The 72,089-nt window shown below is 41.5% G+C and overlaps 1 protein-coding gene and 1 long non-coding RNA gene across 4 annotated transcripts in view; both read left to right on the top strand.

Annotated features, from left to right (window-relative positions):
• Window positions 1–11,444, top strand: part of CDO1 (cysteine dioxygenase type 1) — a 14,031-nt gene extending 2,587 nt beyond the window's left edge. For all 3 annotated transcript variants that reach the window (XM_047850674.1, XM_047850744.1, XM_047850808.1), the window contains exons 2-5: window positions 1,765–1,842; window positions 3,779–3,933; window positions 9,125–9,294; window positions 10,692–11,444. In XM_047850674.1, coding sequence (XP_047706630.1) covers window positions 1,765–1,842; window positions 3,779–3,933; window positions 9,125–9,294; window positions 10,692–10,721 — 433 coding nt within the window. In that variant the 3' untranslated portion in view covers window positions 10,722–11,444. The remainder of the gene's footprint in view (window positions 1–1,764; window positions 1,843–3,778; window positions 3,934–9,124; window positions 9,295–10,691) is intronic.
• Window positions 11,445–30,602: 19,158 nt separating this feature from the next.
• On the top strand, window positions 30,603–56,796 carry LOC125170520 (uncharacterized). The gene is made up of 4 exons (XR_007154066.1): window positions 30,603–30,742; window positions 32,099–32,148; window positions 39,893–40,093; window positions 56,099–56,796. It is a non-coding gene; the product is annotated as an uncharacterized LOC125170520 (long non-coding RNA).
• Window positions 56,797–72,089: the final 15,293 nt, after the last annotated feature.

Raw genomic sequence — 72,089 nt, 5'->3', positions numbered from 1 at the left:
TCACGTCAAGCTCTGTGCTGACAGCTCAGAGCCTGGAGCCTGCTTCAGTTTCTGTGTCTCCCTCTCTGTCTGCCCCTCCCCCTGCTGGCGCTCTGTCTCTCTCTCTCTCTCAAAAATAAACACTACAAAAAAAAAAAAATTAAGAATATATTCTAGTGTGAGCCAGACGGTAATTTCTCTGGGAACAGTCCCAGAGAAGCAAGAGGGGGTCCCCTAAGACTGGTAGAGGGAGAAAGAGTCTGTGTGTGTGTGTGTGTGTGTGTGTGTGTGTGTGTGTGTAACAAAATGTAGTTTATTGTGAATTAAAGGCTGTGTGCACAGCCTCTTGGTAGGTCCTCAAGGGCTACAAATTTAGGATGACTGACATCTGAATAGCACTTACTAATCCACTCTCTCCCTCTGCCAGCACCTGGCTTCCTGCCTTGCTGGAAGAAAGGGGAGAAAGGAGCATTAGGGACATAAGTGAACAGGGGACTCTGTGATCAAACAGTACCCCAAATAAGGGGTAAAGATTCCTTCTCTTAAAAAATAAATCTAGGGGCGCCTGGGTGGCGCAGTCGGTTAAGCGTCCGACTTCAGCTCAGGTCACGATCTCGCGGTCCGTGAGTTCGAGCCCCGCGTCGGGCTCTGGGCTGATGGCTCAGAGCCTGGAGCCTGTTTCCGATTCTGTGTCTCCCTCTCTCTCTGCCCCTGCCCCGTTCATGCTCTGTCTCTCTCTGTCTCAAAAATAAATAAACGTTAAAAAAAAAAAAATAAATAAATAAATCTAAATGAAAAATAAATAAATAAATCTAAATGAATGTCATAATGATCAAACTTTACTAATTAGATGGTATGGGTGATACCCCCCCTTTTTTTTTAAATGTTTATTTACTTTTGAGAAACTGAGACAGCTGAGCAGGGGAGGGGCAGAGAGAGAGAGAGGGAGACAGAATCGGAAGCAAGCTCCAGGCTCTGAGCTGTCAGCCCAGAGTCCCGCCTGGGGCTTGAGCTCCTGGAGGGCAAGATCATGACCTAAGTGGAAGTCTGTGGCTTAACTGACTGACCCACCCACGCACCCCTGGATGGTACCCCTTTGATCAATGGAAACTTGAAAGTGGGTTGTTGTGGTTTTTTGGGTTTTTTTCCCTGATGATGGGCTTGTGGTGGTTTTGATTTGGGATTTTTTTGAGGGGGCCAGTTGCTGGTTTCTCCTGGAAAAGTTTTAGAGTGTTACTTACTATGCTCATGTAAATTTCCTTTGTTGTATACTTAAATCAATCCCCACCCTATTTGTGGAGGACTTTAAATCATGAGTGCTTTTGAATGTGGTTTGTGTCTGGGCTATAGCAAAAATTATGGAGAATTCTAAAAACAGCTGTGTAATGAAACCTTGTTTCTTTCTTATGGTTTAGCTTACAAGAGAAAAAAGAAAGCAATAGCAACTTTTTTGCATATACAGCAGCAATGCACTCTGCAAATACCTCTGTGAGAAACTGACTCTTTATCAGCTCGAGGCTGTCATGTGGAGAATCAAAGAATTTCCTTTTTTTCCCGTTATCTTTTTTGTGCCATTAATTAAAACGGAACATCTATAAACATGGTGGTTCAAAATACAAAAAATGTCCAAAATGTTGAACTGTGAAAAATTATTTGTTTTCATTTTAAGTTGTTTGGAGGAGGAAATGTTAGCATTTGTCAACCAGCCATACTTTGTGACACACTTCTTTTTCCCAGTGCATATTTCATCAACCAGATTCAAACTTCTGAATACCTTCCTTTTAGGTATACCCGAAATCTTGTGGATGAAGGAAATGGAAAATTTAATCTAATGATTCTCTGTTGGGGTGAAGGACATGGCAGGTAATACAATTATTCATTTGCAGATACTTATTAATTCTCTGTTCCAGCGTAAGGAAAGTACAGTGCCAGAATGGTCACAGGTCTTGGGAGCACTAACACATCTCATGTTACAATTATTTTGTTTACAACGTCCCAATAAAAATTTTTACGGGAATTAGGGTCAGGGAGTTAGGCATACACCCTGAGTGTCAAAACCAGCCCCCCAAAATAAGTCGTAAATCAAAAGATGTATGTAACCAGTTTAACTTCATCTCTGTCTTCTGTGGAGTTAAGTATATATGGAATTTTGCTAAAACTTGACCTTTGTGGTGCTTTGAGATATGCAATGAATTGCAGGACCAAAGACCAAAGTGTCCACATCTGGACCTAGAAAAGCAGTTCACCAGTTCAGAAAATTTCTTTCTGCATCAAGTTAATTGTTGACTGTTAATTTTTTCGTTTTCTTTGTTAATTTTTTATGTAGAGGGTAAGGCAGCTTAAACTAATTCCAATTCTTTGAAACTTGGTTCCTTCATTTGTCTTTAGTTGATACATTTGTGAGTTGCTATCTCTGTAAACAGATCCTTCTCAGGCTTTTGAGAATGGTACAAACAAAAATTGCAGACCCATTTTTGATGGGAGAAAGAAAACCTGAATTTATGAGATTTGGGGGCGGGTCAGGTCTATCTCGAGGACATTTATTTACTCATATGGAATGGAGTTGGTTGCATCCATTCTTTCAATATATTTTGGAAGTAGATTATATGTCGAAAGTGGGACTAGGCTCTGTGGGTTTAGGAAATGAGTTCTTACAGTTTTATGAATTCTTACAGTTTAATGGATTCAACATAGGCATTAAATGCTAATGACATATATGGCTTCCTATCTTTTAATCAACCCTACGGCTAATGCTACTTATTAAACTGAAATACCGTTTACGATTACATGAATAAATATTTCCTGCAAATCCAATGTCCTTTCTTTCTCCCTCCGTTATTGAGAGTTAATCACAGGTGGAATACTTTAAACCTACAAAATGTTAACATTATTACAGTATAACTTCTGGGTGTTAACATCCATATACATATCTTTTGTCCCTCGAAGGAAAAGAGAGAAAAGGCCTGGGGTGAGAAAAAACACTATATGCTACATGATCTTACAAGTGAGACACAGTTATTGTAGATAATTATCTTTATTCTTTCCAGATTTTCCCTAATGTAATTGTATAATCAAGTTGTAGCCCAGCTTAACCAAGTTATTAAAAGCTATGTCTTGGAGAAGATAAAAGAAGATAAAAATGCCATATGTACATTGATACGAAAGCCATAGTACAGTAAAACCTTGGTTTGTGAATATAATTCATTTTGGAAACATGCGTATAATCCAAAGCACTTGTATATCACAGCCAATTTCAAGAGCCATTGGCTCAGTTGTGATCATGTGAAATGTATTGCAAGACATTTCTTGTTTATCAAGTTAAAATTTATTAGAAATGTTCACTCGTTGGGTCGCCTGGGTGGCTCAGTCGGTTAAGCTTCCGACTTCAGCTTACGTCATGATCTCACGGTTCACGAGTTCGAGCACTGCGTCAGGCTCTGTGCTGACAGCTCAGAACCTGGAGCCTGCTTCAGATTCTGTGTCTCCTTCTCTCTCTGCCCCTTCCCCACTCACACTGTGTCTCTCTCTGGCTCTCAAAAATAAACATTAAAAAAGAAAAATGTTCGCTCATCTTGCATAGCACTCCTAGAACAAGTTCCTCGCAATCCAAGGTTTTACTGTATCTTATATGTCGCCCTGAACAATGTTAATTGTAAATTGATGACCTTTACAAATACAGCTGAAGTGGTTTGTGACCTGTCCTCATGATAGGATGTGGCGGGAAGCTCTGGGCAGACTTACTGCACGCGTGGGGCCTGGACCATTTACTGAGCTCAGTTGTCTCTTTGTGTATATATAGCAGCATCCATGATCACACTGACTCCCACTGCTTTCTGAAGATGCTTCAGGGAAATCTAAAGGAGACATTATTTGCCTGGCCTGACAAAAAGTCCAACGAGATGATCAAGAAGTCTGAAAGAATCTTGAGAGAAAACCAGTGTGCCTACATCAACGGTAACATCCAACACCTTTCTTTCTTGAAGGGCGAGCGGGAAAAGCCTTGAACCCCCATCTGCAATATTGCTTACTTGCACATGTACAGCCGAATTTGGATCATGGAGTCGTGACTTCAGATACTTGGAAAATGGCCTAAAAAGCAGTTGGTTTTGTTTTTAAAGTTTTGCGTCTGAATTGGAATCACTTATTCAAAATATATGCACGTAGATTAGCGTCCACTGAAAAGGCATTTCCTGCCAAGTCTTAGGACAGTTAGAATCGAATATGAATTTACAAAAGTAGATTGTTTTAATAAGGGAGTGAGGCTATGTGGAAAATATTAGTCTTTGTGTTAGAAACGTTCTGGAAACAATTAGAAATGTGAGTCCTTGTTGTTTATAAAATGTATACAGCATACTTAAGAGTATTCTCAAGGGAGCTTTTACAAAGCACGTTATTTAGCAGTGATTTCTAGCTCTCTAACCAAGAATTCATTCTTTTTCCTAAAGGTGATTTGGCAGAGCCAAATGCTTTTCAAGAACAGTCTGTGATTAACATCTGTATTTTTTTTTAATGTTGTTTATTTATTTATTTTGAGAGAGAGAGAAAGAGAGAGACAGTGTGAGCAGAGGGTGGGGGTGTGGACAGAGAGAGAAGGAGACACAGAATCCGAAGCAGGCTCCAGGCACTGAGCTGTCAGCACAGAGCCTGACGCGGGGTGGACCTCACAAACCACGAGATCACGACCTGAGCCGAGTTCAGACATTTAACTGACTGAGCCACCCAGGTGCCCCTAACATCATATTTCTAAAGAGGATAGTAACTTTCCAAATAGCCTGTTAATGATTATAGGAGATCATTTTTAATTCCCATTTATAGATGAGATTGCCAACACATAGAAAGAATAAGTAATGCAGCCAAGGTCCCTCAGCTCTTAGTGCAAGTCAGGATTTGAACTCAAGCCATTCGATTCCAAAGACCATACTCTTAATTGGGATACTATCCCAATGATGTAAAATATGACAGAGATTTTCTGGTCATGTAGGTGCTTCTTGTATCTTTTTTTTTTTTAAGTGTATTTATTTATTTTGAGAGAAGGAGAGAGAGAATCCCAAGCACTGTCAGCGCAGAACCTGTTGTGGGGCTCGAACTCACGAACCGTGAAACTGTGACCTGAGCCAAAACCAAGAGTCTGTGGCTTAACCAACTGAGCCACCCAGGCGCCTCCTTTCTTCTTATATCTTAAAGTCCCATTTTGGCTTTAATACTTGGCCAGAATTTGTTCATTAGTTTAAGAATGCAAGCCAGTTACAAAGGTCAGATTGTATGGGAACTTTTCTCTCGCATTCACAAAACACAGAGATGTTCGTTTCTTAGGTGACCGGAAGCTTTTATTTGAGGCTTGCTGTATGTATAAGGCACACCAGATTTCCCAGAGCGATTTTGTTGCCTCTATCACTCACAATAAAGCCCAGAGCCTTTCAGAATAAATACTTTCAGCTGGAGTCACAGAGTCTACAAAACTAGATTAGATCTTAAAGAATAAGCAAGCTTTTTTCAAGGGTCTTTGATGCAGAACCTACCAGAGCCAAGCAGTGAGTGGATGCAGGGCAGGAATAAGGCTGGGGTACTGGTGTGTGCAAGCCACACTGTCCAAGGGGCAGTGGCCGCCGTCCGTTTCCAGCCCTTTGTTCTGATTTCTTTTTCCACCAAAGTGGGAAATTCCCCTTTTTATGGGAAATGTTGCCAATTGGTAAAATATTGGGTGGGATAAGCTGAATGGGTCTGTGGATGAATTTCCCGTAAGAGCAAAGGCCTCAAAAATTCAACCTTTGATTTTTACAGACGCAGGAGAAGGGGTGCAGGTGAATAGTGGTCAGCGGGAAGGATGTTTCCTGCACAGGGAACAGTGTGAGGGCAGGGGAGGCACAATGATTGCAAAGAATGAAAACTGTTCAGGAATGGTCTTGCCAGAGGGAAGAAGGGACAGTGGGCTTGGACAGGAGTAGTAGGAGAGTAAAGTGAGATCAGGGCCTGGGCCTCCCACGACCTGCTGATGTAAGAGCCCGCTTTGGTCAGTAGAATTCTGTCAGGAGTGTCTTGATGGATTCCGTAGCAGTATGCAACACAGGGTGGAGGAAAGAGAAAACTGGGACAAGGAGACCAAATTACTTATCGTAAAGGCACATGGTAGACATGTCTGGCGTCCATAACTACCACCGGGAAGGATTCAAGGTTATTGTGAAAGATGGTACCCCATGGGCATAAAGGAAAGGAGGCAGAGGCAGATGGATGGACGGACGGATGGATGGATGGATGGATGCTGGGATTGTTAACAATAGGTATTAGACAGGAGTTTCCAGGGTTTCTCTAAAGGATGGTGGCTAGGATTTGTGGGGTCTGTGCTTGCAGGGTTGTACAGCTTGCATTGGGTAGCATACGCATGTGCACCTGTAGAAACAAATAATAATTTGCATAAGGGACAGTCATTCCTTAAGAAGGTGGAACTTGTGTTCAAGATTGTTCTTAAGCCAGCGTCTTATGAGCAGTAAGCTATAGAACCAAAGAGGTTGCACCTGTGAGAATTATGTCCCATTTTTGGAAGTGAGGAAAGCTGCTGAAGATCCCAGAAGTTGTGAGCTGGGGGAAGGCGGTCTTGGCTATTATCTGGCCAGGAGGAGAACTTCAGTCTTCTGCTTAAAGGCTTTTCTGTTCTCTCTCGCAAGCTCGTGGAGCCAGATCATGAATCACAAATCATAAAATAGGCACCAAATTGGATGCCTACATTAATGACACAAATTACCCTGAATTCCTTCCTTGATTATTCTTTAAACTCTATCCTAACTATAAATTTCTTCTCAACATATTTTTAAATTGTTTTTGTCTTCTCTTTCTCCTTCCTTCCTTTTCTCCTTCCTTCCTTCCTTCCTTTCTTCCTTCCTTCCATCCTTCCTCTCTACCTTCCTTCCTCTCCCCCAGGGCCCCTAGACTTGCTTCAGGTTGAATTGGTTTGTTTCCGAGCCAGGGCTCAGCTGTCATCCTGGAGTACCTTCACATCATTCAGTCTTTCCCTCTGTTTCCTCCTTTTGCTGATACCCTTATTTCCTAATATGCTGTCTGCTTCCTTCTTGGTTCATGCCCTTATTTTGGTGGAACATCTCCTCAATCTCATCTCCCTTGGTGAGAAAGGGTTCGTGGAAAGTAAATTTCTGAGACCTCATTCACCTGAAAGTCTCTATAGTCCATCGTTACAACATGATTGATATGGAATTAGGGCCTAGAATCTTCTCCCAGAACTATGAAAGGTAATCCCTTGACTTTTAGTTTCCAGTCGTCTTTGTGAAAGCCTGCTGCCACTCTGATTCTTAAATCATTCCATGAAACTATTTTTTTCTTTCTAGAAACTTTGGAATCTTCTCTTTTGGTATCTTTTCCTGTCCCAAGCATTACAGTCATGTCCCTTGTTTCACGACTCCCAGTCATTGTGTTGGGTACTCCGTGGGTTCTTTCATTCTGGAAACCTCTGTCCTTCTAATCCAGGAAATATTTTCAGGTTATTTCTTTGGGGTTTGGTTTCGTTCTATTTCTGAAACTCCTGTTGCTCAGTTAGGAAACCTCCTGAACTGGTTGTCTGATTTTTTTAAAGTCTTCTCCTGAGTAGTGTTTGTTCAGGTTGTTTTTTGGGAGGTTTGCTCTGGCCCTTTTTAATACTAGAGATCTTTTTTTTTTTTTTTTTTTTGAACATTTTAAATTAATTTCTGAGAGACAGAGAGCAAGCGGGGGAGGGGCAGAGGGAGAGGAGGACAGAGAATCTGAAGCACCTTCAGGCTCTGAGCTGTTTTTAGCATAGAGCCCTACGATGCAGAGCTCAGACTCATGAACTCTGAGATCATGACCTGAGTGGAAGTTGGATGCTTAACCCACTAAGCCACCCACGTGCTCCAATACTAGAGATCTTGCTCAAATATCTAGGGGCCTTGGCTGTGGGCTAATATTTGAAAACCAGGGACAAAAAAAAAAAAGTTAACTGATAGCTCTGAACACAAGAATGGTGTCTGTCAACTGGCCTTCACTCTAGAATAATCTGGCAGAGCTTTTTCCTTGACGAACAGCCAATGGCAGTGTCTTTAAGAGCTTTATTCTGGAGCCAATCAGATTCTCTGAGAAGCTGCTTCAAATTTCCACCCTCCACTGGCTGAGAAAACAATCCTGTCTGGCAGCATTCCTGCAGCTAGGTGGTGAAGAAAGCAGGGATCTCACCATTCAGTATGTTAAGTCACTTGTTTTTCACCAGTCCTGAGTTCATGTATTCTACTCCTTCTAGACTAGAGATCTCAGACTTCTACTCTGGGGAATGGGGGAAAAGTGGTAAAAGAGATCTGAGCCTCTACTTAAATAGGCTTTTCAACCAGGTCTTGAATTTTTAGCCATGCCTTCATCCTCATTTCCAGAAGTGTCTGTGCTGCCAGTCCCTAAGCTTTTGAGCCAGATACAGATTTAGATACAGATTATATATTTATGTATACATATTTATGATATCAAGATATAAGTGAGGTTATGGGGCGCCTGGGTGGCTCAGTCGATTAAGCGTCCAACTTCAGGTCATGATCTCGCAGTCCATGAGTTCAAGCCCCTCGTCAGACTCTGTGCTGACAGCTCAGCACCTGGAGCCTGCTTCGGATTCTGTGTCTCCCTCTCTGTCCCCTTCCCCACTCATTCTCTGTCTCTCTAAAAAATGAAAAAAACTCTTTTTAAAGATAACAGTGAGGTTCATTTACATATATATATTGTGTGTATATAGATATGTAGATATGTAGATATAGATATGATATCAGGATAGATGTCAGGTTAATTTTTGGCTCTCCCCATGGGTAGCTAAGGCTTTCTCTTTCTGTCCTTGGTAAAGCTATTCATCTTCTTTCAAGCTCTCAAACTTTTATTGATGCTTTATCTTGTCCCTTTTTTTTTTTTTTTTTTTGTCTTTGTGGATTGATGCCTTTTTAAAATTCTTCAGGTGTAATTGTAGAGGGATTTCAGGAAAGTAGAGTACATGTCACTTATTATCTTAAACTGGAAAGTCCCTAGTGAGTAATTTCTGTTAATTCCAGCCTTATCAAATTGATTTACGGTCTTAGGAGGATGACAGATTTTCACCTGCACTTGTCATTTAAGCTCCTTCATCTGCTTTTCCTTTTTGGGTATTGTATAGATTCCATTGGTTTACATCGAGTAGAGAATATCAGCCATACAGAGCCTGCCGTCAGCCTTCACTTGTACAGCCCGCCTTTTGATACATGCCACGCCTTTGATCAAAGAACAGGACATAAAAACAAAGTCACCATGACATTCCACAGCAAATTTGGAATCAGGATTCCATTTGTAAGTATAATTTCTCTCTTCTTGGCTTAAGTGCTTTGTCTGTTGGCAACATTACACACTGTACGTGTTGCTTGTTCTAGATATTGTTTCTATGTCTTGCTGTAAGTAAGTTTTCTCAAAGTGAAGAATGAGATGAACCTTAACTTGGTGCAAAGGCCCCTGACATCCTAATTCTTTTCTTCTTTGGAGACAATATGACAATGTTTTTAGTTTATTTAAAATAACATAGATTTGGGGCACCTGGGTGGCTCAGCCAGTTAAGCATCCCACTTGGCTCAGGTCGTGATCTCACAGTTCCTGAGTTCGAGCCCCACATTGGGCTCTGTGCTGACAGCTTGGAGCCTGGAGCCTGCCTCGGATTCTGTGTCTCCCTGTCTGCCCCTCCCTTGCTCCCACGCTCTCTCTCAAAAATAAATAAATAGAAAAAAATTTTTAATAAATTAATTAAATAAAATAATGTAAATTAGATGCAAAGAATTGTTTATGACAAATTTAAAAATGTAAGCTCACTACTAAAGAAAATGGTTTTTCAGAGTGCCTGGGTGGCTCAGTCGGTGAAACATCTGACTCTTGATTTTGGCTCAGGTCATGATCTCACGGTCTTGAGATCAAACCCTGCATCGAGCTCCACACTGAGCGGGGAACCTGCTTGGGGTTCTCTCTCCCTCTCCCTGTGCCCCTCCCCTGCTCACGCATGCAGGTGCGCTCTCAAAAAAAAAGAAAAGAAAAGAAAATGTTTCTTCATTTATTAGAGAAATAAGAATAAAAACTATATTATTTGATCTAACTGTTATTGCCGGGACTTCATGTTCATAGACCTGATTGACTACGACAACACAAGTCATTAGCATAGTTAACCTTCACAAAGTCAGGGCCCTGTTCCGGTGCTATAAATACACTGGCCTGTTTTGATTGCAAAAGAGTAGTGATACTATTTAGACCACAAATAAAATGAGAGTAGGCTCTAATGACATGTTTCCTCTCAAGGACTAAGTGTTTTTCCTCCTGAATATAATAAGGCAGCCACCAGTGACACCTTATGGCAGTGTTCTACCTGTGGTGAAATAAATTGGCCATTTAGGGGGGAATGATGTTGAATTAATAACAGGAATGTCCAGAAATAGACAGTGCGTGAAAATCCAATACTGGAAGCCATCCTTACAAATCTTAAAGCACAGCCTTGGAGGGAAACAAGGGCAGAAATTTCTCAGGTGATTGGCCCGCTTGGTTTTCTGCATTCTGATCCCCTGTGATAGTCTTATCACAGGAATGAAACTCCAGGGCTCCACTGCCAAAGCCAAGTTTACGTACGCTGCTAAAAAAGCAGGACTCCTTAGGAACAAGCCGAAAAGGTCTTGTGTAAAAGATTCTTACACAACTTTCTTTCTTTCTTACAGACAGTTTCAGGATCCCTGGAGAACAACTAAGAAGCACCAAATCCTCTAAGGTTTTACTCTAAGGTCTGCTAAAAGTTTTGCCTTGGACAGGGAGGCCTCCCCACCATCTGCTGTCCAACAACACACGTTTTACAAAGCCAATACCCAGATCTACTACAAAGCAGACACTAATTGTAAGGCATTGAGCAAGCAAATAGTGCCCTGAGCTACTGCAGAAGAAAAATCCCACTAAAGGGAAAATAAGCATCGTAATTGTAAGGGCCAAATCAAGTACTCTCTTGGTTTTATCCTCTAAATTCAGGGGAACCACAGTGGGAATGTCAATGAAGGATGCTTTTGGAAACGCTTTGGTCCCTGAACTGTAATTAGCAATAAATAAAAACAAGAAACCACAGACGTCAAATGCTCGCCTTGCTACTTGGAGGACTAAATGTAGATGCCTTTAGTATCCTTTGTATGTTCTTAATATTTGCAGAGAAATTTTTGGATCTATGGATTTTATTTTTTCAGTCTTACTTTACAAATTCCTGTCCTATACGTAGTAAGGTATTGTAGACAGAGAAAAACGTAAGGAACTTTGTCATTTGGTAACGAAAGGAAGGACAGAAGGTTTAGAAAAGTACACATACCCAAACACAAACCAGACCAAAACACATTAAACTCCTGTCTTAACGTGTGCAGTGGTCATAGTCAAAGACTTTGTACTGCTCCTGAAATCGCCAAATAATTTTAATAAAACTGGATTTGAATACAGTTCAGTGTTGTCTTTCTGTTTAACTTGATAAGAATTTCCTACAATTCATACTTTCTTAGATTTACATGAAGTACCAAAAGCACGACAAAAGATACTTTGATGGGGGTGCCTGGGTGGCCCAGTCAGTTAAGGGTCCGACTCTTGATTTCAGCTCAGGTCATGATCTCATGGTTCATGAGTTCGAGTCCCATCTCAGGCTCTGCACTGACAGTGTGGAACCTGCTTGAGATTCATTCTCTCTCTCCCTCTCTCTGTCTCTCCCCTTCTGCCCAGGTCGTGTATTCTCTCGCTCAAAAATAAAAACTAAATTTTTAATTTTTTTTAATGTTTATTTATTTATTTGTAATGTTGATTTATTTTTGAGAGAGAGACAGAATGTGAGTGGGTTAGGGGCAGAGAGAGAGGGAGACAGAAGCAGAAGCAGGCTCCAGGCTCTGAGCTGTCAGCATAGAGCCCGACGCGGGGCTCAAACTCATGAGCTGTGAGATCATGACCTGAGCTGAACTCGATTGCTCAACTGACTGAGCCACCCAGGCGCCCCTGTGTTTATTTTTTTTTGAGAGAGAGGAGGAGACAAAGAATTTGAAGCAGGTTCCAGGCTCTGAGCTGTCAGCACAGAGCCTGATGCGGGGCTCAAATTCACGAACTGAGAGATCATGACCTGAGCCAAAGTCGGATGCTTAACCGACTGAGCCACCCAGGTGCCCCTTAAATTTTTAAAAAAGATACTTTTATGGTCTAACCCTTACGGTTGTGAGAGTGCCAAAAAATGAGTTCAAAAGAGCTCACCTTTTTGTGTTTTACAATTGTTCATGAATTGCCCAGAAGTCCCAACCCCAGAGGCCCTTGGCTCTCTTGGGATTCACTGACATAAACAGTTTTGCCTGAGAATTGTGGGTGGGTCTGTGGGTGTTCTGTAGGTGTTCAAGTGCGAATTGGTTTCCAGCATTTAAAAACGAGATTCCCTAGAAGAAGGTGTAGATTTCTAGCTTCTTGAACATTTCTAGTTCCTTCTCGGCATTTTCACGGATGTCCGTTAGCTGGGCTCAGCTCTGCCTCCTGGATGGGACCACCTCTCCAGTCCGTGTCCGGCTTACCTGTCTCTCTGTTGATGTTACTTGCAGAGACCACATATGCGTTTCGGCTTTCTGCCCCTGCTTCAGGCAGTCATTTTAGGAATATCTGTCATAATCTTGGAATTCATTATCTCCAGCAGCTTAATTAGAAAGTAAAGTCCTTTGGGTTGCCTGGGTGGCTCAGTCGTTTGAGTGTCCGACTCTGGATTTTGGCTCAGGTCATGATCCCAGGATGGTGAGATCAAGACCCATGTTGGGCTCCACACCGAGCCTGGAGCCTGCTTAAGATTCTATCTCCCTCTCTCTCCCTCTCTTCCACTCACTCATGTGTGCATGCACACTCATTCTCTCTCTCTTAAAAAAAGTCCTTTGAAGATGGTTCTATATTGGTCACTGTGTTGTTTACACCACATCACCGTCTATAGAATTATTTACATCTTGCTTCCTCTCATTTAGTGAGTGCTTACTACGTAGTAGGCATTGTTAACCAGTTGTCCAGACATACAACAAACTCCTGGAATGTTTCTTCATGAATTAGGTCCTATATTGGCTTTCTACTGCTGCTTGAATGTATTTCACTACAGACTTAGTGGCTTAAAGCAACACCAGTTTATTATCCTACAGCTCCATGGGTCGGAAGTCTGACTTTCACGGCCTTAAAATCCATAATAACGGCAGGCTTGCATTTCCTTTGTGTGAGTTTTGTGTGGGGTCTGTTTTATTGAGTGTTTTCTCCCAGCTTCTAGAGACTAGCCGGAATGCCCAGCTCAGGATCCCCTTGTCCATCTTTAAGCCAGCAATGGCGGACTGAGTCCTGTATCTAGGCACTCTGACCCATTCTTTGCTACTCTTTCCTCACTCAAACAACCAGAAAGTATCTGTATCTCTAGATTGTATCCTTCCATCTGTAAAGTCTCTTGGCATGTGAGATAATGTATTTATAGGTGCTGGGGGTTAGGATGTGGATGTTTGGGGGTCACCCTACCACAGTCTACCCCATCTTCCCAGACAGCTATGTCCATCCCACATGCAAACTAGATTCACCCCTTCCCAGGGTCCCCATCACAGTGTCAACTGAAAGTCCAAAATTTTGACCAAATCTCATCATTTAAATCAGGAATGGGTAAGGCTCTATCATAATCCCTGGGACTCCGTTCCCCACATTTTGAATTGTTCAGCACAGTTTAGACATGTGCCGAATTCATCCAGCCAAGATGTTACAGAGCTAGGATTTGACCCCAAGCCACTTCCTTTAAAACTCCTTAGGGCCTCTGGATGGCTCAGTTGGTTAAGCCACCGACTCTTGATTTCAGCCCAGGTCATGGTCTCTTCTTGATCGTGAAATTGAGCTCCCCATCAGGCTCTGCGCTGAAAGTGCGCAGCTTGCCTGGGATTCTCTCTCTGCCCCTCCACTACTTGTGCATTTGCTCGTACTTCTCTCTCTTTCTCTCAAAATAAATGAACTTTAAAAGAAAAAAGCAAAACCCAGCCACTCTCCATATGATTTCACTGAACCACTTAGGATTATCTGAAAAGTGTTCTTCCTTTTTTTACTCCCTACCAATAAGATGGAAGCCCCAATGGGTGGATTTCATTTACTGCTTTATCAGACCTTAGGTCAGACCTGACACAGAGCAGGTACTCAATAAATACGTATGAAGTGAATGAAAAAAGGCTTGGGGTGACTGGGTTAAGCATCTGGCTTGGCTCAGGTCTTGATCTCATGGCTTGTGAGTTCGAGCCCTGCATCGGTGCAGATCCTGCCTGGGATGCTCTCTTCCTTCCTCTCCGCCCCCTTTCCCACTCTCTCTCTCAAAATAAACAGACTTAATTAAAAAACTCTCAATCTCCTCATATAACAATTTTGCATTAATGTACCCCAATGCTGCGGTCGTTTCCTTGTGTTACCAAAACACATGTGTTATATTATTTTCTGTGAAGTATGCAAATTCTGAGAATCATATTTTGAAGCCAGAGACTTCTTTCATTAGGCCCATGTCAGTGGCTTATCTTTTGGTGTGAGTTGACTATGTACTTAGACAAACCAGTTGATGAAGAAAAGGCTTTTAGGCACATTTCATGGGTGGGGACAGCATTAATTATCCCACTTAGCAATGGTGCCCAGCCTTTATTTATTTATTTATTTATTTATTTTTTACTGATTCACAGACCACTTTGAAAACCTGAATGATACCTGAATGATAAAGTTCTCTCCAGAAAGCCCAGCACACCATAAATTTGCATACAATTTCAGAAAAGATTCCTGGACCCTCCTAGGGTCTAGATTCCTAGGTCCCTGGATCCCCATTAAAGAAGCTTGTCTTTTTTTTTTTTTTAAGATTATTTTATTTATTTTGAGAGCGAGAGAGCACATGAGCCAGGGAGGGGCAGAGAGAGAGAGAGAGAGAGAGAATCTTAAGCAGGCTCTACACTCTGCTCTGAGCCTGATGTGGGATTTGATCTCAGAATCGTGAGATCATGACCTGAACCTAAATCAAGAGTCAGACGCTTAATTGAGCCACGCAGGCGCCCCAGGAACCCTGTCTTACTGAGCCAAAGCTTGTGAGAAGTGATGGCTATTTGAGTTCATTTTCTGAGATAGGAGGGCATTGGCAAGCTAGGCTACTAGTTAACATTTTAAAAGTTACAAGGTTGGGGAGGGGGGGGGGGGGGGTTCCAGGAAACACCAGAAACTGGTGCTACTTTGTCCCAGGCAGGTCCACATATTTCACAAGTTCTGTTCTCTTTGTTTCTAAAAACATGAAGGATGTTTTAGACTTTCACAACTTTGTGTATCCAGTTGGTAGATGTTTTCTTTAAAAAGTATATGTGGAAAAAAAAAAGAAGCAAAGAAAAAGTGTATAAAATAGTGAAATAAGCCAGACACAGAAAAAAACAAATATTGTATGATTCCATTCTTAGATAAGGACTTAGCCAATCCATAGAGACAAAAAATAGACTGGAGGTTCCTGGAGGGAAGGGGCTGGGGGGAGAGGGAGTTAGTGTTTCATGGGTACAGAGTTGAGAGTCATGAAAGTGATGTGCTTGGGGCCACCTTAGTAGCCCAGTCAGTTGAGGGACCAACTCTTGATTTTGGCTCAGGTCATGATCCCAGGGTCGTGGGATGGAGCTTCGTGTCAGAGTCTGTGCTAAATGTGGAGCCTGCTTAAGATTCTCTCTCTTTCTCCCTCTCTCTGTCTCTCCCTCTGCCCCTCTACTGTTTGTGCTCTTTCTCTCTCTCTAAAGTAATATACGTATATATATTTAAGTATTTGTATAAAATATATATTTGGGTGCCTGGGTGGCTCCATCGGTTAAGCAGCTGACTTCAGCTCAGGCCATGATCTTGTGGTCCGTGAGTTCAAACCCCACATCAGGCTCTGTGTTGACAGCTCAGAGCCTGGAGCCTGCTTCACATTCTGTGTCTCCTTCTCTCTTTGCCCCTGTCTGCTCATGCTCTCTCTCTCTCTCTCTCAAAAATAAATAAACATTAAAAAAATAATAAAATAAAATATTTATATTAATAGATATTGATTTATATTACATAAATATTCATATAACATTCATATATTCTAATATAATGTAATTATAATATAATTAAACATTAATATATTCATTTATATTATATAAATATGTATTTATATTAAAATAAAATTATATATTTAGAAAATGATTTGCTTGTAGATACTGGTGATAGGTACACACCATTGTGAATATATCTGATGCCACTAAATTGTACCTTTGTGGCTGGTTAATATAATAAATATTATGTATATTTTTCCATAATTATGAATATTTTTACTGGTGAAACTTACAAAATTCCCCATCATGGAATAGGTTAAGGGGATTAAGCGTACACTCATTGTGGCACACAGTGGGGAGGTTGCTGCTGAGGAGAGGACAATGAAGGAATGAGTTTTAAAAAAAGGTACATTTATTGTGATGGGCACTGAGTAATGTATAGAATTGTTGAATCATTGTATTATACACCTGAAACTAATATAACACTGTATGTTAATTATACTTGAATTTTTTTTTTTAAGCTTTTACTTTTAAGGAATCTCTAGACACAATGTGGGGCTCAAACTCACACTGAGACCAAGAGTCACATGATCTACCAACTGAGTATAAGGTGCCCTTATACTTGAATTTTTAAAAACATCACTTCAAAGGCAGAGGAGTTGACAGATAGACTCATGGGTATTCCCCAAAGAAAGCTCTAATATCTTTCTTTCTTTCTTTCTTTTTTTTTTCCAGAAAGCTCTAATGTCTTTTTAAAAAAAGAGCAAATGTGAGGAAAAAATGCATACAGATACGTGTGTATGTTGAAATAGGTGAGACATACTGTCATGGAAAACATAAAGACATGAAAAGAATATGGTGTGGGCACCTGGGTGGCTCAGTTGGTTAAGCATCCAACTCTTGATTTCCACTCAGGTTATGATCTCCTGGTTCATGGGTTCAAGCCCTATGTCGGGCTCTGTGCTGACAGTGTGGGACCTGCTTGGGATTCTCTCTCTCTCTGTCTCTCTTGGCTCCTCTCCCACTTGCACATCTGCACATGCGCTCTTTCTCTCTCTCAAAAAGAAATAAACTTAAAAAAATATATATGGAGTTTCCCTCTTTAGAGGTAACCTATATTACCACTTTCTGTGTTTGCTTATTTGTTTATTTTTTATCATTTATACGTAGGGTGACATTCTGAAGTCCACGCTGTGCACTTACAAGAAGAGCTTTCCACACTGGAATACAAACATGTCCTTCGTTCTTTTGTAGCCACAGGTCATGGTATTTCCATCACACAAACGTACCCTGGTTTAGTTCACCAATCCCCTTTTACTGGACTTTGACATGATTTCCAGCCTTCTACAATTACAAACTGCTCCACAATGACAACCGTGTGCATAATGTCATTTCACAAGTATCAGTTGACACACTCCTTTATTACAAAGCAAACGAGATAACTCGGCCCCAGGAAATGAGGTGACAGCACAAGGTTGTGGCAAATTGCCCTCTCTGAAGAGTACCCCCACCATGCAGGAGCTGTCCCCCAATGTCACTGCTTTCCATTTTAGGGCTTCCACCCTGTGAAGTGGTCACATGCATTCATGTGAAGCCTCCAATGCTCTCGGAAGCTTGAGACGCACAGAGATTACTTACCACAGGCAAGAAAGTCCACGTGTTCGTGAGAAAATTAGTGATCCAGGCATGGTCAGTTTAGAATTCCTCGTGCGCTCAACGGGGGAGTCAATGCTTTCCTGATGTGGTCATTGAGTTTTGTTTTGTTTTGTTTTTTTTATCACTGAGCTTTTTGGGTAATGAAGATGCGAGAAGAGGTGGTAGCTTTGAAAAAACGCCTCTCCAGTTGTTTAATGCGGGGGCATTTTGTTTCTTTTTCAAGTAATTCACAAAAAGACAAGTAATTCACAAGAAGAAGCTGTGAGAGACTCAGAGCTACTGAAACGTGGTTCCAAACACTGAGTTAAACCAAAATCAGTGGTCTGAGGGACATCCTTCCTTATACAAGCTCGAAAAGCGGTGGTCTAATATATTTATATTTATATATCCATACACTACAGTGATATGTATAATGTTTACTTAAAAGTGCGACCAGAAAAATTCCTTGCACAGCAGGGGTCGAAATATTATAGAACTAGAAATTAATCAAATACAGTTGAGGATGGTGGATTAACCTTCAATGCCAAGAGTCGTCCTCGGCATGCCATAGCAAAGAGAAAAAGTGTCGTTACACTACAGATCACTGCAATGTAGCTTCCGGCAAAAGCTGTATGATTGTAAATTTATGCATCTGTGGTTCATCTAACTGATAAATATAAAATTATGATATTATGCAATCATGAAGATGAAATGTACTTGAGTGACCACTGATCCAAACAAGTCCTATTATAAATAGAGAAACTGAGGCAAGTGAGGTGAAAGTTAACCAATATGCCCAAGCAATGCTATACCAGTGCAGGTTCACACATGAGAGCTGATATCCAGGAATTCTGCAAGCTGATTGGTAGATGAAAATTGATCACAGCAGGAGTATGTACACTGTGGGAATCTGTCAATGCTATAAATCAGGGTAGTTTTCTTCCCTCAAAGAGCCTGTTAGACATTTGCCGACATTCCACTGGGTCTAAGGCCAGTCATTTCAAAACAAAGACAATGTTTGCCTGGACTATTTAAGTATACATTCTTACCCTTTCATTTTTATTTCACTTTTATTTATTTTTTTCTATTTTTTCTAATGTTTATTTTTGAGAGAGAGAGAGAGAGAGAGAGAATGAGCGGGGGAGGGGCATAGAGAGAGGGAGACACAGAATCCAAAGCAGGCTGTTAACTGTCAGCCCACCTCCCCACTCAGGGGTCGAACCCACAAACCCAGAGACTATGACCTGAGCCAAAGTTGGTCGCTTAACTAACTGAGCCACCCGGGCACCCCTGCACCTTAAAAATTTAAATCGCTTTTTGTATATATAGATATATGTTGTCACTTCAGAGAAATCCTTTAAGGTTAGACAGCAATATTATTTCTCCCCACCCCACTTCAGAGGTAAGGACATTTAGGCACAATGCAGATGAAATAGTTTACCCAAGGACACACAGCTAGGTAATGGAAAAACAAAAACAGACATTGGTTCTGCTCAGGACATGTTGGAACTTTGGCAAAAGAGAAAAGCTATTGAGCAAGGACAGAAAATCAACAAGGTGCCCCATGCAATGGTGTTTCTATGGCTCTTCTGTCCGAAATCTGTCAACTGGTTGAGACGTTGTAGTTTAAAACAAAAACACTAATGAGGCACTCAGTCTGGATGGGTCAGTTAAGAGTCTTTTTTTCCCCAAGTGGATCCAATTAGTTCTCATGTCGTAGCAAAGGTTGGGACCGGGTTGTGCTTTATTCTTACTTATGTGACAGGGTACAGGTTATAATTCTTAGGGTTATGTCACTTTTATGTTAGTTCTACCACATGGCACCAGACCAGGATTCCACATTATATTGATAAAGACTCGCTCAAATGCAATTGACAAAATGTAACTCAAACTTGAACAAAACAAGCTCATGTAATTCAGGCAAGGCTGTATCAAGGGATCCAAACTGATTTTTAGGACTCTATCTTGCTCTCCATATTTTTTGATTCTAAAGTCTACCCTTGTGGCATTAATATCTCCAGATTCACAACTTCCATTTCAATTTTGGTAGGATTAGGGGTTATTTCTTCACAATCTCTCGATAGAAGTTAAGGAATGTAGGTATATGGACTCTGATTACATCACACGCCCATCCCTGACCCATTTGCTGCGGCCAGCAGGGTGTGATCTCTGCCCTGGCCTGAGTCATGTGTTTGCCTCTGGAGTCAAGGCTGGAACAAGGTCCACCAAATCAAACAGCCTGGTGTGGGGGTTGGGGTCACCGAGAAAAATTAGAATTCCACTATGAGAAGAAAGAAGAAAGAGGAGACTATATACGGTAGGTAAGCAGAAAATCAACAGATGTCCATTACATAGGAGCCCGATAGGTATGTGTTGAATTAACGAATAAATGAATATGGAGTAACATAAATATAAATCAAGGAACCAAGGGTGCAGAATGAAAGATCACGGCAACTAAATCATCACCTTTTTTACCCCTGATAACACCATTTTAAACAATGCAAGACTAATTGTTTTTCTTTCTCTTCTTTTACTGGTGAAACTTATAAAACACTCCATCGCTCCAAAGACAGAGGACTTTACAGATCGACTCACGGGTATTTTCCAAAGAAAGCTCCAACATCCAGGGGCGCCTGGGTGGCTCAGTTGGTTAAGTGTCCAACTCCTCGTTTTGGCTCAGGTCATGATCTCACCGTTCATGGGTTCGAGCCCCACCTCAGGTTCTGTGCTTCCTTCTGGGGATCCTCTCTATCCTTCTCCCTCTGCCCTTCCCCCCTCTCAAAAATAAGTAAATAAACTTATTTTTTTTAAAGAAAACTCCAATATCTAAATATCCTCCATCAAGCCCATATCAAAATTTTTCCACTAGAATTACCACATTTTGTAATTTTCCATCGTCCCAGAATCTAGTGAAGGCTGAAAACCAGGTATCAAATACCTCCTACGTTAAAAAGGACTGCCAAAAGTCACTCAGAGGTTGGCGACAGGTGTTTCTGTTCAGGACTTATCAGGAGTTGGCAGATCCTGCTGTCCTAGCAGCAACCGCATTCCATCTACTCCCCAGTCTACATAAAATAAGGCTGGGGAGTTGGGAGTCTTTTCGCCGCCATTGTGAATTGACCAGATCACTCTTGTAACATTCATTCCCAGACCGGAACCACAGTAAAGTCTGTTAGAACCACATCCCAGCTCCTGTTGTGACCACACTTCACTCCCCTGCCCCCCAGCTCACAACAGAGCCAGGTTTTCCATTCAGATCTTAGACATTGGCCAAATCACACTTTCCTACCTCACTGGTTCTGTTCTCCCATCTCCTTCCTGAAACGCACCTTGCCCCAGTACCCTGCCTTCTGGTAGAAATAGCAACTCCTCTCAAGGTGATACTTGCCCAGCTCAAGTACCATGTCTTTCATAAGCTACCCCCATGGGAGGGAATCTCTCCATCTCTGGGATTCCATAGAATTTCATTTTCACTTTCTTGCAGCTGTTTGCACGTTCTGTTCTGCCGCAGGAATTTGTGTTTGATCTACTACCAGATAATAGACTCCCGAGGGCTGGACAGAACCTGACTCTGTGGGCCCCAGCTTATTCTCCTTGTACTGAGCAAGACAATTTTTTTTAAAGAATATTTGCTTGTATCTTGCTTAGGCTGCTTTACAGAAATCAGAAAGAATATCAGGCACTGGCTTTTTTTCTGCTTGTATTTTCCTTCCTTCATTCCAAGAGAGTAGTGGCCCTTGAAAACTCTTGTCTCGGGATGTAAAGAAGTAGCTTCTTTTTTTTTTTTTTTAAATGTTCATTTTTTAGAGAGAGCATGCGAGTGGGGGAGGTGCAGAGAGAGAGAGAGAGAGAGAGAGAGAACCCTAAGCAGGCTCCACACTGACAGCAGCAAGCCTGATGTAGAGCTCGAACTCATGAACCGTGAGATCATGACCTGAGCTGAAGTTGGATGCTCAACCAGCTGAGCCACCCAGGCGCCCCAGCACGTGGCTTCTGAACAACCTTTCCTCCTGGTCTTTTTCTCCCCCTAAAGCCTAAACTGATTGAGGAGATTATGGTGGATGTTCCGGGGGGGGGGGGGGGTAGGCAGGCTCTTAGAAGTCTTTGCGGATACTAGCTGAATAGAAAAGGACATGGTTTTTTTTAGTAGGACCTGTGACTCCTTTCTCAGAAGTATTTCCATAAAGTTAGAGAGGGAGGGAGCCAAACCATAAGAGACTCTTAAAAACTGAGAATAAACTGAGGGTTGGTGGGAGGGAGAGGAAAGTGGGTGATGGGCATTGAGGAGGGCACCTGCTGGGATGAGCACTGGGTATTGTGTGGAAACCAGTTTGACAATAAATTTCATTAAAAAAGAAGAAGAAGAAGAAGAAGTATTTCCAAAAAGAGCAGATTTCTGGTGCACCTAAGAAGGTCAGACTCTTAGGGGCGCCTGGGTGGCTCAACCGGTTGAGTGTCTGACTTCGCTCAGGTCATGATCTCGTGGTTCATGGGTTCAAGCCCCGTGTCTGGCTCTATGCTGACAGCTCAGAGCCTGGAGCCTGCTTTGGATTCTGTATCTCCCTCTCTTTCTGCCCCTCCCCTGCTCCCATGGGAGCAGAACCCTCTCCCATGAGTTCTGAGAGAACCCTCTCTCTCAAAAGTAATAAACGTTAAAAAAATTTTTTTTTAAATAAAAGCAGGTCAGACTCTAGGGACTAGTGCCCCCAGCTGTGGCACAAAGCAGGTCTTTCCAGGGACCATACAGATTTAAGCACTAAGCCTATCAGTCACAACAAAGATGAACTGGATCCCAGAGACACTTATTTTCTCAGCCTGCACCTACTTGCATTCCAGTATAATCGTGAGAGGGGGAAGGCACTCCCTCCAATAAAAACGAAAAGCCTGGCAGGATATTGGCCAAGAGGTGGAATTAAATTTGACTTACAGAAAAATAAAACGCTTTCAACGTTGGATAAGATCCTGGCTGCTGAAGCCAACGCTGAGCTCGAAAAGGGATTTTCTGTAAGCTGGGATCAGATTCATTGATTTGCCCTCCACTGGACCCCAGGGCAAGAATCTGCTAAAAACACTTTGCTTTCTAATTCAAAATAAGTTCAAGTCTGGAGCAAAAGGGCACAGACAGGTGGTGTAAGAATACAGAGGTCAGTGTCATTCAGGGATGAGGTGAGCCCGTTGCAAGCTGTGGAGCTAGCTGAGAGATACACTTTGTTTGGCCTCCTTCTGCAAATATGTGTCTTACATTACGGCAGCTTAGAAATTAGTCATTCTTGGGAATGCAAGCTGGTGCAGCCATTCTGGAAAACAGTATGGAGGTTCCTCAAAAAACTAAAAACAGAACTACCCTACGACCCAGCAATTGCACTACTAGGTATTTATCCAAGGGATACAGGTGTGCTGTTTCAAAGGGACACGTGCACCCCAATGTTTATAGCAGCACTATCTACAATATCCAAAGTATGGAAAGAGCTCAAATGTCCATCGATGGATGAACAATGAAGAAGATGTGATATGTATATACAATGGAGTTTTACTCGGCAATCAAATAGAATGAAATCTTGCCATTTGCAACCAAGTGAATGGAACTAGAGGGTATTATGCTAAGTGAAATTAGTCAGAGAAAGACAAATATCATAGGACTTCACTCATATGAGGACATTAAGAGACAAAACAGATGAACATAAGGGAAGGGAAACAAGAATAATATAAAAACAGGGAGTGGGACAAAACAGAAGAGACTCTTAAATATGGAGAACAAACAGAGGGTTACGGGAGGGGTGGTGGGAGGGGGGATGGGCCAAATGGGTAAGGGGCACGAAGGAATCTACTCCTGAAATCATTGTTGCACTATATGCTAACTTGGATGTAAATTTAAAAATAAATAAAGAAAATAAAATAAAGAAATTAGTCATTCTTGGTCCTTGGCAGGCAACAGGCACTTACCAAAGGTTCCAAATGTGCATCATTGTCATCAACACACACAAAAGTGAAGTACTTCCTTTAAACATACATGACACAGGGAAGCCTCCACATTTTTCTCAGGTAGGAGATAAGTAAGTGTTATGGGATGCCCTAGTATTTTTAGAAACGTGGATGACAAAAAAAAAAGGTGGGGGAGTATGATTGAGAGTTGCAAGCACCTTCTTTTTTTTTATTTTTTTCATTTACATCCAAGTTAGTTAGCATATAGTGCAATAGTGATTTCAGGAGTAGATGCCAGTGATTCATCCCCTGTGTATAACACCCAGTGCTCATCCCAACAAGTGTCCTCCTTAATGCCCCTTGCCCATTTAGTCAATCCCCCCCCACACAACCCCTCCAGCAACCCTTAATTTGTTCTCTGTATTTTTTTTTAACGTTTATTTATTTTTGAGACAGAGAGAGACAGAGCATGAATGGGGGAGGGGCAGAGAGAGAGGGAGACACAGAATCCTAAGCAGGCTCCAGGCTCTGAGCCATCAGCCCAGAGCCCGACACGGGGCTCAAACTCATGGACTTCGAGATTGTGACCTGAGCTGAAGTCCGATGCCTAATCCGACTGAGCCACCCAGGCGCCCCATGTTCTCTGTATTTAAGAGTCTCTTATGTTTTGTCCTCCTCCTTGTTTTTATATTATTTTTGCTTCCCTTCCCTTATGTTCATCTGGTTTGTCTCTTAAAGTCCTCATATGGGTGAAGTCATATGATTTTTGTCTTTCTCTGACTAATTTCACTTAGCATAATACCCTCTAGTTCCATTCACTTGGTTGCAAATGGCAAGATTTCATTCTTTTTGATTGGCGAGTAATACTCCATTGTATATATATACCACATCTTCTTTATCCATTCATCTGTTGATGGACATTTGGGCTCTTTCCATACTTTGGCTGTTGTCAACAGTGCTGGCAAGCACCTTCTGAATTACTTTTAGGAAACACTAATGCTTTGTTCTTGGAAAATATTTTCTATCTTGGAGTAACATAAATATAAATCAAGGAACCAAGGGGCCCCCACCCCTTCCTTTTGGGAAAACTGTGATGTCATTGTTTATCTCTACACCAATGTTGAGATAAATAAGCCAAATGCTCTGGGTGATCATATGAATTGGATGTATGTCTCTCCACAGTCTTTGTTGTTACTTTGGAACAAAGGGATCTTCTCTCTGGATGGGTCGTGTGTGTGGTCACACTTTGGCCCACAGAAGACTAGTTGCAGAGATTTGTAGGAGGACACAAGATAGCTTCAGGGTCCTCTCACTCTGCAGAAGAGACTTGGGAAGGCCCTGGACTGGCTTGGAATAATCCTGCACGCGATTCTCTCTCGGTGTTGTTCAAAACCAATGAGTCAAACTTCAGTAAGCATTGCTGTTGGATCGTTTTCTGTTTTGAGTGTCCTGCTGCAGCCAGAGGGCCAGTCATACCCAGATGTAGGGGGTGGAGGATAGGTTGGGGCAGGCTTTCCCCGAAGGAGAGTGTCATTCTGGGAAGAGGCAGATTCTGGTTGAAGGAAAGAGGAGGTGGGCTACAGACTGGAAGGGGGTGAAAAAGTCTCTCCTTTTCCCCAGCAGATGGTTGCAAAATGTGGTGTAAATCTGGGGTTTTGTAGCAGGGGCAGGGCTATCCCCTCCAGGTGGAGGCAGGAGGCAGCGCTTTGAGAAATCCCAGAGCAGATCTGAGGCCTCAGAGAAGCCATGTCCAGCAGGACTATGAGGCTGTGTGTTGTATAGACTGTGCCCAACCCCTGAGAGATGCTGTCTTCATTTCAGCTTAGTCTTTGTGGGATTGTGAGGGATCAAGGGAAGGTTTGAGTTGGATCCACAAAGGGGCCATGATGTCTCCTCCTTGAGGCCAGAGTTGGGGACACAGTGATGAGCCCAAGGACCAGTCATCCCCGGAAATCGTTGGCAACAGCATTAGGCAAGGTGGCAAGGAAAGCAACAGGGGGGCTTGTTGCACACACAAGAAACGGCATCTTGCACAGTCTCAAACATGCCTGGGGGTTGCTTTGCAAGGACTAGGGCCCAAGATCATACTGGTGGGGTCTGGACTCTTCTTCATAAGAATATTAATAGAAACATGATGATCGAAGGTTACAGTTGCAGGCTGGCCAGAGCTTCTGTGGGCTTATTACCTGAGCAGTGTCCCCAAGGAGGCAGGCCACCTGGCCAAGCAGCTGTATATATCATAGACTAAGCTCTCAGATGATTCCAGGTATCATAGAGCAAAGAAAAAGCACCCTCTCTGTGCCCTGTTGGAATTCATGACCATCATAATCATTTGCATAGCAAACAGTGGCTTTATACCATTACACCTTGGGGTAATTTGTTACCCAGCCATAATAACTAGAACATGTCAGTGGATTGCAGATACTGATAGTGACTGACTTCCATATTTATTTCCCTCATAGCATTCACACTCCACTATTTCTGAGATTCCTTTTAGAGCTGCACACATTGTGGGAGTTTCAGGGGTCCTGAGTTTGGAACAAACAAGTCCAGAGATATTCTTAGGACTCAGACACATAGAGTTGGAAAATATCAATTTTGTTACTGGCATGTTGATTGGTAAACGTGGGTTCCAAACTATGGCCAGGTGGGTTTGCTAGTATCTTACTCCTCAGTTTGACATGGTAAATCACCCCTAGGCACTGGCCCAGCAGTAATAACTGCAGACCACTCCCCCACCTCATCATAAATCCCTTGTTGCAAGGCTGGGAAGTCTCTAACACTGAGAAAGTGGCTAAGTGAGCATGCCAGTTCCTTTTCCCAAACTGACCAGTCAGACCACTCCCCGCCTCCTGCTGGCAGAATGAGGGGTGGGGAAAAACACCTCCATGCTGAAATGTGAATGTCCTACCTCTCACCACGTTATTATTAAATATTTATGTTTCTTTGATTTTTTGCTACTTTAGCCTTGTCCTAAGCAAACACTCCATGAAATCATGGGTTTGATTTCCAATTATGTATTTTTCCAACATGCATTAAAATAAGCACTCAACTATTAAAAATTGTCCATGTACCACTTAAAATAATTATACATGGGGCGCCTGGGTGGCTCAGTCATTTAAGCACTTGACTCTTGATTTCGGCACAGGTCATGATCTCCCAGTTGGTGAGATTGAGCCCCACGTTTAGCTATGTGCTCACAGTTCAGAGCCTGCTTGGGATTCTGTCTCTCCCTCTCTTTGCCCCTCCTCTGCTTGTTCTCTCTCTCTCTCAAAATAGATAAATAAACAAACATTTTTTTAAATAAAAAAATAAAGTAATTTCACATATATCAATGGGTGTATATCACACTTGGGGAAATCATCCTATAAGAAACTGACATAGGCTCTTGCATAGCTCAGGCAGTTAAGCATCTGACTCGATTTTGGCTCAGTTCATGATCTCATGATTCTGAGATCAAGCCCCATGATGGGCTCTGTGCTGAGCATGGAGTCTGCTTAAGATTCTGTCTCTCCTTCTCCCTCTGCTCCTCTGCTGTCTGTGCTCTCTCTCAAAAATACATACATACATACATACATACATAAAATTATATACATATAAAAAGAAACAAGTACATATCACTCCACAGAAAAAGTAAGCTCCAACTCAGGCAGGTATATAATTCACGGTCTGCTCAAAGACAACATGAAAAGTGATGTTAAATGAAAAAAATTAGAGAAGATTGCATGTTCCCATTTTTTCTGCAACAGTGCAATCCATAGGGAAGATGGTAGCTGAAGCCTCATGAAACAGGAAATCATATTACGTTACAACGGGGTCTCCTGATTCTTCCTATAATTCCAGTATTGTGGGATGATTCAGAATTATTCTGTATGATTCTGGATTCTGAACCTTGGCGCATTCACATGCCAACTGCCATGCTATGAGCCTTTGAGGCAAAAGTTTGTTGCCTTACATGTGTTCTCCTCACGCTTGGTGACAACAGCTGCTGTCCCATTTTTTTCGCTCCCTTTCCTCCTTTTCTCATTCCTAGAGCCCACTGGAGAGAAGCCAGGGTGGGGGATGCCAGCCTAGAGTGTAGTCACAAAACCACAGCAGGTTGGTAGTTAGCATGTTCTTGGTTGCTAATAGTGGGTGGTCTGTTAGTGCTGTTTCCATATGTGATTGATTGATTGATTGATTGATTGATTTTTAATGTTTATTTTTTATTTTGAGAGAGAGAAAGCAAGCGAGCTGGGGAGTGGCAGAGAGAGAGGATCCCAAGCATGCTCTGTGCTGTCAACCCTGAGCCCAATGCAGGGCCTGAACCCTTGGACTGTGAGATCAGGACCTGAACCCAGATCAAGAGTCAGATGCTTAACCAACTGAGCCAGCCAGGAACCACCATCTGTGATTTAAATATCAATTTGAAAGAGCCAATCATTTCCTGTATCCTGAGCACCCATATGGGAATGTCCTTCTCACTTGGTTTCCTGATTCACTGCACAAAGAGGGGGAGTGCTGGAAGCCAGCCAGGCCACAGCAGCAGAAAACAGTGGTAGCAAGAGCTGGAAAATGCCTTCTTGTACCAACAACCTTACTTCACCAAAAAGGACCTCCTCAGCTGAAGGTCAGATCACTGTTTCTTCAAGGACACTATTGGAGGAAGTGTGGAAACAGTTACGAAGCTCATCCAGCTAAAGCAACTGTGAGAACTGTGAGAACAGGAAATTTGGAACCACTCTGCCTCCCTCCCGGATTACCAAAGGTACTTTTATTTGTTTTTAATTTTTTTTAACATTTATTTATTATTGAGAGACAGAGACAGAGCATGAGCATGGGAGGGTCAGAGACAGGGAGAGACACAGAATCCAAAGCAGGCTCCAGGCTCTGAGCTGTCAGCACAGAACCAGATGTGGGGCTCGAGCTCACAAACGTGAGATCATGACCTGAGCGGAAGTCAGACACACCAACTGAGCCACCCAGGTGCCCCCAAAGGTCCTTTAAAAGTCAGAAATAGGAGAGGTGCCTGGGAGGCTCAGTTGGTTGAGCATCTGACTCTTGATTTCAGCTCAGATCATGATCCCAGGGTCATGGGATCAAGCCCTGTGTCGGGCTCTGTGAGGAGCACAGAGTCCAACTGGGATCTCTCTCTCTCCCTCTCCCCCTCCACCTGCTTACATGATCTATCTCTCTCTTTATGTCTCTGAAAAAAGTCAGAAACCAAGTAGCAGCAGCTACAAGAAGTGGCGTGCAGGTGACACATCCCACTATGTGCTGCACTCTGCCCCCATTGGTATGAAGGTGGCTCTTGAAGGGATGGATTATGCAGTAGTCAAGTGTCAGAATCCACTGGGGAAGCTTGTGGAAAAATGTATGTAGTGTCCTGGACCCATATCCCTAGAGAATCCAATCCTTCGGGGCAGGAGTCAGGACCACTACACTTGGAACAATTTCCCCAGCAACCCCAGGGTATTCTGGTGCAGAAGATATACAGAACACACTTAGAGAAACACCTGCTCACATCACTATCTTTGAGACTTCTGCTAGAACACATATGCCTCAACCATTTTTTTAAGTTTATTTGTTTATTTTGGGAGAGAGAGTGTGTGTGCACAAGTGGGGTTGGGGCAGAGAGAGGAAGAGAGAGAGAATTGATCTCACAAACCATGAGATCACGACGTGAGGTGAAATCAAGAGCTGGTTGCTTAATGGGGTGAGCCACCCAGGCACCCCAGGCCTAAACTATTTCTTAGTAACTCTTCTGAAGTTCAGTCTGAGTGAGTTTCCCTTGACTTTGTTTCCCAGCCTCTGCCAATAACAGACCTATTCTAGGAGGAACAGAACGAACACTTAGGAGACCTGGGTTCTAACTCTGCTCTGCTATCAGCTTATACTGGAATATTAGGCTTCTAATTTCTTTGGGTCTTGGTTTCCCCATCTTTCATTGAAAGGAGTTTTTTTATACTGAGCTCCACAGAACCCTAGGGTATCTATATTTTCCCCAGACTCAAAGATTTAATGAGGGGCAAAGGATAGACTGATAGTCTGGAATAAAGCACATCCTCCCATCACACACATGCCCCCACACATACAACACCCAACTCCTCCAACAATCAAACCAGCTTGGCTTTGAATTTTTACTCTATATCTAGGAATTCTAATAATGGTTTTGTTTGGTCTGGAAAGAGACCCCACTGCTGTTTTTATTTTTTAATCCACAGGATTTAAAGGGGTCTTTAAAGAGTCCCTTTGATCTCTGGTGTCTATGATTCCAGAAACCCTGGATGGAATCCATGACACAAATCCTTCTCTGTAGGATATTTTTTTTTTTTTTTGGTCCCATGCCATGCCCAGTTTTATTAAACTGGGGAGAAAGGATTCACTTCTGGGAAGCATGTTTTATTAAGAGCCAGAGGTGTGAGTGGGTGACATGAGCATTATGGCAATCAGTGCTTACCAGAGAATCAACTCAAGAGTCACTTAAGTCTGGGGACACCTGGGTGGCTCAGTCGGTTAAGCATCTGACTCCGGCTCAGGTCATGATCTTGCAGTTTGTGAGTTCCAGCCTCGCATCAGGCTAGCTGCTATCAACACAGATCCTGATTCAGATCTTCTGTCCCTGCCCCTCCACCGCTCGTATGTGCACACTCTCAAAAATAAGTAAAAACATTAAAAGAAAAAAATTGTATAAAAGAGTCACTTAAGCCTAATTATCCAAGGACAATGGTCCATCCAATTCTGCTCCGTCTCTACCAGAGTTACGTCTCCCCCTCCCTGTTACCCCCATCACAGTGATGCCCCTGATAAACTATCTACAAGTTGTGGTATGGACAACGACAACAGACTGTGCAGAGGACTGCCAGAGCATTTGAAAGGTACAGTTCCCCTGAAAGGCATCATATCATCTCAAAACAAGATAAGATAATCCCTTTGAGTTCTTTCTCTCTGTTCCAGGACAATGTGCTATCACCCCAGCAACGAGAGCAGCAAACAAGGGAGGTTTGCTCCTCCCAGGTTGGGCAGCAGTGACCATGTTCAGCCATTAACGTGCTAACCAGAAAGGGTCAGGCGCCTGTAATGTGGCAGGAGCAGACAAAGTTCTTTGGCCAAAGGGATTGAAGTACTGAAAGGATTAACGACTTCCACTAATTGAAGAATCAGTAAGTATCCTTCCCATTCGTGTGTATAAATAAGGACAGTGCAGTACAAACAAATATCTCTGGACATGTTGGAAGACACAAATGCCACCTGCCCCAGATGGTTGGCATCATGGTCTGCTGGGAAATGCTCTGTCCTCCACATCAGACATTTTCTCTCCAGAACACAGCCTGGAAGTCACAGGCACTCACCAAACCCTGGACTAACGTGTGCTCACACCACTCTAATCATCTCCTGGCCAGTAGGACATATATCATCATAGGTACCTCTAAGGTGGCTGTTCAGATTGCCATCAATAGAAAAAAAAAAATTATAGAGCTACCACCTGTATGTAAAAACTCTGCTTATTTATAAACGAAAACTTTATAATGCAGTAAGCTTTGCTCAAATTTCAAGGAACCCTATAGGAAACTAAACTTCTGATTAAATAAATTGCACAAAGCAAGTCTGCTTTGGCAAAATCCAATCCAACAAATGAATTCACTTATTCATTTATTCAATGGCCATCTATCGGCGCCTCTTAGGTGCCACACTTTGTGTGGGGAGTTGCAGGAAGTCCAAATAGAACACAGCCCCCATCCTGAAGAGGAATATGTAACACATACACACACACACACACACACACACACACATACATACAGGATAGCAAACTAATAACTATGTCATGAAAGATATGAGCCAGGCACTGTGGAAATTCAGAATGGAGAGGTCTTTTGCCCAAAGGATAGGAAGGATTTTTACAGGTAGACACGGAGGACAGTGTATAGTAGGGAGAAGAAAAGCTACCCCATAGCCAAGGCTCACAACCTTCTGAGTTGCATATGTTCGAGGAGACATTTTTAGGAAAATTGTGGATACAATTTGACTACAGGGTAGGGTGGGAGTGGAAGGCAGAGGGAAAAAGCAGTGGGCAGAGGCTGAGGACTTCGGGTGTAATACTGAAAGCAATGGAGAGTGATTCAAATGGAACAGTTATGTGATCAGAGCTGGGTACCAGGAAATTTGACCTGGTTCTTGGTGTGAGTTGGGTTGTGGGAAGGACAGAAGTGAAGGCAGAAATGTCATTTTAGAGGGCCCTGATGGGGAGGTCTGGATCAAGAGTTGGCCACCAAAATGGACAGGATGCAAGGGACAGAGGAGCCATTGTTCAGGCTGAAGGCTCAGGACTTGGTTGTGGACTGGCTGGAGGAAGCAAGTAATCAGAGACAACTGAACGCTCTACCAGGCTCCGGGGAGAAGGGTCTGACAAGTCAGGAAGAAACATATCCTGGGAAGATAAAATTAAGTTTGATTTGGGGGAGTTTCTTAGGAAAATAGAATGTGTGAATTGACCTGCCTTCGATTAATTCTCTTATCAGACTGAATGGCACCACCATCAGAATAGAGCCCGAAGGGAAACATGACTGAGGTAGGAAAATCCATGCAGTCCCTGAAGGAATGAAAAATGCTTTACAGGGACAGTCTATCCTGTGTGATTTGCCCAGATAAGAATGTGCAGATTCATTTAATCCATTTTTTCCATTCTATTAATAACTTGTTTCAATTTTACTGAGGTATAATTGAGGAATACAACTGTAATATACTTAAAGTGTACAACGTGCTGATTTGATACACGTATACACTGAAGGAATTTCCATCATGATTTAATTAACGCATCCATCACTTCACATCTATGCCTTTTCTTGGTTGAGATTGGTGGAGGAGGAGTGAGAACACTAAAGATCTACCCTCCTAGGGACACCTGTGTGACTCAGTCGGTTAAGCATCCGACTCTTGATTTCGGCTCACATCATGATCTCAGGGTTCTCTGGGATGATCTCTGGGATGGAGCCCCCCCATTCGGGCTCTGTGCTGACAGCGTGGAATCTGCTTGGGATTCTCTCTCTCTTCCCCTCCCGCACTTGTGCATGCACACTTTCTCTCTCTTTTTCTCAAAATAAAAAAATAAACTTTAAAGATCTACCCTCTTGGAGCGCCTGGGTGGCTCAGTCGGTTAAGCATCTGACTTCAGCTCAGGTCACGATCTCGCAGTTCATGAGTTCAAGCCCCGCCTCAGGCTCTGTGCTGACAGCTCAGAGCCTGGAGGTTGCTTCATATTCTGTGTCTTCCTCTCTCTCTGCCCCTTCTGCACTCATGCTCTGTCTCTGTCTCTCAAAAATAAACTTAAGACAGGGGCGCCTGGGTGGCGCAGTCGGTTAAGCGTCCGACTTCAGCCAGGTCACGATCTCGCGGTCCGTGAGTTCGAGCCCCGCGTCAGGCTCAGGGCTGATGGCTCAGAGCCTGGAGCCTGTTTCTGATCCTGTGTCTCCCTCTCTCTCTGCCCCTCCCCCGTTCATGCTCTGTCTCTCTCTGTCCCAAAGATAAATAAATGTTGAAAAAAAAAAAAAATTTATAAAAAAAAAAAATAAATAAACTTAAGACAAAATAAAGATCTACCGTCTTAGTGAATTTCAATTATACTGTTCAGTATTATCAACGATAATCAGCATGTTACACATTATATCCTCAGACTTTATTCATCCTATAATTAAAAGCTAATACCCTTTACCAGCCTCTCCCTATTTCCTTACTCCCAAGGCCCTGGCAACCATTATTCCACTCTCTGTTTCTCTTGAGTTCAACTTAAAAAACAAAACCAAAACCAAAAACAAAACAACTTACATCCCATACAGAAGCAGATTTCACTTAATTTAAATAAATTGTTATGAAGGGAACATAACAAAGTCTACTTGTTGGGCACACAATGGGAAGAACTGTCATGTTAGTTTCAGAAAAAAACCATCTCTGTGTGAGTCATTAAGGTTGTTTTTAATGCTGCATGGAAATCTAGTTCTACATATTTTTCTATGCTATTTCTTCTTCCAAGATATAAATTTGTCTGTATATGTTAATTCAGCCATTATGTGCAAGAACCTCAAGATTTTTTCCCATCTACAATATTTTAAGATCAATGCAATTAAACTGCTTTTGATTCCTGGGGCACCTGAATGGCTCAGTCAGTTGGGCCTCTGACTCTTGATTTCAGCTCAGGTCTTGATCTTGATCTAAGGGAACTTGAGTTCAAGCCCCATGTTGGGCTCCACGCTGGGCATGAAGTCTACTTTAACCAAAAAAAAAATAAATAAATAAAAATAAAAAAAGAAAGAGAGAAAACAAAAAGCAAACTACATTTGATTCTGATCAAATACTCTTTCTTTACCCACATCAGATATTGGCAGGAATTTGCAATGGGTCTCAACTGGGAGAAAGTAATTTGCCTTTAATTTATAGGTTTCAATGTTAGTCTGGGACGGTCCAAACCTAAATTCAATTTTTTAAACTTCAAAATCCAAAATGGCTGACTTTTTTATTTCAGGAAGCAATTTTCACACATTTTTTCCCAAAATTGCCAGAAAAGAATCTTTTTTTTTTTTTAATGTTTATTTATTTTTGAGAGAGACAGAGACAGAGCAGGAGTGGAGGAGGAGCAGAGAGAGAGGGAGGCACAGAATCAGAAGCAGGCTCGAGGCTCTGAGCTGTCAGCACAGAGCCCAACGCGGGGCTCGAACTCACTAACTGCGAGATCATGACCTGAACCGAAGCCGGACGCTCACCCAGGTGCCCCAGAAAAGAATCTTTTTACTCCCTTTGTAAAGATACTGATAAACAAATTCATCTCAAGATAGTTCAAAGATTTGAGTAAACAGATCCAAAAGGTCAGTGTAGTCTACCTTGGGTCTCAGGATGAGAGTTCTAGAGGGTGCTTTTGGGATTGCTGAGCAAAATCACATAGAAAAGAGGTAAAATGGGTTGCAGAGCTGAAACCATGCCCCTGGGCTCCAGGACTGCAGAGCATCTGTGGGCTGGGGTTATCCCAAGAAATAATAAGAATGGTAATAAAAGTAACCATCACTGCTGTAAATGTGTCTACTTAGGCTGGGCACAGCGTATTCACAATGTTATTCCGTACTGTTTGCAACACCCCCATGAGGGGTGTTTTTAATCGTCATGTTACAGATAAGGACATCAAAGGCTCAGAGCAAGCTGCAAAGTGTCAGATTTATGATCCAGACAGTTCGCCTGCCTCCAAATTGTGTGCCCGTCTCTCCAGAAAGCTTTTCTCACACACTTGAGCAAGGGTCCAATTAAGAATCTTGGCTGCGGGCTGAGCTGTTCAGATGCTGAGGGCCAGGAAACTGAGCCCTTGGGCATAAAACTGAGGTCCTTTCCAAGTTCTTCTGGTGAAGTACCTTCATTTTAGCGGTTTTTACTTTTCCATTCTACTGGAGGTTATTTTTCTGATTTCTCTCGCTCATCATAAAATCAGTATTTTTCTACTGTTGTGTGAAAACAAGATACAGGATTCTACTGTCTTTCTAACAGTCCTCATGATGTTTTTGCTTCCTTCCTTTCTAAAGGAGAGCTTTCGAATGCTAATCCTTCCCCCTCTCCCACTCTTAATTCCTGCTTGCTGAGATCCTCTGGTAACTTTACTTCTGAACTATTATTACATTTTCCTTTGCCATATAAGTCTTCAACTCTTCAGTTTTGAGACTCTTCGACACTTAGATTACACATTCCCAAGCTTTCCACTGCCATGTATTTAGATTTAACGATGTGTGTTGGAGAGCGTGTTGCATATCGGTCTTACATATTTTCTTCAACTTCCTTTAGTGTTCAAGAAAGTGTTCAACACTCTTCCTTAGTGTTTTCCTCAGCTAGGATACATGTGGGATAAATCATCTCAATCATCCCATATTCATCAGTAGGTTTATTTTTACTCTGGGAGGCGAAGGGCATCTTGGCTGAGAGCAGGGTTTTCTGATTACATTCCTTTCTTTGAATGTGTAATAGATATTCCACAGTCTCCTGCCTTCCATTGTTGCCATGGAGTCCTAGTCTAGGGCCAATCAGATACTTTGTCCTTTGTCTGGAAGCCTGTAAGATTTCCCTTTATCCTTGCAATTCAGAAAACTAACCAGGAGATATCTAGGAATAGACGTATTATTTATTTTTTATTCCTGCCTGGAACTTGCTAAATCTTTTCAAGGTGATGACTTCAGTTTATTTAAATCAGAACTTTTGTTCTTTGTTTTGAGATGTTTTTCCTCCACCTTCTCCTTCCCCCCTCCCTTTCCCCTCCCCCCTCCTTTCTTCTCTCCTCTTCTTCCTCCTCTTCGTCTTCCTCCTCCTCCTTGTTTCTCTTCTTCTTTCTCTTCTTCAGATATTTCTTCTGTTTGATCATCACACCATTAATTAGATTCTCAATTTCATCGTCTCTCCCTTTTTTATGTTTTCACTGAATAATTTAGCTTCAGAATAATGCTGGCTAGGTCCAAAGAGTTCTTGAGTACATGCTTATGTATTTATTACTTGTTTATTCATTATTATAGTCGTCTTCTGTCTCCTCTGCCAACTAGTACAGTAGAAGCTAACCCAATTCTGGATGTTCTGGTTGCTCTTTATTAGGTTTTTTTTTTTTGTTTTTTTTTTTGTTTTTTGTTTTTTTTTGGCTGTTGGGTTGCCTAGGACCATTTCTTTCTTGCTTCTTTTAAATTCAAGTATAATGAATAGACAGTGTTATGTTAGTAAATACAGTGTACAATATATAGTGATTCAACAATTCTGTACATTTCTCAGTGCTCATCAAGATGCTAAGAACATTTCTTCGTTTGCTCTTGGCTCTAACTGCCCCCAAGGGTTGCTCAAGCTATGGAGGTGCGTTAAGCAGAGGGGAAGCTGTGAGTGATACCGCAGATGCAGGGGTAGATCTGCAGGGGACAGGCAGACAAGCTGTAACTCGTTCCTCGGTCAAGTGTCAGTGAGGAACTTCCTGCTCCCTTTCTTCTCATCAGTAAAGGCTAGTGTTCCTCATGGAAAGAGGAGGATGTATCCGGTTCAGCTGCCCCAGGGTGTCTGGCAGTACTTCCTGGCCCACTTGGAAGCCTTTTGGTCATCTTCTCGAATGGAGATCCACAGATCGTTTCAAGGCAATCTCTCTCTAAGAGCCAAACCTTATTTGGCTACAAATTCTTCCCCTATACTTCAGAGATGCTGGTCGGATGTTTAACAAAGGTGCCAAGACTATTCAATGAGAAAAGAGGGATCTTTTCAACAAATGGTACTGAAAAACGACATAGCCACAAGCAAAGGAGTGAAACTGAGGGGCACCTGGGTGGCTCATGGTCCAACTTCAGCTCACGGTTTGTGACTTTGAGCCCCGCATCTGAAGCGCAGTGCCCACTTCAGATCCTTTTGTCTCCCTCTTTCTCTGCCTCCCCCACCTATGCTCTATCTCTCAAAAATAAATAAACATTAAACAGATTTTTTTTTTAAAAAGGAATGAAATTGAGTGCTTACCTCACACAATATATAAAAATTAGCTCAAAGTGGATCAAAGACCTAAATGTAAGAGCTGAAACTATAAAATTCTTAGAAAAAAACTGAGGGGTAAATCTGTAGTACCTTGAATTTGGCAATGCATTCTTAGGTACGACACCAAAAGCACATGCAACAAATGAAAAAACATCCAAACATTGGGTTTAATCAAAAATTAAAGACTTCTATGCTTCTAGGGACACAATCAAGAAAGTCAAAAGACCACATACAGAATGGAAGAAAATATTTGGAAATAATACATCTGATGAGAGACGTGTAGCTGGATTACATAAAGAGCTCTTACAACTTGATAATAAACAGACAAATCACACATTTTTTTAAATGAGGAAATGATCTGAATAGACATTTCTCCAAAGAAGATCTACAAATGACCAATAAACATGAAAGGATGCTGGACATCATCAATCATCAGAGAAATGCAAATCAAAGCCACAATAAAATACCATTTTACACTTGCTAGAATGGCTAGAATCAAAAAATCAGGGGGGCCTGGGGGACTCAGCTGGTTAAGCGTCTGACTCTTGATCTCAGCTCGGGGTCATGATCTCATGGTTTGTGGGATCAAGCCCCGGGTAAAGCTCTGCACTGACATCACAGAGCCGGCTTGGGATTCTCTCTCCCCTTTTTTCTCTGCCCCTCCCTGGCTCGTGCTCTATTGCTCTCTCTTTCTCTCAAAATACATAAATAAAGTTAAAAAAAAAAGTCTGATAATGACAAGTGAAGATGTGGCTAAATCAGAACCCTCATACACTGCTGGTGGGAATGTGAAATGATGCAGCCACTTAGGAAAGCAGTCTGGCAGCTTCTCAAATAATTTAGTTTCCATTTGACCCAAGACATCTACTCCTAAGTAACAAGCTAGATGGAAACAACCCAAATACCCATCAGGTGATGAACGGATAAACAAAATGGGATATATCCATACAATGGAATATTATTTAGTCCTACAAAGGAATAAAGTACTTATACTTGCTGCAGCATGGATGACCTTGAAAATATTATGCTAACTGGAGTGCCTTGGGTGGCTCAGTCATTTGAGCATCCAACTCTTAATTTTGGCTCAAGTCATGATCTCATGGTTCGTAGGTTCAAGCCCTGAGTTGGACTCCGTGCTGTGGAGTCTACCTGGGATTCTCTCTCTCCCTTTCTTTCTGCCCCTTCCTATGAGCGTGCACTCTATTCCTCTCTCAAAAAATAAATAAGTAAACTTAAAAAAAGAAAAAAGAAAAAGAAAAGAAGTGAAAGAATCCAGTTACAAAAGATGGCTTATTATGTGATTCCATTCATATGAAATGTCCAGAATTGACAAATCTATAGAGACAGAAAATAGATTAGTGGTGCCCAGGGCTGGTTGATTGTTGGGGGCTGGGAGCAGTGGAAAAAGAAGAGGGGGACAAAAGCAAATAGCTCGAGGGTGAAGGTTTCTTTTAAAGTGCTGAAAATGTTCTAAAATTGTGGTTGCAGGGGCGCTTGGGTGGCTCAGTCAGTTAAGCGTCCGACTTCAGCTCAGGTCACGATCTCATGGTCATGTAAATAAATCCCCATTTAAATTTGATTTATATCTAATTGCCTTTATGTATATATACATTTAGATTAAATGAAAAATATGGCATGGGACATATTTTACTATAACAGTATTTGTTATTTATCTGAAATAAATTTTAACCACCTAAATTATATACCACTTTCCTTAATTTTATTTCCCGGATGATTGGCTCTCCTTAATACTTCCTTGCTTTGCCAAATTTGCTTATAAAGTTCCTGTGGTCACAGTCTATGTTCCACTTACACTGTAACATATCATCTACAGTGGTCACATTCAGTTTATTATTATTTTGTCCACCTACTTAACATCCATTAATGAGAAAACATGCTCAATATTATCATTATAAGACAGTATGCTAAACATATACCAGCATAAAGCTAAAGTTCTGATGATTGCTCTTCAAATTTGATTGGTTGAAGCACATACCATCTTTCATGGCATAACTTGTCTTTCATTTATTTATTTATTTATTTATTTATTATTTATTTATTTCAGTAGGCTCCACACCCAACATGGGCTTGAACTCACAACCTTGCAATAAAGAGCCACATGCTCTACTGACTGAGCCAGCCAGGTGCCCCCATAACTTGCTTTTTTTTTTTTTTTTTTTTTTTTTAAGCATAGCACAAGGAGGGGAGGGGCAGAGAGAGAATCCCAACCAGGTTCTGGGTTGTCAGTTCAGAGCTGGGTGGGCTAGATGTCAAGAACCATGAGATCATGACTTGAGCCATAATCAAGAGTCCATTGCTTACTGACAGGGCCACCCAGATGCCCATTGTTGTCCTTTTTTAGTTCCTTCTTCGATAATATAGGTGATTCTACTTATTCCCATGCTAGAAGACTATTTAGCAACATCCAGTAAAAAAAAAAAAACAAAACAACAAAAAAACAAATTCCTCAAAGGATAATATTGACTTCGAAACCTAGTTACAAGTGCTGTAGTTATTATCTACCTCAAGTTGGAATTTCTCTTCCTGTTCAAAAGTACAGTTGACCTTTTCACCAGCAGCCTTGCTAACGAAAGGGATAAAGTTGATGCCAACTTTTTCCTTAACACACTCAGCAAATTCCTTTAAACAGTGGAGTACCGTTGAAAACCTTGTAGCTCTTTTTTCACTTTGCATAATCCTCTTACCAAACTGATTGAAGACAATGACCAAGAAATAGGGAGCTTTTACAGAATAAATTACACTAGTTCCCCATTCTCTGGGATTTGGCTTTTCTGCAGATCCAGTTCCAGGCAGTCAACCCCGACCAGAAGCAGGGGCATCAGAAGGTCAATCCGCAGCCTGACGCCACGTCAGTGAAGTCACAAAGTCTGCGACACGCCCCTCACTTATCCCATTCGGTGACGTCACAAAGTCTGCGACACGCCCCTTCCGTGATCCCTCACACAGGCATTTTATCATCTCACATCATCACAGGAGGGGTGAGTACAGTGCGACAAGATGTTTTGAGAGCCAGAGACCACGTTCACATAACTTTTATTACGTATACTGCTATGATTGTTCCCTTTTATTATTTGTTATTGTTGTTACTCTCTTACCGTGCCTAACTTCTAAATTAAACTTTATCGTAGGTTCCTACGTATTGGAAAAACATAGTATATGTAGGCTTCGGTCCTATTTGCGGTTTCAGATGGGAGGTCGTAGGATGTATCCCGTATGGATAAGGGTGGGGAGACTACTCTATTAAAACTCAATAAGAGGGGTACCTGGGGGGGCTCAGTCCGTTAAGCCTCCGACTTCCGCTCAGGTCATGATCTCAGGGTTGGTGGGTTCAGGCCCCTCGCTGGGCTCTGTGCTGACGGCTTGTTGCCTGGAGCCTGCTTCCAATTCTGTTTCCTTCTCTCTGTGCCCCTCTCCCGCTCGCAGTCTGTCTCTCTCAAAAATAAATAAACATTAAAAAAAAAAAAACCTCAACAAGAATTAAGGGGTCCTTTTCTTCATAATTAAAGTATGATTTTATGCTTTAAGTGATAAACTGAGAATTCCTTCAAATGTGTTTGTTAGAACTGAATAATGCCAACAAAATCATGACGTTTTTAATTGCTCAGTACAAAGAGGGTATTGATGCTGATGGCATTAGTATACATGCTGAAGTAGGAGAACAGTTTCATAACAGTGTCATGACAGTGTCCAAAGAAAGAACATCATATGCTATCTGAGCAGCATTAGGCAGACTAGGGCAGGACAGCCAACACTTTATGGAATCATTGTATGCTTTGCATCAACTTTGACTTTTCAGCACCTTTACACAAACAACTGCATGGTCTACCTCCAATTCAATGTATCTCATTAACTCTGGCTTATAAGAGAGTCTTTGCTACAATTTCCTAATGTTTCTGAAGTCTCATCTGGAAGGGATTTCATGGACAATGGCCTTGTAAGCAATCCTCTTTCACAAAAATATTGCCCAATCAAGAGAAAAGCGTTTTCTGATTGTGGTTACTTGCATTAATGAATGTGGTTTTTACACTTTTTAGCATTGCTGTAGATTTTGTCCTGGCCCTTGATTTGATGTTTGTTTAGTATTTGCTTGCAATTTTGAAATGAGAAAATATTTCTGATAGCAGTACATTTAAACATTTGGGCTGAATGAAGATATAGACCATGGAAGGCCATTACAGCCTCTGCTGTGATTATTCTTCATCTGAATCTCTCTAAATCATTTAAAAAAACTTACTTTATCCTTTTCTTTCGTACTGATTGAGGAAGTCATACATCTCTTGTGCTCAGCTGCTAGGTTATGTTGCTTTGTATCTGACAGTATTTATAGTGAGTGAACAATTGTATCTTATACAAAAAGCTTCAAAGGATTTTCGTTTTCTCATTTAATAAATGTCCACTGTTCAGAAATTGGTCATAAAACTTTTTTATTCTCACATTTGGGGTTTTGATTCTGTGCAAATTACAAAATTACCAATTTGCTTTATCAATCACTGCAGAATTTGAAGATTGAATTTGGTAGTCTTCTGACCATGTTGCTGCCATCCATCACTCACAAATCACCTCATCATGACCTGTAACCAGGAACGAAGAGTGCAAACTTGCCAACTAGCAATGAATTGAACTCAGTTGAACTCTGATGCAGAAAAGGTAAACGTTCTGTTTGCCTACAGGGGAAATCTATACAGCTGACTCTTGAACAACATGGGTTGGAACTGCACGTGTCCACTTACATGCAGATTTTTAAAGATAAATACAGTATGGTACTGTAAATGTATTATCTCTTCCTTATGGTTTTCTTCTTCTTTTTTTTTTTTTTTTTTAAAGATTTTATTTGTAAGTAACCTCTACCCCCAATGTGGGGCTTGAATTCACAACCCTGAGGTCAAGAGTCCCATGCTCTTCCGACTGAGCCAGCCAGGCGCCCCCTTATGGTGTTCTTAATAATATTTTTTCTCTAGCTTATTTTCTTGTAAGATTATAGTATATAGAATACATACCATAAGAATAGGTGCTTATTTACCATATATGATAGCCATAAGGCTTCTGGTCAACAGTAGGCTATTAGCCATTAAGGTATTGAGGATTCAAAAGTTATGTACAGATTTTCGACCACAGGGTCAGCGCCACTCACCCCTGGATTGTTCAAGAGTCAGCTGTGTTTGTAAGACATTGTTTTCTTGAGAAAGCCAGAGTTGATCTTATGTAAGGTTTTGAGAAGCTTGACATTCGGGGATCGGTGGGTTTTCAGAAGTGGAGTGTGTACAGATTGAAAGATTTTCAGCTGTGCTAGTGTGTTCACTGGAGAAAGGCTGCTGTCCACCAGCTAACCATGACCTTCAGGAGCTTGGCTGCTAGAGTGGGGTATTTTTTTGAATGGCTGTTGTCTCGAAGCGTGCATTGTCGCAGCTTGCTGACATTCAGGACTGGAGGTTTATCACCAAATGTCTTTCAGAAGCTTGGGCTGTTACTGATTTGCTCGCTTTTAGACACTTGGAGTAAGGCTGTTAACTGGCTGCTTTCCAGAAACAGGCCACAGGAGTGAGGCTACAACTGTTTGGCTGATTTTCAGAGCATGTGCACTCATACGAAGTTAACTCGAATTAACAATGCTTACTTGTTCACAGCTTGGGAATTTGGTCGAAGAGTAGTCTTTTCTTGAGTATGAAAAAGAAATACTTTTCATTCTCAGTTCCTCTCTTTGATCTCCCTGCAGCCAAACCTGCAGGAGAGGCCATAAGAGATGGTTGAGATGTTTGTGGAGTATGGTTTGCAGCTGGTATTTCCATGTAAGTGATGTAAGTACCATTTACTGGGGCAGAAAGATAGCTCTAGCTGCTGATTTTTGTAATTTCTTTTAAAAAGCTGAATACAGGGCACTTAAGGGGTCATGACAAAGTCAGTACACGGGCACAGTACAAAACAAATACGGGGCATGTCCTGTATATACAGGATACTGGTAACCGCACCTAAATGTAATATTCTAGCTATAACATTAAATATAACAGCAAAAGACTTGCTTTCCAAATTTTAAAAAAAATTTAAAAATATCATCTCAATGGTCTGGGTTCCTTTAAAAACATAAGTTATATTGAGCTGATGTCTTCTTTTTTTTCTCTTTCTCCTTGAATCTCCCCAAACAATATAGAGATATTTAAGATCTCTTCTGTAAAAGGAGGAACTTAGTTTCTCTTCTGATGACGATGGTAATAATTTCCCACTAAAAGATTCTTAACATGAGGTCTGACTTTGCACTTAACGCTTCTGCTTTGTTTACCTCTTTGCCTTTTTCAAAACTATGATTCCATTGTCTCTATTAGATCAATAAATACCACCAGGAATATGATTCATGGGTAGTGCTGCATTTTAAAAACAGCAAGTCAAGAATTTCATATTTCTTTTTCTTTTTTAAAAAAAAGTTTTTAATGTTTGTTTATTTTTGAGAGAAAGAGAGACAGAGCATGAGCGGGGCAGGGGCAGAGAGAGAGGGAGACACAGAATCTGAAGCAGGCTCCAGGCTCTGAGCTGTCAGCCCAGAGCCCAGTACGGGGCTCAAACCCACAAACTATGAGATCATGACCCCAGGCCAAAGTCGGACACCTAACTTACTGAGCCATCCAGGCACCCCATTTCATATTTCTTTAGATGTTTCTTAAAACAGTTTATGCAGATCGTAAAGCAAAAGCATTTTTACATAGGCTTCAAGAAATCTCTCATAGTTCTCTTAATGGAGATCAAATCATAACAGTGTGGATATAAATGTGCTTCATTTTATGCTGTATGTAAATAATCGAAAATAAGAGTTGTGGTTTAATGGAAATCTATTATAAGTAATTTTGTGAGACCCAACTGTAATTCCAGGAACCTGCAAGCCCATTCAGCAGATTCAATGGAGCAAAGGGGGGTCATAGTTACTAGGGGATCCTGGGGTGCCTGGGTGGCTCAGTCGGTTAAGCGTCCAACTTCAGCTCAGGTCATGGTCTCTCAGCTTATGAGTTTGAGCCTCGCCTTGGGCTCTGTGCGGACAGCTTAGAGCCTGGAGCCTGCTTCGGATTTTGGGTCTCTTTCTCTTTTTGTCCCTCCCTCGCTCATGCTCTCTCTCTCTCTCTCAAAAATAAACATTAAAAAAAATTTTATTTTTAATTAGGGAATCCTGTGCAAAGCAGCTGAGCAGGTTGGCCCTTCCCCCTTTTCCCCACTTAATATAAAGCAGAGGGAGCAGCTCTTGACCCCCACAGTGGACCCTAGTCTGAAACAACAGAGCAGTGCCCTAGAGAGCTGATGACTCTTGGGAGGGGTAGGAAGGACTCACACAGAAGACACTGTTGGAACACCTCCTCCAGCTACATGTACTGCCCCACCCCACGATCCCTGGAGACAAGATGTAGGAAACAGAAGCTGAATCCACAGACATGTATACACAGAACCACAGATACAAAGATAAGCACACAACCAAGAGTCACCGTTGGAGTAATACTGGGAGAGAAAAGCATCAACCCCAACAACGAATCAACACTTGAAGAAAAGACTCCAAGATAGTTCTTTTTTCAAGTTTATTTAATTTATTTTTGAGAGAGAGAGAACAGGGGAGGCACAGAGAGAGAGGGAGAGAGAGAATCCCAAGCGGGCCCCTCCCTGTCAGTCCAGAGCCCAATGAGGGGTTCGAACTCATGAGTTGTGAGATCATGACCTGAGCCCAAACCAAGATGTAGATAGATGTTTAACCGACTGAGCCACCCATGCATCCTCAGGTCTAATGAATATCTTTGGGTAATAAAAGAGGAGTACAGGTATATATTCCTATGTAACAATATACGCAATTATGAAAACAATCTTAGAAATCAAGAAGATAATCATAGAACCTTTAAAACTTCAATAAATGAGTTTTGTAGAAGAATGGGCAGAGTTGAAGATTAACTCTGGGTAAGAAGATCTAGATGAAGAATTTGCTTATAACCTAGCACAGTCCAGAAGTTCTGATGTCTACCTCAGAGGAGGGAAGATGGGAGGGAAAGAAGAGAGAGGGCTGCCAGAGGTAGGAAGTTTCTAAAAAAATCAAGTCTTCAAAGAAAGATTTAAGTAAAGAATTGATAAAAAATAAAATAAATAAGTAGTCTTTAGTAGATATTAGCAAATATTAACACATGTATATATTTATTCATAGACTTACCTTTAACACAACCTATTATTCTTCTCAGGTAAGTGGAAGAGTCAAATGACCAGACTGAGGTGGGAATAATATACAAGATGAAGCATTTTGGAGAGGTCTGAGCAGATTCTGTCAAATTGTGCCTCTAGGACTTGTTGAGAGATATTGAAGTCTAAATAGATGCTGGGGATGAATGCTTTTTTTGAATGGGGAAAATACATGGGTCAGTGAAATGAGAAGTGTGTGTTATATGAGAACAGATTCCAGACCCTTGAGTGCTCACAGATGAAACAGTTAATTCCTAAGCTTCCTCCTTTCCTATTGAGTATCTCATCCTATACTTCTGTTTGATGAGTTCTAGCATATTTTTCTCCTTTCTTTTTTCTTTTTCCTTTCTTTTCTCTTCCTTTCTTTTCTTTCTTTCTTTCTTTCTTTCTTTCTTTCTTTCTTTCTTTTGAAAGAGAGAGTGAGAGAGCACATGCTAGCAGGGGGAGAGAAGAAGGAGAGGGATACAGAGAATCTTAAGCAAGTTCCATGCCCAGGGGAGCTTGACACAAGGTTTGATGCAGGGCTCGATCTCACAAACCGTGAGATCATGACCTGAGCTGAAATCAACAGTTGGACGCCTAACCAACTAAGCTACCCATTTGTCCCTATTCTCCTTTCTAATGTGTTTTCTCTTTCTTCAGGATTCTCTTGCCCACCTTCATGACTGGAGGATTTTATTCCAATTTTATAGCCTAATAGAACTTCCCTCCACTGTGACATTCTCATTTCTTCTACAGTGTCACCTTTCTTACCAATGTTTTGATTATCATTATTTTTTAATGTTTATTTATACTTGAGAGAGAGAAAGGGAGGGGCAGAGAGAGAGAGTTGGACAGAGGGTCTGAAGTGGGCTCTGTGCAGGGCTCAAACTTAGAAACTAGGAGATCATGACCTGAGCCTAAATCAGATGCTCAACCAACTAACCCACTAAGGTGCCCCCCCCCGTTATTTTTAATATATTAAAACTTTTTAGATATCTGATTAGGTAAAGCCATCAGGAAAATATGATTTTGATAAACATTTTAATATCTTGAATTTAGTTTATTGTAGGTGATAGGGGTTTAACATAATGTGCTTCAGAAACTCAAAGCTTAATTTATAAAAGATTAAGAAAATAAATTATCAGAAATGCTGCAAGCCTTATACATATTGTCACTCAACACCTCTCAAGTGACAATATAAGTTAACAGGCATTGTCCTATATTATTGGTGACACATTCACCTTTATTGGATAAAATGGTCAGATAAAACCAGGCCCAGGTGCTTCTTGGGGGAAAATATGTAAGGCTTTATTTTTGTTTTGTAATAAGTAAGCAAATGAGTAAGAGAAAAAAGTTGAAGAATCCAATTTTGAAAAATCTGATAAAGAGGAAAGGAAAAGGTATAGAAATAAAGTATGGGACTTTACATATATATACTAAATATTAAGGATCTTTTATGTATTAGGAAAGTATTACATATAATTTTATGACATTAATACTTTAAATGTAGTGTTTCTCTACAGAAAACAGTAGAAAGGGTAGAGAAATAGAAAATCTGAATACACTAGTATTTACAGGAAAAATAGCAAAAAACATTGCTAGGACCAAACATTTATCCACAAAAGTGTCACCAAGCCACATTATTCTGTGGCCAGATTATCCCAAACCTTCAAAGAACAGGTAACTCAGGTTATAGAAAGTGATCCAGACAAAGGTGAAAAGTTCCCTACTTCATTCTGTTAGGCTGGAATACCACCACCACCACCAAAGAAAAACAAACAAAACTGTAGGCCAGCCTCAGTTGGGTACCCAGCTGTAAAAAGCACAAATGAAATATTAGCAAATGAAATGCATCATTGTATTAGCAAGTACAGTTTAAGGAATGCAAGGATGAGCCCCTATTAGAAGACATATTACTGTTATTTACAACAGTAAGAGATCATAGAGAATTAATTTTATGATCTTGAGGTCAGAAAGATATCACTTGAGTGAGATTTAAGACAGGCCATTTTGGCACATGCATGGCGTAAGAGGTATTCACTTGTTCTTTCAAATGGATTCCGTTTTTTCCGTTTTCGTTTTTTTGTTTTTATTGTGGTTCTTGTTTTGGGGACAATTTGGCTGAATCTATCAACACATTAAATATGCATACCTTTTGAGTCACCAACTGTACTAATAGGAATCTATCCTAAAGAGATTCTAATTGTACGAATTCTCAAAGGTGTATATAGTTCAGTGAGATAACAGCTTGAAAATTTGGACATTTTGATTCCATTTTTGCAATATCCATCCCATCTCTCTACTGTTGAAAGCAGCAGAGCAATTTGGGGAACTGACCCCAAGACAAACAGGGTGTCTGAATGGTCTAAGAGTAATCCCAACCCCATTGCCATTGATTGGTTCAGAAATGGGCATGTGGCCCAAATTTAGCCAATCAGATGTGAGTTACCTTTAGCGAAGACTTCTGGGAAAGTTTTTTTCTACCCTTGAGACCTGAAGGAGCCAAATCTCTTTGTCCATTTGGCTTTGCAAATAAAAAAGCATGCAGGGGTTCCTGGGTGGTTCAGTTGGTTAAGCGTCTGACTTGAGCTCAGGTCGTCTCTGCCCCTCCCTCTGCCTCCCTGTCTCTGCCTCTCCCCCACTAGCGCTCTCTCTCTCTCTCTCTCTCTCTCTCAAAAATAAGTAAACATTAAAAAATTAAAAAAAAAAAAGCGTGCAGTTCTTTCAGTCATTTTATGTGCAGAGGTGAGCCAGCCTTGGGATGGAGTGGATTCTGAGAATGGCAGGGAAGAAGGATGGAAAGCACCTGGCTAAATGGTGGCTTTGTTGAGCCCAGACGTGAATATATCAGCAACAAAGCCTCTTTATCTCTCAAGTTCTAGTTCTGTGAGCTAAAAATTTCTTAATGGTTCAAGCAGATTGAATCAGAGTTTCTATTACTTTCAGCCAAACGCGTCCTTCATACACGGCAGCACTGCTAGCAATAGCAGAAAACAGCCAACCAATCTAAATGATTCTAAGCAAGGGAGTGGTTAAATAAATTACAGTACTTTGCTTATCACGAATATTACGTAGTCACTAAAATAAGGTAAATCTGTGTGCTGACAGCTCAGAGCCTGGAGCCTGCTTCAGATTCTGTGTCTCTCTCTCTGACCCTCCCCTGCTCAGTCTCTCACTCTGTCTGAAAAAAATTAGAAAAAATTTTTTTTAAGAAAAAAGAAAAAAGAAGAAAAGGTTCCGGAGCAAGCTGTATGTATCTAGCTGATTTTAGGAATAAATGAATTTCAGCTTCCCCTGATACTAATGGGTATTATTGCTAATCTCGTAGCTAATTATGTAAGAATTAACACTTCAGCTTCAGTGACTTTTTTGTCCTATTCAGGATACCATGGTACTGACTGCAGCCTTTAGGACATCATAGTTGCTTTGTTATTTTGTAGTAGTTTACTTACATATTTGCTTCTTGCATATATCTTATATAAATAAATTCCTTGCAATAAATCTCATATATATGATCTATACTCTCCTATTGATTCTATTCTCTGGTAGAAACATGACTAATACACATGTCCATGATGTGATGGGCCCTAAATAGTCAATGATAAACAAAACAAAGATGCAATTTACAGTTTAATATTGGGAGAAATAGTAAGTAGGTAAGTATATATTTTCAAGTTGTTGTATGCGCCAAGAAGGAAGACAAACAGGTCATTGAATGGAAATTATTTTTCCTAATTTAAACCAGGTAGTCAGGGATGGCCTCTCTAGGGAGATGATGTATCAGGTGAAGTGTGAGATGGCATCAGCCTTGAAAAATGCAAAGAGGGTCCTATGTAGTGGGAACGGTATGTGCAAAGGCCCTGGGATCAGGTGAGTCCTTGACCTCTTCCTGGAATTACCAGATGACTGAAAAGTAATGTTTCTGACTTCTCTCTTGAAACTCTGGTACTCTACCAATCATCTATTTGGTATACCTGCATATATTTGTATGACTACTTTTTTGTCTCTCTCCCCTCACTAAATGAAAGTTCCATAAAGGCAGAAGTTCTGTCTGTTTTGTTTCCCAGGTCTGCTTTCAACTATGTTGAAAAGTTCCTGGTACTTAGCAGGTACTCATAAATCTTAAATGAATGAATACTTGAATGCATGAATGCATGAATGCTTGAATGAATGAATGAATGAATGAATGAATAGTTACGACAGTTAGGAACAGTTGCAGGAGTCCAGGCAAAAGGTGGTGATCGTTTGGTTAAAGTGGAAGTGATGAGGTGAGAGAAGGGTCACGGGTTTGAGATACTTCTGGAGTTAGTCAGTAGCACTGGTTGACAGATGAGAAGTGTGATGTAAAAAAGGAAGAAGTCCAGTGGCTCACAGTTTTCCTGCCTAAAAAACAAGGTAGATCGTGATACCAGTGGCAGAAATGGAAGAGTCTACAGGGGAAACATTTTGGTATTCCCAAAACCCAGCCTACAAGCTTTATGACTATTTGATAAGTGAATGGATGAAATGGTGAATTTAATTTCCATCACTGTTTTTAGCCAAAGGCAGCTGCCTTAATGTTCACTGATTTTCAAGTCCTTATTTTACGTTTCCTGTTTTTTAATGTGTTTTTTGTTTGTTTGTTTTAATGATGTTTTAATGATGTCTTTAGCTCCTTCGAGGAAAAAAATGTGTTTTTTTCTTTCATGGTATAAAGTAAATATCTTAATAGTTTGAGGAACTGTGTTTGGATGAGCTTATGAAGGACTTCAGACTATAGTGAAATCTAATGAACAGGAAAATGCCACATGCTACGTGCTACCAAAAATACACATTCTTGGTGCAATAACTACAGAATGGGCCCATGACTTTCACACACACACACACACACACACACACACACAAGGTCTCCCTTGGTCTCTTCCTGCTTTCAGGTCAGATATGTGCTTTCACTTAAAATTTTAAAATTTCATCCTGTTTTAGTTTTGCAAAATATCCAAGTTATTACTTTTTTTTTTTTTTCTCTAGAACAATTTTCCTCAAACTATCCACGATGGATTAGTATTAGCTCAGAGGCAGAGGAACTGGTGTGGAGACTTGTTAAAAAGTGCACAGTCCTAGGTCTTAGCGGAAACTTAATACATCAGCAATTTTGGGTATGGAAACCCAGGACCAGCATTTTAAATAGGCCTACATGATTCTCGAGCACGTGCCCTAAAAGTTGAAGACTACTACAGAAATATGAAAACATAAGATTTTTAGAATAATAACGCAAAGCATAGTTTGATTTCATTTTCTTGGAGTTTTTTTTGTTTTTGTTTTTGTTTTTTTTTTAAGAGAGAGAGCACAAGTGGAGGAGAGGGGCAGAGAGAGAGAAAATCCCAAGCAGGCTCTGTGCTGAACTTGATCAGCTCGGGACTCCATCCCACAACCCTGGGATCATGACTGAGCTGAAATCAATAGTCGGACGCTCAACCAACTAAGCCACCCAGGAGCCTCTCCTTGTTTGTTTCTTAATACAAATTTATGGCTCTTAAATGTTTATTTATTTTTGACAGAGAGAAAGAGAGAGAGAGAAGCAGAGCATGAGCGGGGGAGGGGCAGAGAGAGAGGGAGACACAGAATGGGAAGCAGGCTCCGGGCTGCCAGCTGTCAGCACAGAGCCTGAGGTGGGGCCAAACTCACAGACCACGAGATCATGACCTGAGCCGAGTCGGACGCTCAACCGACTGCGCCACGCGGGTGCCCGGATGGCTCTTAAAACTAGCGGTTCTCGGGGCGCCTGGGTGGCGCAGTCGGTTAAGCGTCCGACTTCAGCCAGGTCACGATCTCGCGGTCCGTGAGTTCGAGCCCCGCGTCGGGCTCTGGGCTGATGGCTCAGAGCCTGGAGCCTGTTTCCGATTCTGTGTCTCCCTCTCTCTCTGCCCCTCCCCCGTTCATGCTCTGTCTCTCTCTGTCCCAAAAATAAATAAAAACGTTGAAAAAAAAATTAAAAAAAAAAAAAAACAACTAGCGGTTCTCAAAGTATGGTGCAAGGGACCCCCAGGGTCTCCCAAGACTTTGCATGCAGTCCACAAATCAAAACCACTTTTGTTATAATACTAAGATGTTATTACTCATTCTCTTATGGATGTGCACTGCAGTTCCACAGAGGTTAAATGATGAATGGTATCACAACAAACTGAATACAGAAGCAGATAGGAGGATCCAGCTTGCTTCTATTAAGCTAGACATTAAAGAGATTTTCAAAATGTAAAACAATGCCACTCTCCTCATTAAGTATCTTTTTTGTTTTGAAAAATGCTGTTACTTCTCATAAATTTGTTATTTAGGCTAACACGTAATCCATCATTGATTATTATTTTAAAATAAATGAATAAATGTTTTTTAAGTTACAGTTTTAATTTCTAACACACCAAATATCAATAGATACAATACACACGCAAAAGCTGTTTGGGATGTTCAGTATTTTTTTAAGACGGTTTTCCTGAGCCAAAAAATTTTAGAAGTCTTGTCCCAGATTTATTTTCCTCTATAAAAGAATCTTAGGGGATCTCGGGGCGCCTGGGTGGCTCAGTTGGTTAAGGGTTCGACTTCGGCTCAGGTCATGACGTCGACGTCCATGAGTTGGAGCCCCATGTAGGGCTCTGTGCTGACAGCTCAGAGCCTGGATCCTGCTTTGGATTCTATGTGTCCCTCTCTCTCTGCCCCTCCCGCACTCATGCCTCTGTTTCTTTCTCTCTCAAAAGTAAATGAACGTTAAAAAAATGTTTTTTAAGAATCTTTGGGGATTTCAGTGGGAACTCTTTTCTGGTTCCTGATCTGTGGTGCATTCCGAATCCATGTGATTTATAACCAACCAACTGCTTGCCCAGGTGGACAAATATATGGTGAAGCTCTTTGTCTATTCAAGAGCAAACAGTGATGGTTTCCATGAAGACTAAATAAAAAACTAGAAAAGCAAACTCTCAGAATTCCATTCAAGTAGCTGAGTCTAGTCAACACTGAAAGAGGAACAGATGGGGCATTATTAAAACAAAGATGTTTTAGGCATGCATAATATGACACAATAAAAACAGCATTTTCCTTGAAACAGGCCTTCTTGGAGTTAAGATTTCTATTTCTTGCTCTCTGTTTGGTCTTGGGCAAGTCAAACCTCTGGGCTGTCATCTCCTCATCTAAAATTCATGTGTTCATTCATTTATTCACACATTTATTATTTTTTCTTTTTTTATTCAACAAATACTGACCAAATATCTCCTTGGATCCAGACCTATTAAGTACTGGAGATACAGCGCTGAATAATTTTATTTCTGACTGTGAGGTTTTCACCGTATATGAGCATAGAACATCAATGTATTTAAATTATTTAAGTTACTCTGACTTAAAATAGCTCCGCATGTCCACAACTGTTTAAGTCTTTTGTTTGTTTGTTTTTACATTTATTTATTTTTGAGAGACAGAGAGAGACAGCACAAGTGGGGGAGGGGCAGAGAGAGAGGGAGAGAGGGAGAGAGAGAGAGAGAGAGAGAGAGAGAGAGAGAGAGAATCTCAAGCAGCCTCCAGGCTCTGAGCTGTCAGCACAGAGCTCTATGTGGGGCTCAAACTCATAAACCATGAGATCATGACCTGAGCCGAAGTCTGACGCTTAACCAAATGAGCCACCCTGGCGCCCCTCACAACTGTTTGTCTGTATCCCACTAAGTATCTCTTCATAGCCCTTATCATCACATGACGTTTTATATGTTTCTGTATTTATTTTGGGGGGAGGATACTTATTATCTATCTTCCTCATCAAACCTTGAGTTCCAGGGATGCAGGGACTTTATCTTGTTGACCAATGTGTTTCCTGGCATATGGGTGACATTCAGTAAATATTTGTTGAATGAGTGAAAAAAAAAAGAAGGGGGGAGGGAGAAGAGGGTAAGTACATATATGGGGGGAAGAAAGAAGAAAGAGAAAGAAAGAGAATGCAGAGGAAAACAAATCAATATATTTATTGAAAAAAGAAGAATGAGTTGCTGTTAGGTGAAGTTTTGGGGAGACAGAAAGTATTCTAGGCGGCGGGAAGAGCATCTACAAAGACATAAAGTATGGAATAACAAAGAAATGTGAGTTGTTCAATAAAGACAGCCGAAGGGGCACCTGGGTGGTTCAGTCGGTTGAGCGTCTGACTTCAGCTCAGGTCGTAATCTCGTGGTTCTTGAGTTCGAGCCCCGCGTCAGGCTCTGTGCTGACGCTTCAGATTCTGTGTCTCCCTCTCTCTCTACCCCTCCCCTGCTCACACTCTGTCTCTCTCTCTCTAAAAAATAAACATTAAAAAAATAATAAAGACAGCTGAAATGTGTGATCTGTAGGCAAGGGGAGGCATGGAAGCGATGGGAAGTTCTAATACTCTCTGAATCTATCAAAGAATGAGTGGCTTTCTGTCACCCTTCTACATGACTACCTATACGATGTGGATCTTGACTGACAGATACGGTTTTTGTATGGGAAGGTTATTAGCTGTTGAAAGGAAAAAACTCCATTGTTTCCCTTCTCCACACTCAATACTCTCACTACTTCACTTCTCGTCCCCAAATGTGTGGAGTTTTCTCTCCCACTGACCAATCTCCAACGCCAGCTGGTGTCCTACATTCAACTTCCTTCTGACACTATCTACTTGGAGAGATCCCACAAATTAAAGGGAACAGGCCCACAAGACTGCCACCTCACTTCAGACACCAACTGCAAGGCTAAGCTTCTTTTTATTTTTATTTTTTAATTTTTTTTTCAACGTTTATTTATTTTTGGGACAGAGAGAGACAGAGCATGAACGGGGGAGGGGCAGAGAGAGAGGGAGACACAGAATCGGAAACAGGCTCCAGGCTCTGAGCCATCAGCCCAGAGCCTGAGGCGGGGCTCGAACTCCGGACCGCGAGATCGTGACCTGGCTGAAGTCGGACGCTTAACCGACTGCGCCACCCAGGCACCCCGTGCAAGGCTAAGCTTCTGATTGGCTGTAAATTGGAGGGTCCCACGACCTCCTCCTCGGGTGTGGTAATTTGCTAGAATGGCTCACAGGACTCAGGAAAACAGTTTACTTACTAGGCTACTGGCTTACTACACAAGGGATACACCTCAGGAATGGCTGAGTGTAAGAGATTCATAGGGCAAGGTCTGTGGAAACGGGACAGAGAGTTTCCATGTCCCCTTGAGTCCTACCACCCACCCAGCACCTCCACATGCTCACCAGCCCAGAATCTTTCTGAACTGCAAGCTTCATACTTTAGGGATTTTTATGGGGGCTTCCTTATTTAAGCACCATTGATGGAATCTTTGGCCATTGGAGACTTAATCAACCTTCAACCTGTCTCCCTTCCTGGAGGTTGGAGGGCAGGCTGAAAGTTCAACCTCTCTATTCACACAGTTGGTTTCCCTAGCAACCAACCCTCTCTCTCTCTCTCTCTTTCTCTCTCTCATCGAAGGGCTCTCCAAAATCCTTTTCAGTAACATAAACTCAGACACTGTTGAAAGGGGATCTTTGTGAATCACAAAAGACACTCCTTTTACCTTTATGCTCTGGAGCTATTTCAGGAACCAGTATAAAAGAACAAAAGATGCCCTCACTTCTCAGATTACTTAGGAAATTACTAGAGTTTTAGAGGCTGTGTGTAGAAGAGGGAGACCAAGTTTATATTTCTTATAAATCACAATATCACAGGCATCATCTAACAATGTTGATAACATCGTTATTATGATTATGGCTAATGCATAATGAGTCCTTACTAAGTGAAAAGCACTTGACCTATATTATCTTCAAACAACTTCATGAATCAGAGACTATTATGAATTCCCGGTTTCATAGATAAGGACATTAGTGCAGGGAGGGTCTATGGGACCTTCCTAAAATAAGTGTCAGAGCTGAACTATGACGGCAGGTGTCTGAGAAGGCTGTCAATGATCTTTACCTTGGGACATTCCCAACCTTGTGTAGTTTACCCTCATATTCAAATCAGAGCTGATTCTGGGGCACCTGGGGGGCTCAGCTGGTTAAGCATCTGACTCTTGATTTCAACTTAAGTCATGATCTCATGGCCTGGTCATGAGATCAAACCCTGAGTCGGGCTCTGCCCTGAGCGAGGAGCCTACTTAAGATTCTCTCTCTCTCTCCTTCTCCCACTCGCATTCTCTTGCTCTCTTTCTAAATAAATAAAATAAAATCAGAGTTGATCTGATTACAATCAATAGAGCATGGTACAAGCGATTGTGTATGACTTCAGAGGCTAACTGAACTCAAGGGGTTCGTCACCATCGTATTGAAAACAAAGAACTTTGTATTGTTACAAGTAGGAGACAGCTCTCAAAACACTGCCCAGCCTTGGGGTTTGTACAGGAAGCTTTTATTCAGTGTATTGGGGGCAGGGGGCAGGGAGCCTGCATAGACTCTTTGGTTCAATTGCATATGCCTAGAAGGTCAACATGTTAGTATATACATACATCAAGTGTTCAAAAAATGGCTACAAAGTGCCCATAGGAGGAGATCTTATTGTAATGAGCTAAAGGTAACTTCAGGACAAATGAAGGGGACTTCTGTAGAGATCCTCAATCCAATCTGGCTCAAACTGGCTCATGGAAAGGGCTAAATGGTGAAATACCTGATTGGATGTCTCCTGCTGATTCTACAAAACAAAACACATTCCTTCCCTGCTTTTGCCCCTTGCCCTCCTCCTTTCTGCTGGTAGCTCTCAGCCCTCTTATTTGAGTAACTTCCCATTGTGTCCCAGCTACCAAGTACAGCTTCAACCTTGATCTTTTTTTTTTTTAATTAAAAAAAATTTTTTTTTTAGGTTTATTTGGAGAGAGAGCAAGAAGGGAAGGGGCAGAGAGAGGAAGAGACAGAATCCCAAGGAGTCTCTCCACAGTCTCTGCAGAGCTCAGTCGTGGGGCTTGAACTCACAAACCCATGAGATCATGACATGAGCTGAGATCAAGATCAGAAAGCTTAGCCAACTAAGCCACCCAGGCACCCCTCAACATTGATCTTTTGAATTACTCACTTTGGATGAAACCAGTTGCTATGCTGTGGTCAAGCAGTTCTGTGAAAAGGAACTGAGATCTCCCATGAAGAGCCAGCACCAACCAAATGAACACCTTGGAAGTGGATTTGCAACCAGGGTCAAGCCTTCAGATGACGTCAGCCCCAAATGTGGACATCTGACAGTAACTTCGCGAGAGACCCCAAACCAGAACTGCCCAGCCAAGCCACACCTAAATTCCTGACCCACAGAAATACATGCGAGAATAAATGATTACAGTTGTGTTAAGCCACTAAATTTTGAAGTAATTTAATATGTAGAAATAGATCATTTGTACAATTGGGATCAGAACTCAGATTTGTCTGACCTGAGAACCATATCTCTTACTATTTTTTCCCCCCTTACTACCTATGTTATAAAATAGCTTGTCTTGCTGAGTGTGACTCAAACAGTAGCCCCAGGAGTAAAGTATGGAATCCAGGAGAGTATTTGATTCTAAAACCACTCAATATGCCCCAGTTAGAAAGCTAACAATTGTAGCTTCAACCTTCAACTCCAAATAAAAGGTTGTTTTCCTAATTTGTCATTGAAATTGATTTTTTTTTTAAGTTTCAAGGGGCCATCTGGAGTATATACATTTTTACTGAAGCAGAAGACAATTTTAAATGCTTACTTATACAATGTCACTTATTAAATCTGCTGTGTATATTTTAAATTAATACTATGTAGAATAATGCACTGGCTTAGAAATGTTATTTAACAAATCAACCATTTTATCCATACGTTCCGTATGCATCTTTTACATCCCTGCTACAAATACCCATGGATCAACAGCATTGACATGCCCTGAGAACTTGCTAGAAATGCAAAATTCCCCAGACTGCCTTGAATCAAAATAGGCATTTTAAAAAATTTTTATTTATTTTGAGAGAGAGAGAGAATGAGAGAGAGTGTACACTTGCATGTGGGGGAGGGTCAGAGAGAGAGAGAGAATCCCAAGTAGTCTCTCTGCTGACAAGTGCAGAGCCCGACGTGGGGCTCGATCTCATGAACCATTAGATCATGGTCTGAGCTGAAAATCAAGAGTGGGATGCTTAACCACCTGAGCCACCCGGGTGCCCCCCAACTACACATTTTAACAAGATTCCTCAAGTCATCAGTGTGCACACTAAAGTTTGAGATGCACTGATCTAGAGAACCATCTTGTCATCACTTGTGTCATCTGTTTTCCAGAATACATAATCTTCACTGCCATGTAAACTGCTTGCAATATAACATGCTTTGAACCTCCGATGATGTTATGGTGGATACTGCTCATTGCTCTCCCACCAGCCCTTCCCCTTCCCCCTAACTGTGGAACTCCAGTTGTGTTTGGGTAGACCGATGGGCTCCGATAGAAAAAACTTGGCTTCCCGGATTTCTTTGCAGCTAGACTTGACCACATAGCACAGTTTAACTTCTGACCCACGAGAGGGAAGCAGAAATTAAATACTGGCTGGGTCTTTAGGAAAATTCTTCATGAAAAGGGAACTCTTTGCATGCCCTTTTTTGACTTTCTCTTCTAGTCCTAACCCTTCCTTGTATTTCTGCCCGAAATGTGGATGAGCACCGGGGGAGGTGGAGCTGTTGTCTTGTAATCACAGGGACTAAAAACACACAGTGGAGCCGGGGAAGGAAAAGTGAAAAGGAGCCCAATGGGTTGGCTGCCCTGCCTCATGTGGATTTAGTCTGCTTATGTCTGAACTTCTTGCCATGTGGAAAGAATTCAGTCCTTTTTTGATTAAGCCATTGTAGTCAGGCTTCTGTTACATGCAGCTGAACACAATCCAGAAGCAAGTCACAAGCCCATGTTCACATAACAGCAGGCCCGTATTGTTCCGCATTCCTTCTATAGGTGTGTATTTCCCTGCTTGCCAAAATTTAACCCCTCACTATACTGCTCTTAAAAGTAATTTTGGGGGCGCCTGGGTGGCTCAGTCGGTTGGGTGTCCGACTTTGGCTCAGGTCATGATCTCACTGTTGGTGGGCTCGAGCTCACGTTGGGCTCTGTGCTGACAGCTCAGAGCCTGGAGCCTGCTTCGGATTCTGTGTCTCCCTCTTTCTCTGCCCCCCCCCCCCCCCCCGCTCAAGCTCTGTCTCTCTCAAAAATAAATAAACATTAAAAAAACTTTTTAATTAAAAAATAAAAGTAATTTTGGGGCCCCTGGGTGGCTCAGTCAGTTAAGTGTCTGATCCTTGGTTTGGCTCAGGTCACGATCTCATAGCTCATGAGTTGGAGCCTCATGTCCAGCTTTGTGCTGACAGTGTGGAGCCTGCTTAGGATTCTCTCTCTCCCTCTTGTAGCAGGATTCTTGCACAGAGAGTCGTGACACCGAGGCTTTTCTTTCCAGGAAGCAACTTAATTCCTGCCGGTACCACCCAGATGGGTTCGTACCCAAAGAACTGAGCCCTTAACGCCATGTGGCCATTGTTTACTTCTTTGTCTCCCACGTACAATAACATACAAACATGTAGTCTGATTAAGTGGTCTCATGTTACAAGGTCGCGAGGGCTGTTGTCAAGTACACAAATAGCAAGGTTGCCTTGAGGTTTGTTTTTTTATTTCCTTTCCTTAGGGAGGGTACCCTAACACACTCTCTCTCTCTGCCCCTCTCCCACTCACATTCTCTCTCTCAAAAATAAATAAATTTTAGAAAAAAGTTTATAGGAAAAAACAAAACAAAAACAAAATAAAACGTTGTTTATAAGAATGTTTAATTGTAACTGTGTGGTGATATACCGGGAATAATGACTAAAGCTATGTTAATTTATTTTCTTCCTTTGTTTTTAACTGAGTCGATCAGGTGACCTCTATAAGCAGCCAAAATTAGCATGGCTTGAGCGGTTACCCAAATAATACTTTGTTTTCTGAAACGCCCAGAGTCTAAGAGACCCCCAAAAACGAACCACCAGAGTCCAGAGTCAAAGCTAAGCAGCAAGGGTCATTTATTGCAGGTTTGAACCTGGACCTCTGCGCCCCCGTTGCTGGTGACGCCAAGAGGCCCTGAGAGAGGTTTTTACACCCCTTTTATAGACAGGTACAAACAAGTCATGGGGAAATCAGGAATTTTCCACAGTTACAGAGCTGCGATTGGTTGGTGTTTAAAGTTGGACACTTAACAGTATTCGATTGGTTCCTGCCTTTAGGTCAGACCACAACCGGGGGTACGGGTATCACAATGATTGATCAGGAATACACGGATGTGCCAAGTAACAATGGTTGATCAAGAATATACGGATGTGCCAGGCAATAATGATTGATCAGGAATACATGGGCATGCCAAGCAATTGTACAGAAGCGGAACAAGCTGGTTAAGCTTGGTTAGGTTTCAGTTTCCCATAACTTAAGCTTTTAAGTTTCAATTTTCTCAGGCCTCTCATTTCCAAAGTGGAACAACTGAATTACGACTTTAAAATAGAAAAACTTCATGAAAGCTTAAATGTAAGGCAACTTCCTCTTTTCTGATAATCCTTAACTTCTACTTAGGCATTGAGAAGCATCAGAATAAATCTGGATATCTGGTAGTCTGAATCTAGGTACGGTCAATATTATGGAGGTTGACCTGAGCCCTTAAGGTCTTCTCTCTTTCTAGCCAGGGCAGCTTCCTTGGGGATGGGAATTAAAGGTAGAGTTAACAATGGAAAAATGCTAAACATTAATTTTTTTTTTTTTAAAGTAAGGGGGTACTTGGGTAGCTCATTCAGTTAAGCGTCTGACTCTTGGTTTCAACTAAGGTCATGATCTCATGGTTTGTGGGTTCAAGCCCCGTGTCAGGTTCTGTGCTGGGAGCATGGAGCTTGCTTGGGATTCTGCCTCTCCTCTCTCTGCCCCACCCCTGCTCATGCTGTCTCCCTCTCTCTCTCAAAATAAATAAACATCAAAAAAAAATTTTTTTTAATGGAAAAATGCTCTTGGAGTTTGGGATAAAAATCCTAAGGCAGAGGGAGATTTCTAGAGAAGCAGTTGAATTCACTTTATGGGCACAAGAGCCCTATTTATGGTGTGTTTTGAAACATGGTGTAGAAGAGGCTGGATCTTCATTTCAACATAAAGTGAACTGAACAGAAAATTCTAGAAGAATGGGTGTTTCCTCCCAGAGACTGGATTTTGGGTTTCCAGAGTAGCATGACATGGGACTGCAATTATTCACTTGGGTGTTAATAGACAAGTTGACCCTAGAAGACTGGAGGTTTGGAAAGGACTGAGGTTTCATCTGGAAAATCACCTAGCACATGTGTCTAGCATATGGTAGATAGCCACCACAGGCTTGTCAAATGTGAACACATTCATTCGACTATACCCAAGCTAGGTTCAATACAGTATAAAAGCTTATCAGGAATGTAAATCAAAACAATGGTCCTGTCAAGCCAAGTGTTCTGTATAAATCTCCAGAATTGAATTCAAGATTCCGAATGAACACTTAACGAGCCTCTGCTTTGTGCCACGCACTGTGCTCGGAATTTTCACGTGCATGTTCACCCACTCCTTGCAACAGTCCTTGCCTTAGAGGTTTCCTCTGCTCAGTTGGCTAAAACAGAAGCCCCACTGGTACACTTGGCAAGGTCCTGTGTTGCTCAAGCCCAGGATGTTCTGCCGCTGCAGAGGAGCTGACCCGCTGGCTCTGAGCATGTATTCCATGTCTCCCTCTCCCCACAAGGCTTCTGGGTAAGAGTGAATTATTTGTGGGGCGCCTGGCTGGCTCGTTCAGTAGAGCATGTGACTCTTAGGGTTGTAAGTTCAAGCCCCACATTGGGTGTAGAGATTACTTAAAGATAAGAAAAATCTTAAAAAAAAAAAAAAAGAAGAAGAAGGAAGGAGTGCCTGGGTGGTTCAGTTGGTTAAGCATCTGACTTCAGCTCAGGTCATGATCTCATGGTTCGTGGATTCGAGCCCCACATCGGGCTCTGTGCTGACAGGTCAGAGCCTGGAGCCTGCTTCCGGTTCTGTGTCTCCCTCTCTCTCTGCTCCTCCCCTGCTTGTGCTTTGCCTCTCCCTCTCAAAAAAAATAAACATTAAAAAATTTTTTTCTAAAAGATTGAATTGTTCAATTCTCTGTAGGGCTGTGCATTCCTACTCAAGAACTACATTTACTGGAAAACAGGATGGAGGTTCCTCAAAAAATTAAAACTAGAACTACCCTACGACCCAGCAATTGCACTACTAGGTATTTATCCAACGGATACAGGTGTGCTGTTTCGAAGGGACACATGCACCCCCATGTTTATAGCAGCACTATCAACAATAGCCAAAGTATGGAAAAAGCCCAAATGTCCATCGAGAGATGAATGGATAAAGAAGATGTGGTATATATATATACAATGGAGTATTACTTGGCAATCAAAAAGAATGAAATCTTGCCATTTGCAACTATGTAGCTGGAACTGGAGGGGATTATGGTAAATGAAATTAGTCAGAGAAAGCCGCATATCATATGACTTCACCCATAGGAGGACTTTAAGACACAGAACAGATGAACACAAGGGAAGGGAAGCAAAAATAATATAAAAAGAGGGAAGGGGACAAAACATAAGAGTCTCTTAAATATGGAGAACAAACAGAGGGTTAATGGAGGGAGTGTGGGAGGCGGGGTGGGGTAAATGGGTAAGGGGCATTAAGGAATCTACTCCTAAAATCATTTTGCACTATAGGCTAACTAACTTGGATATAAATTAAAAAAATAAATTAAATAAAAACAAATAAAGTAAAAAAAAAAAAAAAGACTACATTTATGCCTAAAACGACTAACACCCTTCACTAATTCCACATCTTTCCACTGAAAGAGCAATAGCATATTAATTTCACCTGAATTTACATCTCTCTCAGGGGAATTAGTTCTCATTTAACAGAAAAACTGAGGTAAAGGGGGACTAATCCCAGATTATAGTTAGATATTGTAGTTTAAAAAATTTGTGTAATGTATGACACTGATGTTTCTCAAATTTAAGAATTATATTAACTTTATTAAATTATTTTGTAATTTAAAAATAATTTTAATGTAAGTTTTAATTTAAATTTTTAAAAGTTTTTAAATTAAAAAAAATTTTAAAATAATATTAACCTTTCCAAGGGGAAAAAATTCTCATAAAATCCCAAGACTAGACCCACTTACCTCAGTGGGAGAAACACTACTTTAAGAAACAAAAGTTGTTAGTATCCAAAATATACCAAGAACTTATAAAACTCAACCCAAAAATCCCCCAAATAATCCAGTTAAAAATGTGCAGAAGACATTTCTCCAAAGAAGACATCCAGGTGGCCAACAGACACACGAACAGATGTTTATTGTCACTTAACACCAGGGAAATGCAAATCAAAACCACAATCAGATATCACCTCACACCTGTCAGAATGGCTCAAATCAAAACCGTAAGAAACACGAGGTGTTGGCAAGGGTGTGGAGAAAATGCCACCCTCTTGCACTGTTGGTGGGAATGCACACTGGTGCAGCCACTGTGGAAGACAGTATGGAGGTTCCTTAAAAAAATTGAAAAAACAACAACCCTATGACCCAGCAATTGTACTACTGGGTATTTACCCAAAGAATACAAGAACACTAATTCAAAGGAATATATGCACCCCTGTTTATTGCAGCATTATTTACAATAGCCAAATTATGGAAGCAGCTCAAGTGTCCAATATATATATATATATATATATATATATATATTATATATTATTATATATATCATTCAGCTATCAAAAAGAATGAAATCTTGCCATTTTTAAAACATGGAAGGAGCTAGACAGTATAACACTAAGTAAAATAAACCATTCAGAGAAAGACAAATACCATATGGTTTCACTCGTATGTGGACTTTAAGCGATAAAACAAATGAACAAAGGGAAAAAAGGAGACAAAAACAAAAAAAGAACGAAAGTCTTCTACAAAAGTTTTTCAGGTGTGAATTATCACTACAGATGGATTATTTCTTTATAACCAGTAAGATGGTTTTTATACTCTTCTTTACAATGGAAACTCCACATTAAAATTCTTCACCAAACTCCCAAGCCTTTAAGATTTGAGTAGGTCCCTCCCACTGCCTCCCAGTTTGGGAAAACGTATGCCCAACCACAAGATTATTTCTATACAAAACCATTTCCAATCATGTATGGGACTTTGGAGGCCCTGACAGGTAAGGTACCATGCAGATTTCCTTCTATGTGCACTTAAGGGGGAAATAACCCAGCATAACGCTTTCAACTTAGTCCCTGTAAAATATAGTTAGTCTGCATTTCATCCTCTGGGTTTGCTGGGTGTGTTGCACAAGCTTTTGAGCCACATTTGCATTTTCAAGCATCAGATGCCCTCTGGGGTAGTTCTCTCACATGAAGATGCCCATTCTATCAGTGGCCAGTGTTGCAAGAGTGCCAAGGCCTTGGGAGAGCTTTGTCCTCTGAGGCTACTGGCTGCCCAGAAATCTGCGTTTGTGATGACATGTGGTTGTATGCCATATGGTGTCGCAAGGGGTCTGGGATCCTTTCCTGCAAGAATTCAGCAGAATCGTGTTACAGTGTCCATGGTCTCAGGAGATGCACTCGGTACTGACAAATGAACGGGTGACCTTCTGAAAAGCCCACATAGAAATGGGGCAAGTCACGGAAATGAAGGCATGGATTTACCCATTGAGGAGCAACTCAAGGGAAAAATCCGCCGGGATTCCCCACCAAAACCTGGTGATTCAAAGGACTCATCGTAGAACTGTTCCAAAATGTTGGACAGAACTTTCAGAGTTATATTTATTAGCAGTTCCATTTGGTTCCTATAAAAACTGTTGCTTCAACGAGACTGATGATTAAACATCTCATAGAAAATTTGTTATTCTTATTACCAGAAGGAACAGCATCGAATCTGTGATGATTTTCAGTGGTAGGATGACAAGTGATGTTTTTTCTTTCCTGCTTCTGTATGTTTCCTGTGCTTTCCGAATGAGCTCTCATGATGCAAGAGCCAGGATTTAGACTCAGACAGGTGGCTCCACTATCTAATGCCCACCTAGCCTCGGGCAAGGTACTAATCCCACTCTATTTCATTTCCTTCTATAAAATGGGGATAATAGCACTAATAGTGTCTGCCCCCATGAGGCTCTTATGAGGATTAAATAAGACAATACTGGCACATAGTAACTACACCCAAATCTTAGCTGTTATTCCGATGCCTACTAGCCTTCACTGATCCTAAAACTCACTTTGTTGCTCTTTCTAACTTATTACTTCCTACTAATTAGGATGCATCTTTACCCTTGATGGAATAAATGGCTTACCGGGCAGAATTTTTTTTTTTTTTTTTTTTTTTTGGTAACCTTGGTGATACACAAAACAGAAATGCATCATTAGCTGATGGTATTACTTTGTGTTGCATGAGTAGTTATTTCCCATTGTATTTCCAGTGAAGGATATGAGGAAATCGCATTTAGCTCTGATACTTCTGGCCTCTCAGGAAGTACCTCCCCAACCAAAGGGTATGGCAGAAACTGGGCTGAAGAGACTCCTTTTTTGCCTGGTCCTCATGAGACTGCAGTTTGGAGAGGGCGAGTTGAATGCAAAAACATGTTTGCAGCACACCTGGAATAATAGATAAGAAGGAGAATTGACTTGGGTGGCAAAGTGGCAGTATTAGAAGTTTTAGGTGAAGCTGGGTTGCACAGATTTTTGACCATGGTGGTTTCATACAGTAAGTCTGAAAAATTGTACAATTAACTTTTAACTGCTACACATAAGTGAGCATCTCTTTCTCTTGTGTATTTTATTTTTATTTTTTTATTAAAATTTTTTAACATTTATTTATTTTTGAGAAACAGTAGTGGGAAAAGGGCAGAGAGAGAGGGAGACAAAGAATCCGAAGCAGTCTCCAGGCTCTGAGCTGTCAGCACAGAGCCCTACGCCGGGCTTGAACCCATGGACTGTGAGATCATGACCTGAGCCAAAGTCGGATTCTTAACCGACTGAGCCACCCAGGCGCCCCTGTTTTTTTTTTTTTTTTAATGTTTATTTATTTTGAGAGAGAGGAAGGGAGAGAGTGCTAACGCTCTTGCAAGCAGGAGTGGGGGGAGGGGCAGAGAGAGAGGGGAAGAGAATCCCAAGTAGGCTCCATGCTGTCAGACGCTTAACTGACTGAGCCACCCAGGCTCCCCAATACTTGTGTATTTTGAACTTGCTGGTTACTGCTGCATATGAGGCTCTATTCGCAGGCCAGTGGTTGTCTTTAATGGAGGAGAACCCAGCAAACATATGAGGGCCACAGTTGGCCTCAGCAGACAGCCACGAGGGGGCTGGTGAGCAGGCAGGCACTGACCTTATTGTCCTCAGCAAAGGTACTGTCCCCAGACGGTGGCTTGACTGTGCAGGCTGTAGCTGGTCCTTGGGTTAAACAGGCACGTGTGCTCTGGCCTCCTGGGCTTCTGGCAATATCAGTAGGTCTCAGAGGGATTAAAAGCTGGAGGAGCGGAGGCAGCCATCCAATTTTAGGAAGACGATTCTTTGGCCATACTTTTAAAGCAGCGTTCTTCAGCTGCTTTGAAGTGCGACGCAGCCGAGTTGTGCGTGTGTGTGCGCGCACGTGCCACAGAGGGTCTCAACTGTGCCAGACCTTCCTAGGGAGCACCGGCCGCGCTGTCTCAATTCCATTCTGCATCCAGGCCCAAGGAGTGATCTGTGAAGGGGCTAACCTTGGATTCACAGGCCTGGAGCACAGATGCAAGAATTTCCCTATGTGATCTTAATGTGGCTCAAATTAGAAGGCAAGGTTCTGGGGACTAGCGGACCAACAGCAAGAGGTGGTACAAACAGCCTCGATGGCCAAAGACAGAAGAGGTCCGCTCTTATAAGAATGCAAATGCTGGGGTGCCTGGGTGGCTATGTCTGTTGAGCGTCTGACTTCGGCTCAGGTCATGATCTCGCAGTTCGTGGGTTCCAGCCCCCAGTCGGGCTCTGTACTGACCGCTCAGAGCCTGGAGCCTGCTTCGGATTCTTTGCCTCCCTCTCTCTCTTCCCTTCTTCCATTCCTCTGTCTCTCAAAAATAAATGAATGTTAAAAAAAAAAAAAAAAAAAAAGAATGTAAATGCTATGTAACTGGCTGGGGCTGGCCTTCAATTCACATGGGGTTCTAGTGAGGAAAAATGTATGCTCCAAACTATGAAACCCATGTAACTTTGTCACGATCCAGCTACCACACATTCTCCAGTGGCTATTTTACAACTTTGTAAGTTGCAAATAGTGGAGGGCAGTACCAAAGAATTCCTGTCTACGGTCATGGAAAGGATCCTACGCAAAAGCCAGGTTTGTATCCGTTTGTATACTCATTTCAACACTACTTACTCTGTAAAAAAATTGTGCTTCCTTGACTTCTTTCTCTCAGCCAGTTGTCTGCCTCTTCCATTTAATCTAGGAGTTATATAAAATCTTTAAGACCTGTTCATTTTATATCTGTATGTCAGTCGTGTATTTGCTTCTTTTCAAAATATCTTTTAACACGAGAAACATGGAGTTTATAGGAGGAATGAAAGTTTAGAAAGTTTTCAATATATTGGATAGGAAAGAAAGACATCTTAAATAAGACTGAGGATGCCACCAGGTCACATTTCTAGACTTTGCTGAAAGCAGCAATATCTTAAATGCCCTCCTGTGACAAAAGACAGTCTGCGCAAGTGGATTTTTCTCCCAATCTAGAAAATTCATGAGTTGCAAAACTAATTTCCTGCCAAGAGACATTTCCCAACTGATTTGAAGATCACAGAGCACAGATTTTCGACAAGTGGAAGAAATTCTGGCACATTGTTGTAGCTCAACCCAAGGAGGTATCCTCCTCTTTTTCAGTGCCACTGAATTTCTACAGTGATCCTTGCCAACTCTCTTTGGTTTAAACTAAGTACTGAGTCCAGGGAATGTAATTTGGCTCTGGGCTAACTGCCATGGGGACTGGGGATTGAATCATTTTCTAAATTTGGTAGATGTGGGGCCAATGCTAGGGTAATCTTATGTGTCCTACTAATGATTAACTCTAGACATTTTCAAGGGTGGTTTGTGAGAGATTTAGCGTTAAGTGGTACCCCTTCTTACAAACTACATTAATTATGGCAGGGAGCAGCCTAAGCTATAGCTGCTGGAAGAGTCATAACTTTACTGAAGATGGAGAATCCATTTCTCAAGACTGAATAAAATAAGAAATTGGAAGGGGTATATTGTGAACTTTAATGTCTTTGAACTTTCACACTGAAAGGCAAGGGAAATTGATTCTGGACTTTTAATTCCTTTGAACCACAGTGGCTTTCTATTTGCCTTGTAAGTAGGGCTTCGTGTGTAGACCTCAGTTGTTCTTTGAGAACTGTTACTGGAAGGGAGTTTATATTCATACCAATATGTTGACCATTTTTGGTTGGACTATACTCACGTTGTCATTTCCTATCATTGTGAACCGCTAACAGACTATGTTGGACAATGAGGCTGCTCAGAATTTGTGATGGGAAACAGAACAGGTTGTTACCTGGTAGAATTGGGTAGAAAGTGGCTTTGGCCTTAATCTACCCAATGTATTGTTCTGATGCATTTATGAGCCTTCTGGAGGCTAAATCAAAACTGCCCATAGGTGGTCCCAGCATGCTATTCAAAGCGGAAGGCATTGGTATTGAGTCACTCACAGGACTGCTGCTATTTTCCCCCAAGCAGGTGGCTGCACCTCAGGATTAATGGCTCATAGAGCACAAAACTAGAGACTATGTTTGGGAAACAGTCCTGATGTGTCTTCCTTGTGAAAGACAGTCATTAGGTAACTCTCCACTCCCTCACTTAATCAGATTCATGAGTTCGGAAGGAGAAAATGGACCTGCATAGCGTAGATTATTCATTTTCCCCTCCTCCTGAGGGTGAGCTGCCAAAGAGAACATGCACCTTCCTCTTCCTTGTACAGAGGACAGCCCTGTCCAGTGCTGTCGGGAGAGGAGCCATCTAATTCTGGTTCTGGTATCTGGAAGCCTCCTTATCCATAGATACAAGCCCCCTTAGGCATCATCAGCGCCAGCATCAGCTTTATTAGTAATAAAGGTGATATTGGGATCACATCCAAAACAGGCCCCACACTGACAGCAGTGAGCCCGATGTGGGGCTCAAACTCACAGACTGTGAGATCATGACCTGAGCCGAAGTCAGATGCTCAACCGGCTGAGCCACCCAGGTGCCCCCTTTTTTGGGTAACTTTATTTCAAAACAACTCAAGGAGAAGAAGGGTGTAATTTTTGGACTTTCCTCAAATCCCTATATTGTACATTCATATTTTTCATGGTTAATACATTTTATTTAAAAATTATCTCTTAATTATTCAAAACAAACCAATCACATTCCAAAGAGTAAATGGGCTCTACTGAAAAATCCTGGACTTTTCCCATAAATGCATGACCTTGAATGAATTTGGGGAGTCTTTGTTTTGGGCTCTCTGTTTCAGCTACTCTGATGTCTTGTGATTTATCTCTTGGGGGACAGCTCAATTTCTGATGTGTGACTATACATCCTGATTTTTCTATGATAGTCCTGAAGTCCTAGAGTAATATATTAATACTCTTCTTTTTCATTCTCAAAATTATTCCAGATAGAAGAGATTAAATGGTCACCATACAGGGGCGCCTGGGTGGCTCAGTCGGTTGAGCGTCCGACTTTGGCTCAGGTCATGATCTCGTGGTTCATGGCTTCGAGCCCCGCATCAGAGTCTCTGCTGACAGCACGGAGCCTGGAGCCTGCTTCAGATTCTGTCTCCCTCTCTCTCTCTCTACCCCTCCCTCACAGTCTGTCTGTCTCTCTCTCAAAAATAACTAAATATTTAAAAAAAATTTAAATGGTCACCATACAGATGAATGACAGCATCAACAAGACTAAACACTATATGCTAATTTCTTCTCTAAGTGATCCATGGATCAGAATTTTACTTAGGTTCCTAAAAAATTAAAAAGAAAATGTGAAAACATAAAGTCACCTTTCATTCTAAACATTTCTAGATTTGTCTGCCCAACAGAACACTGAGGTGGAAGAAAGAAAACTACTATTAACACCCTCTGTTTACATTGCTCTTTGTTGGATACCTTCACGTTTACCAAACCTGTTTAATCCTTAGGATAGATACAATTCCCTTTTACGTGAAATGAGTCTTAGAGAATTAGCTCACAAACCTCAGGGATGACACAAGAAAGGGAAAGAAAAGTTTTGTGCTGCAGGTGGATTTAGATCAGTTTCTTTCATTCCTTTCCAACCACAATGTGCCTCTTCTTGGTAATATTATCACATCGTCCTCACATTTGGTTAAGGGGCAGAGGTAGGGCAGGAAAAAAAAAGGCTTAATTTAATTCTGAAATATATGGAGAGCTTTGATTTGAGGAAGTGCTAAATATTATATCATGGCTTTAGTTAACTAAAACCCTACCTGACTAACTATTGCTCCATTTTCCAAGGTCTGTGGCTTTGAAGAACATCTTCACGCATGTAATAGGCAAAGGAATGGAAAATTATGGGGAAAAAAATGTGTCTTTAACCATTCTGGGTGTATCGAAGAATGTAAGCCTTCATTTGGACAAGTGAAGGCTTAGACACAAAATCATAGGATTCTGAGGAATGTGGGATAGCACTCTGTCCATACATAAACATTAAAAAAAATGTATTGGTATGCTAGGGCTTAAACCATTTTGTTTTTTGTATATTGTTTTTTTCCCTGTGGTTTTTTCATTTCTGTTTCATTTGTCTTGCCTTCCTTGCCTGTCAGCATTTTTTGGAAATCCATTTGGATTCATCTAGCATTTTTGGAGTATATTCCTATTACAAATTTTTTTTCATGATTGTTCTAGTTATAACATTACAGATGCGTAAATAATCTTAGTCTACTAGTGACAACATTTTATCAGTTCTATAGAAGTGTAGAAATTTTACTTCCCTTTGAGTCCTTCTAGTTTCTTCCCTTTATAATATAATTGCCTTAAATACTTCCTCTGTGAACAATGAAACACAATGTCCTAATTTTTGTCATAATTATGTCAAACATAATTGAGGAACTCAAGAGAAGGAGAATGTATCGTAAATACCCATATTTGTACCCTTTCTTTTGCTCTTCCTTCTTCCCTGATCTTCCAAGATTCCTCCTTCTTTCATTTCCTTTCTGTTTCAGGAACTTCCTGTCGCCACTTTTTTAAATTTTTTTATTTTTTTTAAATTTTTTTTTTTAACGTTTATTTTATTTTTGAGACAGAGAGAGACAGAGCATGAATGGGGGAGGGTCAGAAAGAGGGAGACACAGAATCTGAAACAGGCTCCAGGCTCTGAGCGGTCAGCACAGAGCCCGACGCGGGGCTCGAACTCACAGACCGCGAGATCATGACCTGAGCCGAAGTCGGCGGCTTAACCGACTGAGCCACCCAGGCGCCCCTGTCGCCACTTTTTAAGGGCAGTTCTGCGGGTGACAGATCCTCATCCTTTTCCTTCATCTGACAATGTCTTGATTTCTGCGTCATTTCTGAAGAATATTTTCCTGAGTATAGGAGTCTGGGTTGACAGTTCTTTCAGCACTTGAGAAATATTAGCCCCTTCCTTCGGGCCTCCAGGGTTCTGATGGGAAATCTAACATCAGTCAAATTGTTTTTCTTTTATTGGTGAGGTGATGCTTCTTTCTGGTGGATTTCAAGATTTCTCCTTGTCTTTAGGTTTTAGAAGTTTGATTATGATGTGTTGTTGGGGTTTTCTTAAATTTTTTTTTTTAACATTTATTCGTTTTTGAGAGAGAGACAGAGAGAGACAGAGCATAAGTGTGGGAGGGGCAGAGAGAGACACACACACAGAATCCAAAGCAGGCTCCAGGCTCTGAGCTGTCAGCACAGAGCCCGACGTGGGGCTTGAACTCATGGACTGCAAGATCATGACCTGAGCCAAAGTCAGACACTTACCAACTGAGCCTCCCAGGCGACCCTGTTGTTGGGGTTTTCTTTAGGTTTATTCTACTTGGAATTCATGTAGCTTCTTGACTGCTTACACATAGATGTGCTTCTCTGTCTTGCCAAATCGGGGACATTTTTCAGCTATTATCTCTTCAAATGTTAGAAATTTTGTTGTAATCACATGGTCCCTGGGACTCTTTTTTGTTTGTTTGTTTGTTTTCCAGTTTATTTTCTCTCTGCAGATCACATTAGGTAATTCTATTGTTCTGTCTTCAAGTTTACTGATTCTTTCCTCTTTTTTCTTCATTGTGCTGTTGAGCCCATACATTGAGTTTTTAATTTTAGTTATTGTATTTGTATCTGTAAAATATCTACATGGTTTTTCTTTATATCTTTTTCCCCCTGAGACGTTCTCTTTTTTCCATTTGTTTCAGGTATGTTTGTGAACCTCATTGATGCAATTTATTTATTTTTTTAATGTTTATTTATTTTTGAGAGACAGAGAAAGTGCAAGCAAGGGAAGGGCAGAGAGAGAGGGAGACACAGAATCCAAAGCAGGCTCCTGGCTCTGAGCTGTTAGCACATAGCTAGACATGGGCTCGAACTCTTGAACCACGAGATCATAACCTGAGCCAAAGTCGGGTGCTTAACTGACAGAGTCACCCAGGTGCTCCTCATTGACACAACTTTATAAAAAATTTCTTTTTATTATGTTTATTTTGAGAGAGAGACAGACAGAGTGGGAGTGGGGGAGGGGCAGAGAGAGAGGGGGACAGAATCCTAAGCAGGGTCCAGGCTCCGAACTGTCAGCACAGGGCCCCATGCAGGGCTCGAACCCACAAGTGGTGAGATCATGACCTG

The sequence above is a fragment of the Prionailurus viverrinus genome, chromosome A1, assembly GCF_022837055.1.
Source record: "Prionailurus viverrinus isolate Anna chromosome A1, UM_Priviv_1.0, whole genome shotgun sequence".
NCBI lineage: Eukaryota > Metazoa > Chordata > Mammalia > Carnivora > Felidae > Prionailurus > Prionailurus viverrinus.
Note: the sequence above shows the minus strand (reverse complement) of the source record. Positions and strands in the feature narration are given on the sequence as shown.